Consider the following 72,089-nt stretch of genomic DNA (forward strand, 5'->3'; position numbering starts at 1 on the left):
TGCCAATGGGGTCACAGAGAGTCAGATGTGACTGAAAATGACTGAACAAACCAAGTAGCTAAGGCAGAAGAGGCTCATCACTAGAAGTGTGGCCACTGGGGGATAATTTTTTTGGCCTCGGTGACTCACGGGACTGTTGGTCACATAGCTGTTAACTAGCAGTCTGTATCCTCAGTGAATGCACCCATTAGGAGGTAATCACGAATCCTCTGCAGCATAATAATAATTTGTTGCTGTTTGGTCATTCAATCGTGTCTGACTCTACATGACCTCATGGACTTTTTTCCGTGGGATTTTCTTGGCAAAGTCACTGGAGTGGTTTGCCATTTTCTTTTTCAGTGCATCGCTGTTTGACAGATGAGGAGCTAAAGCAAATAAGGGTTAAATAGCTTGCCTGGAGACACACAGCTAGCACATGTCTGAGGTTGGATTTGAACTCAGATCTTCTTGACTCCAGGCCTCGTGATTATCCAATGTACCACCTAGCTGCGCCAATGAGAATGTTGCTGTTGTTAATTGTTTCAGTTGGGTATGACTCTTATAATATAGCTAAAATAGCTAAATATAGCTAATAAATAGCTAAAATAGCTAGCATAGTCGTTTAAGATTTGCAAAGTGCTTTACATATATACCATTTCAGTTGATCCTCAGAACAATCCTGTGAGGTATCTCCATTTTACAAATGAGGAAACTGAAACAGGTTAAGTGACTTGCCCAGGGTCATACAGATAGCAAGCATCGGAGGCAGGATTTGAACTCAGGTCTTTATGACTTCAAGTCCAGCTCTCTAGTCACTGCACCACTTGACTGCTTCTATTGAAGAGAGTGGTTTGACTTTACCTTTTTTTTTTCCTTTCGGCAAGAGGGTTTCATTTCAATGATTTCAATAGTGTTTGGGACTTCCCAGTGTGGAAACTTCCTCTACAAATACAGATTAGCTGCTTCTCTGTAACCAATAGTAGAGAAGGGTGATAGCCCAGGAGTCAGCTAGGCTGGGCTCAAATTCTGCTTTTGTCACTAACTTATTCTCCATAACTGTTTCTTCATTTGTAAAATGGATGTACCAGATGACCTCTAAGGTCCCTTTCAGCGCTAAATCGATGGTCTTATTATCCTACCAAGTTATCTGGGGCACTGAGAGGTCAAGAGATTTGTTTATAATCATACAAGCAGCATGTGTCAGAGTCAGGATTTGAACCCAGGTCTTTCTGACTGTAAGGCTGACTCTCTGTACACTAGTGTCCTACCTCTCAGTTTCACAAGTATTTTATTGATGAACTGAAGCTGAGTGGAGTGAGCAGAACCAGAACACTGCACACAGTAACAGCGACACTATGCAACGATCAACTATGATTGACTTAGCCCTTCTCAGCAATACAAGATCCAAGACAATTTCAAAAGAAAGAACATGGACAGAAAATGCTATCTATATGCAGATAAAGAACTATGGAGTCTGAATGCAGATCGAAGCACACTATTTTCACTTTTGTTTTTGTTTTTCATGGTTTTTCCCTTTTGTTCTGTTTCTTCTTTCACAATATGACTAATGTGGAAATACGTTTAACATGATTGCACATGTGTCACCTATATCAGATTGCTTGTCATCTTTGTAAGGGGAGGGAGAAAAAATTTGGAACTCAAAAAACCCAAAGTCTTATAAAAAATGAATGTTGAAAACTATCTTTAATGTAAGTAGAAAAAACAAAATATGCTTTACTAAAAATATTTTATTAATGCTTGGTGGGGGAAAGGATGATATCAACAGATAATGTAAAATACAAAGCACTCTGAGAAGGGAGAGAGAGAACACTAACAACTGGGAAAACCAGGGAAGGCTTCATAGAAGAGGGGGCATCTGAACCTAAAGGAAGATCAGGATTCTGAAAGGTGGAATTGAAGAGGGTCTGCATTCCAGCACAGAGGACAGCCTGTGTGAATGGGAAGTAGCAAATAGAATGGTATGTTTGATCCGGAATGTAGAATGCATGAGGGTGAGTGATGTGGCGTAAGGCTAGGAAGCTAGCCTTGATGTAACTCTTTGAGGATTACCAAGCAGTTTACATATATTATTTCATTAGATCCTTACAACAACCTTGGGGGGTAGATACTATTATTATCCCCATTTTACAGATCAGGAAATGGAGGCAGACAGAAGTCAAGTTGACTTGCCCACAGTCACATAGCTAGTAAATGTCTTAGGTCAGGATTGAACTTAGGTCTTCTTAACTCCAGGTCCAGAACTAACTAGCAATACCCAACCAACTCTTTAATCTTATCTAGGTGCAAGATATGTTGTAGAAATGGAATAAAAAGTCTTGAACAACTAATTAGATACTGGGGTAGGGGGACAGCAAGCGAAAGACGTGAATCTAGGATGACACCAAGGTTACAGACCTGGATAACTGGAAGGATGGTGCATCCTGACAGAAATAAGGAGCTTTGGAGAAGGGGTCAGTTTAATGGGGAATGGGGGAAAATCAATGGTTTTTTCACTTTAAGAAAAGTTTAGGATTATTTTAAAACCTCATTGTTCCCAACTATTGAGGAATGACTAAATAAATTGTGGTACATTAATTTAATGGAGTATTAATGTGCTGTAAGAAATGATGAGTACAAAGAATTCAGAGAAGTATAGGAAGACTTATGCAAACTGATGAAGAGACACAGAACCAGAGAAAAATATATACAAAATGACTAAACAATGAAAAGAGGAAAGATCAAGTCAATTCAACAAATATTTATTAAGCCCTTACTATGTGCCAGATATTGAGCTAATCACTGGGGATGATACATGCAAGCAAAAATTGCTGGTCTGGGCCCTTTCTCATAATGGAAACTCCAGGAAGAACTTATCAGTGGAAGCAGGGAGTCCCAGAGTGGAGGAAGAAGGCAAGTGAAGGCACAGTGGCAAAATGTAGAGATTGAAGAATGGCCAAAACTGAATACTACATGATTATGATGACCAAGTTTGGCCCCTAGAGAAGGATTTTTAAAAATATGTTTCTTTCCCTTCTTTGCAGCAACAGAGCACTATGAACATAGAATATTTCATATACTATCAGACATGGTTGATTTGCTGGTTCTTTTTGCTGAACTTTTTTTTCCTTCTTTCTATTACATATATATATATGTTATGTATAATATACATATATATTTTTTAAACAAGAGATGTCTCTCTGGTAGGGGGTAAAAGGAAGTACATATTCAGAAATGGAGGTCTTGTAAAAAAATGAAGGATGTCAACACTTTTTTTTTCAAATCCTTAATTGCTAAAACAAAGGAAAAAAAAACTAACGATTTATTTTTCATGAGAATAGAGGCACTCCGTATCTATTTAGCACCAACATTCCCTGTATTGCAGGGTTTGTTTTGTTTTGTCAGTGGATGATAAAACATTTGAATGGTGGAACCATCCTTAGTAAACTCCCAATTTTGCTTGAAGGGGGAAGGCTATTTAATAAGAACCATCGCCCAAATAGTATCAAGGACATTTCTGGCTCAATAGTGAATGTCAGACCTATCAAAATGACTTATATTATGCTGAAATTATAATACTTAACATTAAGAATAAAGATAAAAGACATACAAATATTTCTCCGAAAAAGATGGCAATGGATTATCTCCCCGGGGCCAAGTTGGGTCTACCTTGATGTAATGTTTTATGGACTTTTCAATTCCTAGGGGATAGAGGGGCAAACTAGAGAAGGGAGAAGGAAAAGAGACACACAGAGACAAAGAAACAGAGACAGAAACAGATAGAGATTTTAAGCTACTTAAATAAGGAGAGCATTGCTTCTACCTAAATGTTGCCTACAAAGGAGGTAAGGAGTGATCCGGTTCCTTGACTCTCCATCTTCTAGGAGAGAAGACAAAACACCGCCTATAATTTTGGCTTGGTCTTCTCTCCATTGACCCCAAAAAAGAGAAGAAGGGGAAAATACCAAAAGGAAAGAAAAAAAAGGACCCTGCTCCTCTGCCTAACAAAAAGGGAAAAGAGAACAAACCAAAGAACAAATCCTTTGGTATGTACCTGTAGCACAGGAAGAGGAAAAGTTGGAAAGAACTGGAGAAAGGCATCTAGCAGATCCATCCTCCCTCCCTGCTCCACTTTCTGGAAACATCTAGATTGCACATGATAAGAATAGATGGTGGGATTATGGTCTTAGTTGGGCTGGAGGGTCTACGCTGAGGATGTCTGTGATCTACCCAAGTATCAGGTACCCAGACTATAATCTATATTTTTCTGTAGATGGTTGAAAAACAGAGCCAGGGGTTAACCCAGCTAGAGTTCCTGGGCATGACTTTGATACTTGAAGATTAAGCAGCTTTTGAGTGTGTGTGTGTGCACTCCCTTGTATGTGACACAGATCACAACCTCTCTGTGGTTTTAGTAGATGGCCTGCAAGAGTTTCTGTGGCTAAAAATTTACCACCTTGCAACCAATGAGATGACGAACCTCTGCAAATTTAGATTGGTCCTCTAGTATCGGCATAAAGCCTGTCCCTGGGACCATACTCAAAGTGTCCCTAGCACTCTGGCAGCTAAGCTTTCAAGAATGCCATGCTAAGGAATTAGGGTGCAGCCTCAGCAACAGAGTGCTAGGCATTAGGAAGGGGAATAAGCATGGGACCTGCGATTTCACTGGTGTAGGGAACTTCCTCTCCCGGTATAGAGAAGGTCAGAACTCTCTCTACAACTTACAGTCTTAGAGAACACAGTGCCTAACATATAGTAGGGTGTTTAATAAATGCTTGTTGCTGATTCAAGAGCTGCCTAGAACAGTGGTGTCAAACTCAAATAGAAACCGATCTCTGCAGGTCACATAATGACTTTAAAAAAATATAAACATCAGCTATGTTGTATTTTATTTTTATTTGTTTTGTTAAATGTTTCCCAAATACATTTGAATTTGGTTCTGGTTATAAGAATTCTGCAGGTGATTGAAGTCCCCTTGCCAAAAGTTTGGTGTTTCTGGCCTAGAGCAGTGGTCAAATTTTTTGGTCTCATGACCCCTTTATACTCTTTAAAACTCTGAGAACCCCAGAGCTTTTGTTTTTGCAGATTAACCTATGAATATTTACCATGTTAGAAATTAAAACTAATAAAATTGTAAAACATTTATTAACTCATTTAAAAATAACAATAATAAACCAACAGAGTTTATTGAAGCAGTTAGGTGTCACAGTGGTTAGAGCATTGGACCTGGAGTCAAGAAGTCCTGAGTTCAAATGTGGCCTTAGACACTTATTAGCTATATAACCCTAGGCAAATAACACAACCTCTGTTTGCCTCAGTTTCTTCAAATGCAAAATGGGGATAATAATAGCATCTACCTCAAAGGATTGTCATGAGGATCAATAATATTTGTAATGTGTTTAGCAAAGAGCCTGGTATACAGTAGGCGCTATATAAAAGCTTATTGAGCAGCGAGGTTGTGCAGTGGATAGAGTGTCATATCTGGAGTCAGGAAAACTTATCTTCCTAAGTTCAAATCTGGTCTCAGACACTTACTAGCTGGGTGACCCCGGGCAAGTTACTTAACCATGTTTGCCTCAGTTTCCTCATCTGAGGAACGAGCTGGAGAAGGAAATGGCAAACCACTCCAGTATCTTAACCAAGAAAACTTCAAATGGGGTCATAAGGAGTTGGACATGACCGAAACAATTGAACAACAAAAAAAAATGCTTATTCTTTTCCCCTTTATGTTTTAACATAAATAACATATTTTTATGAAAAATAACTATATTTTCAAAACGAAAAATTTAGTGAAAAGAGTAGCTTTGTTTTCCATATCTTTACAAGTCTCTCTAATGTCTGGCATAATGGAAGACAGATGTATTCTCATATTTGCTTCTGCATTCAATCTGTTGCAATATATTGTTTTGGTTGAAGTACATGAAGAAAATCCATCCTCACAGATATGTAGTTAAGGGAGTAGTATTTGAAGAAGCAAAGAACATCTTAGTATTATTATGGAAATAGTTTTAACCTCAAGGACCCCCCCTGGTAACTATTAGCCTGACTCACTGAGGGGTCAAATAACTTGCCAAGGAACACACAGCTAGAACACGTCAAAGGCAGACCCTAAACACAGGTCTTTGTGCCTTTGAGGCGAGTTCTCTAGCTACCATGCCAGGAGTCACTTAAAATCGAATGCTGCAGAAAGCATTTCACTGAGGTTGGAATTTTCTCGCACAAACTCTCTGTGGTTCTGTTCCTGTTTGTAGTACTTCTGAACTAAAGTGCAGCGGCCTGATTACCTGGCAGGAGACTGGGATGATTTTTTTTTTAAATGAGTTATGAAACCCATTTTGATTTGTGCTTGGATGGAGGATTTTAACCCCCATTAATAAACCAAATCCAAATTGTCTACCATATTCTGTGAATCATGCAAAGCCAGAAAAGAGTCCCAGGATCTCAAAGATGTCACTGTCATTTGCCATTTTCAATCTAAAAAACCGAGAAAGATAAAGAAATCAACTGACTTCTGTGACCTGTTACTACTCTTCATTTCCAGCTTCGTGAGCTGGTTCCGGGATAGGGCACTTTCCAAAGCTATTTCAAATGATCCAGGCAATCTGGTCTTTGTTAGGCAGCAGATGTAGGGCAAGAGTGAGGATAGTATGGACTCTTGGCTCAAATCCTGCCTGTGACATTTGCTGCCTCTGATACCTTGAGCAAATCACTTGACCAAGCAAAGACATGATTTCCTTTTCTACAAAATGAGGGAGTTGGATTCAGTGGCCTCCGAGAGGCTTCTTCCAGCTCTAGACCTGCCCCTAAGGGCAGGAAAGAAATTGCAGACTCTGAGACTGAGCCTATCACCCTTCCTGAAGCTCCAGATACCATCAATAGGCCTGAGCCCAGAAGACAAGCCCAGGCATTCTTTTGTAACCGTTTCTCACTTTTCACACAATCATAAAATCTTGGAGTTGGAGGGAACCCTGGATACCAGGCCAGTCTACAGTTTCATGAGAAATCCACTCCATTACATCCCCAAAAGACATTCAACCATTCTCTACTTGAATACCTCCAATGATGGAGACTCATTACCTTATGAGGGGGCCCATGGAACTTCTCTAATTGGTAGAAAGTTAGAAACCCTTTTCCCTTCAACTTCCACCTCTTAGTTCTAGTTAAGCCCTATGGAACTGCATAGAATATATCTGATCCTTCTTCCAGGTGATGTCTCTTCAAATATTTAAAAATAGTTATCAGACCCTCTCTTTTCCAGCCTAAGCAATCCTACTTCCTGATGTAAGATCTTCCAATAGGGCCCCAGACATGCGCATAGCTGAGAACATGGTGACAGGCAGCCAACATCAGACTGGGTGATGTCACAAATTGTTAAAGGGAAAAGAAAGGGATAGAATGGTAACTAAGCCATACCAGATCCCCCTAGCATCAAAGATGCTATAGATCAATGCTTCTTAAACTGTGAGCCGCAACCCCATGGGGACACTCAAAAAATCTGGCAACACTAAAAGGTTTTTGAAAATGCAACAACCAAAAATTAATTCAAAAATCAAATGCAAATGAATCCGAGGTGTTTCTGGCAGCCCTTGCCTTTGTTGCATCCGACAACTTCACTGCAGCCTTGGTTCTGAACACCAATCATGTGCGCTTTGCACTGTGCATGCTCTCAGACCACACAACAGAAAAGGAGTCATGAGTGGAAAAAGTTTAAGAAACTGGGCAAGTATAGATTATAGCTGAAGCCATGGTGAAGCCATGTAGACACTGCCTGGGACAGTTTTACCTTCCCCTGGCTAGGGAGTAGGGGTTCTTTGAGCAGGTCGAAATTGAGCAGTTTTTGCTGTGCAAGCTGTCACAGCATGAAGAAGCCACAGGACAGGGTGCAGAACAAAGTAGAAATGGGGACCTGGAGTGAGCTGAGCTCCTTGATAGAGTCACATGATTCCTAGCCTCGGTTGGTGCTATGCATTCTGTGATGAGGAGACAAGTAGGTCTTTCTAGATTGAAAACGGCAAATGACAGTGACATCTTTGAGATCCTGGGACTCTCTTCTGGCTTTGCATGAATCACAGAATATGGTAGACAATTTGGATTTAGTTTATTAATGGGGGTTATAATCCTCCTTCCTTTCCCATCCATACATGAGAGGAGGGGGGAGGGAGGGAAAAGAGAGGAATAGAAGGAGGTGGCTTGGGACCAAACCATTGTTTGAAGAGCAAAAACTTGTTGGCCGCACAAATGAGTGAATGCCAACCCTCATTGACACTCTTAGTTTATTACAGTGAGTTACTTTGATAAAACATTTGTTGCGACTCTCACATAGACTAGAATAACTAGGATACGATGATGTGAGTATTCCCATCCTCTTTTCTCCCCCTCCCCATTTCATTGTCTTCTTCCATTAAAATGTTAGCTCCTTGAAGGTGGGAACAAATGCTTACATTTGTACTTCCATACTTAGCACAGTGCTTGGCATATAGTAAATGCTTAACACCTTTGATCAATCTGATCTAAGACAGAGAAAAGAGGGGAGGAGATTCCTAGGAGCATAGAGACCTGAGCCAAACTGAGTAAAGGTACACATTAAAACCTTGGATTGAGGGACAACAGTTGCCAACCTTGAAGGGAGTGAACCTAAGGCAAAGAGGGAGCCAGCTCTCTGAGAGCTCTACAGAGAGCTCAGTGGTTTCCTCAGAGTTCTCCCTGCCAAGAGCTGCACAAAGCACGTAAGGGTGAACAGTAGATTAGCAGCTCATGGTCTTTCCAATAGAATAGCATCAGGCAGATGGTTACGGCACAACCTGGTACCTACACTCATTATGATACAGTTCTTTCTTTCTTTCCTTCTTTCTTTCTTTCTTTGCTTCTTTCTTCCTTCCTTCCTTTCTTTCCTTCTTTCCTTCCTTCCTTCCTTTCTTTCTTTCTGTCTGTCTTCCTTCCTTCCTTTCTTTCTCTCTTTCCTTCTTTCTTTCTGTCTGTCTTCCTTCCTTCCTTCCTTTCTTCCTTCCTTCCTTTCTTTCCTTCTTTCTTTCTTTCCTTCTTTCTTTCTTTCTTTCTTTTCTTTCTTTCTTTCTTTCTGTCTTCTTTCCTTCCTTCCTTTTTTCTTTCTCTCTGTCTGTCTGTCTTCCCAAAGTAACAACAATATTATTTTATTTCATTTTAAAAATTTATCTATTTATTTATTTTTAGTCTTCAACATTCACTTTTATAAGATTTTCAGTTCTAATTTTTCCCCCTTCCTTCCCTCCCTCTTCCCCAAGACAGCATACAATCTGATATAGGCTATACATGTACAATCATATTAAATATATTTCCACATTAGTCATGTTATGAAAGAAGAATATGATACAGTTTTCAATCTCCTTAAAATACTGGTCACTCTCCTATGGTTTATCTTGTCTCTCTTCAACCATGGGACCCAGAACTGAACACAGTTCTCCACACTCCAGACGTGGTATGACCAGTGAAGAGTACAGAAAAATAACTACCTCCCTTAATCCATGTATTATCCTTCTATTAAAGTACTGTTATTATCAGTAGTAAACTGAGTAGCATGAAATTAGGACTGGATATACCCCCTACATTAGCATAGGGACTGCCAATCCTAGGAAGTGAGTGTATGGGTACAAGGAAGCACTTACCATTGGTGTAGTGTCAGCTGACAGTCATTATATCCCTAGAGAGAGAATCATGATGTACATATATATGGTATGTATGTGTATATATTTATATATGTACTTCAGCATGTAGATGTGTGTATATGACAATGCCAGCAGTCCTGATATTTTATAAACCAATTACTCTTTTTCTATTGAGACAAAACACATGAGATCTTTACCCCAATACTGTTCGGAATGACTTGGGACCTAGTCCAGTATATAGATTTGCAACTCCATCCTAAAGTATTGTCCAATACCCTCATTACCCTCCTGGTGGAGTCATGTGACTTCCTGGTGATTCAGTTCTGACCATCCCTGTCCCTGCCCCACCCCAACTCCAATTGAATTCATTAAGTATTTATTAAATACTTACTTTGGGCCAGGCACAGTGCTAGGTGCTAGGAGTGCAAAGATGAAATAGGCCCTTCCCTGCCCTCAAGGAGCTGACCTTTATTGGGAAGGAGGGGTGTAGCACAGGTGAAGAAAGTGAAATACAAAATAATTCTTAGAAGAGGGTACTAGGACCTGGGAGAGGGGGAGGGGAGGGAGGTCAGGCTAGTCCCTGGAGATGAACTTGGAAGGCAGCTAGAGATTCTAAAAGGTGGAGGTGAGAAGGGAGTGCATGAATGACACGGGGCACTGCCTCTATCAAAGCACAGGGAGGGGAGATGAAATATGAATATGGAGTCCAAGAAGGAGAGCACTGTGCAATTAGCCTAGAAAGGCAGGACCCAGGGAGAGGTGTGAGGTTTGTAACACACCCAGAAGGATTTATTATTATTGACGGATGATAATGGTGATGATAATAATTAACATGTATATAGGGATTACTATGTGCCAGGCACTGTGCTAAGCACTTTTCAATGATTACCTCATTTGATGCTCACAACAACCCAGGGAGGTAGGTGTTATCATTCGCCCCATTTCACAGATGCGGAAACTGAGGCAAATAAAGATTAAGTGACTTGCTCAGGATGGCATAGTCAGTAAGTGTCTGAGACTGGATTTGAACTCAGGTCTTTCTGACTCCAGGTCTGCTCTATCCACAGTGTCATCTAGCTGTCCCTAGCCAAAAGTGGGGGGGGGGAGTGGGGGCGGGGCAGGAATCTATGGCAGGGACTTTTGTTCACAGAATAAATCCCTTTAATAAAAAGATTTGTTCTGTAAAACTTGGACTCAGTCGAAAGGCTGCACTTGAGGACCTAGAAGGCCACATGTGGCCTCCAGGCTATAGGTTCCCCACCCTGGTCTATGAACTAAAAGAGCTAAAGCATAAGCCAATGTATCTCAAAGGCAGAAGTTAGTAGGGACAACAAGACCATTCTCCCTAAGCAGGAGAATGTCATCCCAGTCCAACAGGGTTCCGGGGTGGGGATGGGTAGCAGGGGAGCGAGCCTCCGTGGAGAAAAATCAAGAAAGTGTGCAGGGGAGAAGTGCTTTATATACAGTACATGCTACACACCGTATACAACTAAGAGTTTGTCTCACACAAGGAATCAGCTAGAGACAGTCATCTTTATCCTTTTTCCCTAGTCATCTTTGAAAATGGACCAAATAGTGATATTGCCAGGTCAAAGGGCATACTTAGTTTAATAACTCTTTGAGCATAATTCCAGATTGCTCTCAAAAATGGTTAGATTATTTGTCATTTTCCCTTCTATTGTTTTAGCCAATCTGGTAGGTGTAAAACATCTGAATTTCTCTGATCACTAATGATTTAGAGCATTTTTATATGACTATAAATTGTTTTGATTTATTCATTGGAAAACTGCCTGTTCATATCCGTTGACCATTTATCAGTTGGGGAATGACTCACATTCTAATAGATTTGACAAAGTTCTTTATATATTTTAGATATGAGACCTTTACCTGATAAACTGTCTATAAAATTTTCCCCCCAATTTTCTGCCTTCCTTCTAATCTTGGCTATATTTGTTTTATTTGTACAAAAATCTTAAAATGTAATTGAAATTTTCCATTTTCTACCTAATTTTGCTATCAATTGTTTACTCATAAATTGTTCACCTATCCATAAATCTTATAATATGTTCCAAGTTCTTCTAATTTTCTTGTAAATCTCTCTTTGTATCTAGATCATGTATCTATTTTGACCTTATCTTAGTAAATAATGTGAGATATTGGTCCATGCCCAGTTTATGCCATTCTGCTTTCTAGTTTTCCCAACAATTTTTACCAAATAATGAATTCTTATCCCAAAATCTTAAGTCTTTACATTTGTCAAATACAAAGTTATTATGTTTATTTGCTACAGGAAAATGTATATCTACTCTATTCCATTGACCCACCTTTCTATTTCTAAGCCAGTGCCAGATAGTTTTGATAATTACTGCTTTATAATATAGTTTAAGATCTGATATTGCTAAGCCACCTTCCTTTACACTTTTTCCCATTATTTCCATGGATATCCTTGACTTTTTGCTTTTCTAAATTAATTTTATTATTTTTTTCTAATTGGAAATTGCAGGGATGTCCATCAACTGGGTAATGCCTGAAAAGTTGTGGTATGTGATTGTGGTGGAATACTACTGGACTATAAGAAATGATAAGCTCAATGATTTTAGAAAAACGTGGAAACTGGCAGCTAGGTGGCACAGTGAGTAGAGCACCAGGAGGACCTGAGTTCAAATCCAGCCTCAGACACTTGACACTTGCTAGCTGTGTCACCTTGGCTAAGTCACTTAACCCCAATTGCCTTGCTTTCTTCCCTCCAAAAAAAAAGAAAAAGAAAAAGAAAAACATGGAAAGACTTGCACAAAATGATGAAGAGTGAAATGAGCAGAAGGCAAGAGAACACTGTATACAGTAACAGCAATATTGTTTTAAGAATGGCTTTGAGCGAATAAGTTATTTTGTCTATTATCAATACCCAAATAAATTATAAAGGACATATAAAGAAAGATCCTATCTGCCTCCAGAGAAAGAACCGATAAATAGAAGTATGCATAGAATAATTTTACATATGTATACCCATTTGTGTCTAATGGTAGCCATCTCTTGGGCAGGGGTGGGGGAAGGGAAGAAAAAAAAAGAAATGTACATGATAATTTTATTTTATATTTGAAAGAAATAGCAAGTTGTGTATAGCAGATTTGTGGTTTCATATACAATCATCTTTTTTATTGTACTATGTTATAGAAATGCTAGTTTTAATTCATAAATTAAAAATAATAGCTAGAAAAGAACAAATGAACAGGTCAAGGAGGCCATGTTTTGGGGTAGTTATATGGCTTCAGAAGGAAAGAAAGTCTTGAGGCCTTTCCCTTTAAAGCACAGTCAGGACTCACCTCGTTTCCTCACATAGGGATGTAGAAAAGGCATTACCAGGGCTTAATCAGCTTTTCAAGATGTTGACAGTTCTGGCTATCTATCCAGTAGAAAGGGGTTCTTCCTAAACACCTGGTAGGCCAACTGGAATCAGTTACAGAAAGTCCATGCATGAACTTCCCTCACACGCGTCACCAGGATTCTCCCAGAAGTAGCTCCCTAGCATCCTTCCTATGGAAATGCCATCTTAGCAAGCTGATGGCATCTGGCATCATATTTGAATCTTGTCAGTCAGTCAGTTGTGAATCCACCTATCTATACTGATCATCCAGCAATGGCCAAATGTGATATTTTATTAAGCATCATTAGGTACAAAGAACCATAATAGTCTCTCAGGAAGAAATGAAGATCATTAAAAATATGGTTCCTGCCTGCATGGAAGTTAAAGTCTAGGAGGGAGATAAGATAGCTAAAACAAGTATTTACAGTGCAAAATCAAATATGAATAAGTACACAACCAAATGTTAAAATATGTCTGTGAAACCATCATTTTGGATATTCCCTTGATCCATAAGATCTCAACCCATCCTTGACTGGCCCATCTTGCATGACTCATCCATTTCCTCCGTAAGTTTGCCCAGGGGGTCTAGTCAACCTGTAAGGTGGTGGGCAAGGGAATGAACTGTGGCTGGTGAGGCTGCAAATGCAATGTAATATAATCATGAGTATGCAAAACTCTTTGGTGATCTGAGCTATAAAGGCTTATAAGAAGAGAAGAATTGGGATGCTAATTAGGGATTATTTCCCAGGTTTCTAAGTGAGAAGTGTGACTTGATGACAGGTAACTTTCTACCAGGGGTAAGAAGTTCTCTGGGTCCCAAGCAACCTCTGACTAGCAATTGCACTTTTGCATTGGTGAAAGGAGTTTCCACACCAGGAGTTCCCTATACCAATGTTAACTAAGTGCAATTTTTACAGAAAACTTTGGCTAAAGTATAATAATAGTGATAATAATGATAGCCAGCACTTATATGTAATTTAAGTTTCATAAAGTGCTTTACATATGTTATCTCGGTCAGTCCTCATAGTAACCCTGCAAGGTAGGTGATGTTATCATCCCCATTTTGCAGATGAAAAAACTGAGACTAACAGAAGTTAAGTGACTTGTCCAGGGTCACACAGCTAAGTAAGTGTGTGAGTAAGAAACTGAACCCAGGACTTCTTGACTCCAAGACCACCTAGACTAGAAAGAACTCTTTTTTAAATTTTATATTTTTTTTAAAATTTTTAGTTTATAACACTCAGTTCCATGAGTTTTTGAGTTCCAAATTTTCTCTCCCTTCCTCTCCTTCCCCCCCCCCCCCGCATGGCATATAATTAGATATAGATTCTATATATACCTTGGCATTGAACTTATTCACATACAAGTTGAGTCCAGGTGTAAAGAAGAATTATGACCAATGGAATGAATCATGAGAAAGAAGAAATGAAACCAAAAAAGAAGGGAAAAAAAGGCAGGAAATAGTGTGCCTCAATCTGCATTCAGACTCCACAGTTCTTTCTCTGGATGTAGATAGCTCTTTCCATCATGAGTCCTTTGGAGTTGTCTTTGAACCTTGTATTGCTGAGAAGAGCCAAGCTTATCAAGGTTCGTCACCACAGAAGCAATATTTCTGTGGTTGTGCATAATGTTCTCCTGGTTCTGCTTCTCTCACTCAGCATCATATCATATAGGTCTTTCCAGGTTATTATGAAGTCTGTATCTTCCCCATTTCTTATAGCACAATAGTATTCCATAACATTCATATGCCACAACTTGTTTAGCCATTCCCCAATTGATGGGCATTCCCTTGATTTCCAATTCTTTGCTACCACAAAAAGAGCTGCTATAAATATTTTTGTACATACTGATCCATTTCCCACTTGTGTGATCTCTTTGGAGGATATAGCCCTAGAAGTGCTATTGCTGGGTTAAAAGGTATGCACATTTTTATGGCCCTTTGGGCATAGTTTCAAATTGCTCTCCAGAATGGCTGGTTCAGTTCACAACTTCACCAACAATGTTCCAATTTTCCCACATCCTCTCCAGCATTTATCATTTTCCTGTTTTGTCATGTTTGCCAATCTGACAGGAGAGATGTGGTACCTAAGAGTTGTACTGATTTGTATTTCTCTAATCAATAGTGATTTAGAACATTTTTTCACATGACTATAGATATCTTTAATTTCTTCCTCTAAAAACTGACTGTTCATATCCTTTGACCATTTCTCAATTGGAGAATGACTTGTATTCCTATAAATTTGACTCAGTTCCCTGTATATTTTAGATATAAGGCCTTTATCAATGACACTGGTTGTAAAGATTCTTTCCCATTTTTCTGTTTCCCTCCTAATCTTTGTTGGATAGGCTTTGCTTATACAAAACCTTTTCAATTTAACATAGTCAAAATTATCCATTTTGCATTTTGTAATGGTCTCTATCGCTTGTTGGGCCATGAATTCTTCCTCTCTCCATAAATCTGATAGGTAAACTATTCCTTGCTCTCCCAAATTGCTTATAATATCAGCCTTTATTCCTAAATCATGAACCCATTTTGACTTTATTTTGGTATACGGTGTAAGACATAGGTCTATGCCCAGTTTCTGCCATACTATTTTCCAGTTTTCCCAGCAGTTTTTGTGAAATAGTGAATTCTTAGTCCAGAAGCTGGATTCTTTGGGTTTATCAAAGAGTAAATTCCTATAGTCGTTGACGACTGCGTCTTGTATACCTAACCTACTCCACTGATCCACCACTCTATTTCTTAGCCAGTACCAAGTAGTTTTGATGACTGTTGCTTTATAATACAGTTTAATATCTGGTATGGCTAGGCTACCTTCCCTAGCATTTCTTTTCATTAATTTCCTGATATTCTGGACCTCTTGTTCTTCCAGATGAATTTTGTCATTATTTTATCCAGCTCTGTAAAATAACGTTTTGGTAGTTCGATTGGTATGGCACTGAACAAGTAAATTAATTTAGGTAAAATTGTCATTTTTATTACATTAGCTTGGCCTAACCATGAGCAACTGATGTTTTTCTATTTATTTAGATTTGACTTTATTTGTGTGAAGAGTATTTTGTAATTGTGAGGAGCTCTATTTCCTCATTTAAAACAAATGAATGTATAATAAATAAGGATAGGGACTAAATTTGTGATTTCATTGGTAATAGAGAACTGGATGAGGAAACTCCCTCTCCTAATGAAAGTCAGGACCCTTCTCTGAAACTTACAGCTTTAAACATTTACTCAAAACAATGAGAAGCTAAATGACTGGCCAAACGGCCAGGATGTGCTAGAGGCAGCCCCAGAACCCAGGACTTTCTAAATCCAGGGACAGCTCTTAACTACTATGCCAATTTGTCTCTCTGGTTGGTTTCACAATTGCCTCTTGGTTCACCATTCCAGATCCTCTAAGTAAAAGGGGGTGCAGGTAGGCTCCTGGCAGGGAGTTTCCATGGGTTAAGGTTCCTGAATTGTATATACATTGGATGTACAAAGTTTGGTCACACACATACACAAAGGTAGGAAGGAAGGAGGGATGGAGGGAAGGAAGAAAGGAAAGAAGGAAGGAAGGAAGGAAGGAGGGAAGGAAGGAGGGAAGAAGGGAGGAAGGAATCTATCTTTGGGAACAGGTAAGTTAAGCTTTGTGAGAATTTCACCTGTATTTGAATCTAAGACAAAAAAAATAGAAGAAAACAAAACATTGTTTTCTCACAAATAACTTCCATTTAACAGAGAAGATCAATTTTATTCTAAATTTAAAACAAAAGCGTAGGCAAACCTCAGTGACATTTTGTGTTTTCTCTCTTTTCCCGGGAAAGGCAAACTTGTCAGCCAGCCCTCAGGCTCTCTCTGCTGTTAGAACTTTTCTTTCTGAGGTTTAAAGATGAGGGGGTAACTCCCAGAGAGATGAGAGAACACTAGACCTAGAGAGTGAGACATTTGTCAGCACACAAGTCAGTTTCAAAGAATGCTTCTATGGGCACCTCGAGCTTCCTGGTCCCTCTCTGAACTTGGGGTTATGGAACCTCAAGGACTTTTCTCTTACCTCTCTGCTTCAAGTTGCTTATCAGAATGCAGTACTGTTGACAGATTGTGTGAATGTGACTCTCACTTGGGCTTACTAAAAGCACCTTGATCCTATCTATAAGACCATAACTCTTCCTCTCTGCCTAGCTGAATCCTGTCCATTCTTCAAGGTCTGTATCCAGTCCTATGTGGTCTATGCATGAATCCCTTCCTGACCATATCAGCCCACATCATCTCTTTGATCTGTGACATTATCTCACTCTTGTTTTATTGTGTTGTAAAAGTAGAAAGCACAAAAACCAGACCTTTGATGGGACTAGCCCAAGGGTGGGGAAACTGTGGCCTTCTAAGTCCTCAAGTGCAGCCTTTTGACAGAGTCCAAGTTTTACAGAACAAATCCTTTTTGTCCCCCTCCGCCTTTTTTGGAGGGGGGAGGCAAGGCAATGGGGTTAAGTGACTTGTCCAAGGTCACACAGCTAGTAAGTGTCAAGTGTCTGAGGCCGGATTTGAACTGAGGCCCGATTTGAACTGAGGCCCTCCTGACTCCAGGGTCAGTGCTCTACTCACTGCTCCACCTAGGTGCCCTTTTTTGTTCCCTTTTAAAGGGATTTGTTCTATGAAATTTGGATTCAGTCAAAAGGCTGCCCTTGTGGACCTAGAGGGCCACATGTGACCTCAAGGCTGCAGGTTCCCCACCCCTGGGCTAGCCTTTAGGTCAATCAACAAGCTTACAAGTGTTTCTTGAGCTGCTACAATGCCAATGTGCTTGGTATTGAAAGGGTATAATGAAGAATAATATTTGGTCTCTAGCACCAAAGAGTTTACAATTGAGTTGGGAAGAGAACACTGACAATGTGAAATATAGTGAGCATTATAAGACAATATAGAGTTAGGTGTTCGGTGACATTAGCAGACTAGAAATGCCACGAAGTTGATAAGGGCTGGAGTGGCTAGGTTTTGAAGAATGGGCAAGATTTGGTAGGAGAAGATTGAAGATGGCATTCCAAGTGAGAGGAGCAACTAACCACAAGCATCGAGGTAGAGTTGATCACGGCATGCTTGTGAAACAATGAGACACATCTGACCATGAAAGACTATATGTGTCATCGAGTCATAGTAGAGAGATTCCAAATCTAGCAGAGATCTCAGAAAGGGCTTACTTTGTTATTGTTGTTTTGGGTTTGTTTGTTTTCTCACAGGGTGAGGCCCAGAGGGACTGGGTAATTTTCCAAGGTTAGATGGCAATAAAAATAAAATAAAAGTTTTATCAATGCATTTTATATTTACATTATATTACTCTCTCCCCTATCACCCAACCATCCAGTAAGTAAAATCAATTGAGTGACCCCATCTCACAGCATATGCAACATTTTGTACCCAAAGTCCCTTGCTTCTCCAAGGAAAGAAGAGAGGTGCATCACGTATCTGTTTAGTGATGGCTGGAAAGTAGCGGGGAGCAAAATTGGATACGCTAATCATCAAAGAATTGCAAATTAAAGCAACTCTGTGGTTCTACCTCCTACCCATCAGATTGGAATTGATGACAAACAAGGAACAGTGATTGTTGGAAGAGTTTCAGGAAAAGAGCTACATTAATGCATTGTTGGTGGAGCCCTGAATTGGTCCAGCCATTCTAGAAAACAGTTTGGAACCCTCCCCAAAAGTCACTAACTGAAGCATACCCTTTGTCCCAACAATACTATAATTGGGCATACATCCCAGAGAGAGAGAGAGGAGAGACAGAAAGATACGATATATACAAGAATATTGATAAAAGCACATTAAGTGCCCATCACTTGGGGAATGGCGGAATAAATGTTGAATGTATGTATATAATGGAATGTTATGGATCCATGATAAATTACATATATAACAGCTTTAGAGAAACATGGGAAAACTTATATGAATTGATACAGAGTGAAGTGAACAGAAACAGGAAAACAATTTACGTAAGAACAGCGCTAGTAATGAATGTGAAGGAAAACAACTTTGAAAGACAAAAAAACAACTTTTGAAAGAACTCTAAACAAAGCTGCAAACTGTATGGTGACTTCAGGGAACTGGTAATGAAACATACCTTTTGACAGTGGAGTGATAGACTACAGATGTAGAATTAAATGTGGATTCACAGATATAATGGCTAGTATTTATGTAGTGTTTTAAGGCTTGCAAAACGCTTTATAAATATTGCCTCATTTTATTCTCACATTAGTCCTGGAAGGTTGGTGCTATTACTACCTCCTTTTTACAGATGAGAATATTAAGGCAGCAGAAAACTGACTTGCCCAGGATCACACAGCTCATAAATTACTGAGGATGAATTCGAATTCGAATTGGAGTCTTCCTGACTCCAGGTCCAACGTTCTATCCACTTCACCAACGTGTTGATTTGTTGTTGTTCTGGAATATATGTGTGTGCATACATGTATATATACACACATGCATATATATGTGTCTGTATACACATATACATATAGTTCTTAAAAGGGAAAGCTTCTAGTGGGCAGGTGGTTTAGTGGGTTGTAATAGATACCCTTAAAGCTGTTTTTTTTTTAAATACATAGAAGAAAACTAAAAAGTGCAGAAAGGGACACAAATAAATGGATCCTTTTTATTACTAACTTGTTCTATTTTATGCATGTGTGTAGATAGATAATAGATATAATCCATAAGAAAAATTTTGTAATAGAAATTGACAGTTTTTAAATATGTGTGTGTTTGTGTGTGTGTGTACACATTCACACCTCTTTCTTATTCTTTGTATATTGAAATGTTTATATTTGTTGATGATAAATTCACTGGACCTTTGTTTTCATTTGACTGGGAATGTACTCCAGGATGAGGAAAGCCCATTTACCAATGCAGATCTGCACCTTGTCTTCAATTTAGTCTTACAGATCTGCCTGGAGCATTGAGAAGTTATATGACTTGCCTGGGGTCACGTAACAAGCATGTGTCAACAATTGAACTTTTAACTCGTCTTCCTGGCTCCAAGGCCACATCACAGTTTACCATAAGGATCAAATTAAATAATAGAAATGAAAATTTACAAAGTGTTATGTGAGTATAAGGTGTGTTATTTTGATCTGCAATGGACATTGGTCTGCCAACAGCAACACTGGTGACCTGAGGGTAAGCAAGCTTTCACTTCCCCTTCCCCCATGGTCTCTTCTGTCTGTTTCCATTTTTTGCAGCCTGAATACCTAGTGCCTCTCGGCTGCTGACCCCTGCCTTGCTTCCTGGTTTCTGCTGGTAATTCACTTTGGGTCTCACATATTACTACAGCCACCTTGGCTGAGTTGAAGTGGCTATTACTACTGAACAGCTGCACCCCCTACTGGCCTAATCTGTTAACATGCCACCTGAGCTTTTTCAGTGTCTATGGACAAAGAGATCTCCATGATTCACTCTGGGAAAGCCAAGTTGGAATGACCACCCGGAAGTCCTAAATTTAGAGAGGAACATGCTACTGAGATCTCTTCTACTTCACCAGTGGGTAGCCAAACGTGGCCACCCTGTACAACCTCCATAAATTCTCAGCACAGAACAAGTTGGGAACTCAACAAGTATTCACCGCTGACTGCCAGATACTCTTTGTGGTTGATTGAAATGAAATCAAATCTGTGATTCAAAAAGTTTATAATCTCAGGGGTCCCTAAACTCTTTTGGGTCATGGACCTCTTTGGCAATCAGGCAAAATCTATGGATCTCTTCTCAGAGTAATATTCTTAAATGCTTAAAGTAAAATATATAAGATTTCAAAGTAAACTTAGAATATTAAAACAGGGTTTTTAAAAAACCAACAAATTAAGAATCTTTAGATCAACTTTTCCTATTCCATATGAACATTGTCCTTTACTTTTCTCTTCTCTGCCTCCAAATTCCCTTCCCTCCCTGCCTCCCAAAACACTTTTTCTGGAGGGCAGGTAGAAAGCAAAAACCCCACCCTCCACCCTTCCAAAAAAAGGAAATAAGTTAAGGAAAGTCTAGTCACAAACAGGAAGTAAAAGAAATGTCACCACAAAATTGGTCCAGGCTAAAGAAGACTTCTGGGTCAAGTTTTTGTGGATCAAGTTTTCCATTCATCTTAAACTGTACAAGCCTTTGGGTATTTGCCTAGCCTCACTTAACACATACCCGTTCCCCCTAAATAAGTAACCTTCAGAGGTGAGTCTATGGATAGTCTGACCTAAACTTGACCTCATAAATGAAAATAAATACCACATTTTAGCAGGAGCACAATAATGCCCACATGTTGTTGAAGTTTCAGATTTAGGTCTCCCCTCCCTTTTCCCTGTGGCATCAGGAAGGGCCAGGAATTAATGAAGGGAGGGGAAATGGGCTCCTCCCTAAGATCAGGCATTACACAACCTGGAATGCTTTTAGACAGGCATTGTGAAGGATGGAACAGCAACAGCAGAGAAACAGCTTTAGGAAGCCTTTCCTTAGTCTGGGGAGCATTTTTATCACCCCAAATTTCTGTTCGGAAGGAAACTAAATACTCCCTTCTCCTCTCCCTCTCTTTTCTTCTCTCTTCCTTTGTTTCCTTCTTTCCCTCTCCTCCTCCTTCTCCCTCACTCCTCCCATTGTCTCTTCTTACTCTGCCCTATCTCTCTGTCTTAATGGCTCCCCTCATTCTCTCTTCTCTCTTCTCTCTCTCTCTCTCTCTCTCTCTCTCTCTCTCTCTTCCCTCCCCCTTCTTTCTTCTCTCCTTCCCCCCCATTCTCTATCCTACCAAAAAGTGGTTATAATCCCATTTTTACTTTTACATATGTGTTTAAGATGTATATGTGTTGCGGGAGGAGGGTGCTGAGCAGTGCAGGGAGTACCTAAGACATACTATCATCCATCACTCTTATGACTTTTAATAAGCAACTTAAAAATGGCCCCCAAACGATGCTGCCTCTCTAGGTAAGGAGAATGCCCTATCCACCAAAAGAGAACAGATGATGGATGGAACTTGGCATTAATTCCTCAAAACTGTTTGGTTCTTTCAGTAAATGACATCACAATTACTTTATTCCTTGTGAGTGTCTGTCATGTCAAGTCTGTCAAGTCTAACCTCTGAGGTTGTCCCACTCCCATCCCAGTACACTGGATTTATAGCACTTTGGGAAGATATCTTCCTAATACTCTAGAGATTGTATTATATATTGTGGGCTGAGAAGTTTTGCAATAGCCTTTGGTCAAAAAAATATTAAAGATTCATGTACACACACATATATATATATAATACAAATACAATGTACTATATATAGATATGTACACATGAGTCTTTAGGCAATTAAATATAGACATGGATATATAAACACATGAGTCTTTAAGTAAACATACAGGTGAATATGTACATATATTATGAGTAATATATATTGATATATTATCAAAGGTCTATGTTACACAGTATGCCACACATTAAATAATGCTTTATGGTTTATGGAATACTTTCTTTACAAGAACTTAACAATATAAGAAGTTAGGATTATTCCCCCATAACAGATGGTGAAACTAAGGCTCAGAGAAGTTACCTGGACATGCAATAGTGGAGTTGGGTCTTGGACCCAGGTCTTGTAATGGCAAGTTTATTTCGCTTTTCCCTAAACTATGCTGTACCCAGAACTGCATAACTTAATGAATAGAAGGCTGACTCTAGAGTCAGGAAGACTCGAGTTTGAATCCTGTCTCTAGCAGTTACTGTGTGCCCAGAGACAGGACTTAACCTGTCAGAGCCTTGACTTCCCGTTTGCAAAATAGCATCACAATACCTATAGTACCTACCTCACAGGATCTTTGTCAGGTTCAAATGAGATACAGGGAAAAGGCTTTGCAAACTTTAAGTGTTATCTATCTAAGTCAGAAAGGATATTTTTCAAAAAACTTTCCTATGCTTTATGTCATCTGAGCCTTACGGAAAATCTAGAGTAGGACAATTTTATTACCCTCATTTTACACATCAGGGAACTGAGAGTCAAAGTAGCATGATTTCACCAAAGTCAAACAATGGCAAAACATAGGTATTCTGTAAGTCCTAGGACAGGGGTAGGGAATCTTCCGGCTTGAGGCCACAGAATTGTGAAGTTTGGATTGGGTCAAAGGACCGCACTTGAGGACCTAGAGGGCCAAATGTGGCCTCGAGCCAGAGGTTCCCCACTGGTTCCCCACCCCTGTCATAGTACAACAACCTTTCCTCTTGACACATAAGGACATTATTTGCAAAAAGTTAATCATGTGATCCATTTCCTAACTTTTATTGCACATATCCACCAAAGGTTCCTTTCAATTTAACATATACTTAAGCTGACCATCATGTGGAAGAAACAGTTTCAGGATAATCTTAAACATAGAATGATAAACATTTTTAAAACCAGGAGAGCTATAGCTGAAGGTGAGGGGTGGGGAAGGGGAATTCTTAACCAAACAATGGAGAGAGACTATCAAAGATAAAATAAACCATTATGGCTACATAAAACTAAAAAGCTTTTGCACAAATAAAATCAGTGCAGATAGTTAGAAGAGAAATGACAGAATGAAGAAAATATTGGCATCAAGCATCACCAATTAAAGTATTATATCCAGCATGTCATAATAAATGGAGAGCTGGCTTCAAAACCAGGAAAGCCTCCGTCCAGTCTCATCTCTGACACATAAAGGCTGTGATTCTGGGTAAGGCCCTTACTTCTCAATGCTCTAGCAGGCGTGGGGAACCTGCAGCCTCGAGGCCACATGTGGCCCTCTAGGTCCTCAGGGGCAGCCCTTTGACTGGATCCAGTTTTACAGAACAAATAAAATTTGGATTCAGTCAAAAGGCCACACTTAAGGATCTAGGAGGCAAGGCCACAGGTTCCCCATCCCTGGCATAGTGCATCCTGACACTTGGGCTGTTGAACCCCGAGCAGCTGATCATTGAGACTGCTTCATTTATGAAAAGGTCCAGAGTGGTTGGCTGGCCGGACTACATGGTGGCCATTTTGTTTATTGCTGGTGTGTGTAATAGCAAGATTGTTTTTAGTCCCTGTGACAGGACAATACAGAGGCTTACTACCCTTTTTGACTGAGTCTTGGAAGCTCATTGTTTTGTTTTGAATAAGTCTGTACCTACCATCTTTCTTCTGATGTAGGAACAAATATTCTTGGCATTCAGAGTGTACTTTGTCTTGGATGAAAACTGCAGGGCTCATGAAAACTGCAAGGCTCATTTTACATGAAGGTTGGGAGACCCTGCACCCGAAAGTTGCCAAGTAGCCAACTCCATTTTATATCTTTTTTTTTTTTGGAGGGGGGAAGGCAGGGCAATTAGGGTTAAGTGACTTGCCCAAGGTCACACAGCTAGTAAGTGTGTCAAGTGTCTGAGGCCATATTTGAACTCAGGTCCTCCTGACTCCAGGGCCGGTGTTCTACTCACTGTGCCACTTAGCTGCCCCATTTCTTAATACTTGGAGTACAAGGGACCAATTACATTCCCAGATTGCCATGTATCTCCTTCAGTTATACCTAGAAAATAATTATGTTAATGGATCTGTGATCTCATAAACATAGGTGCTCCCTGAAACAATGGAGATCACAACTCATTCTATGCAATTCTTGCCTATATCCTCTCATCAATCTTCTGTAGAAAATTTGCCCAACTAGTTAGAAGCATGTCTCTGGATTGCTTCCTTTTTTCAACAATCAAGCAAGCAATAAACATATTTTAAGCACCTACTATGTGCTAAGCACTGAGAGAAAGAGAAGCACAAAGAGAAGCAAAAGATATCCCTGCCCTTAAGAAGGGAGGATGGGGGAGACAACAAGCAAATAAATATATACAAAGTGAGCTATATACAGGATGAATAGGAATTAATTAAGTTAAGAGGGATTGGGAAAGCCTTCCTATAGAAGATGGGATTTTAGCTGAGACTTGAAGGAAGCCAGGGAAGCCTGTACAAAGAGATAAAAGATGAAAAGCATTGCACGCATGGAGGCCAGCTAGAGAAAGTGTCCGGAGCTGAGAGATGGAGTGTCTCGCTCATCGAAAAGCAAAGAAGCCAAAGTTATAGGATCAAAGAGGATGTGGCAGGGTAGAAGGTGTAAGAAGATTGGAAAGGTAGAAAGAGGCTGGGTTATAAAGGACTTTGTATATCTAGAGCTTATTAGAAACTAGAGTTTGTTGAGTAGAGAAGTCGCATGGCATGGAAACCTATGTGGCATTTGGGCTCTCAATACTTAACTATTTCCCCATTCTTTTCTTATTGTACATTTCCTGAGTAATATTTTTTACTTCTTATTAATAGTATGCTACAGTCTACTTAAAGAAGCTTTAAATAATACTTTATGGTTTACAAAACATTTTTTAAATATTATCTCATGTGATGTCAATGACAACCTTGTGAGATAAGTGTTATTATTATCCACATCTTACAGATGAAGAAACTGAGGCTGGGAGAGATTTAGTGACTTGCCCAAGATCTCACATCTAGTAGGTATCTGGGGATGGACTCCCTGTCTCCAAAGTACAGGGCTATATCCAATATGGCTACCATCCATGCATTCTTAATGGCATCTCTCCATTGCCTTTTGGGTCACCCCGCAATCCAGAGACTGTAACACCATATTTCATTGCATAAGCATTGCCGCCACATTTGGTTGGTTTTTTTTTTCATTCCAAAAATTGGTTTATAACCTTTCATCATGTAATCATCGCATGGTATAATTCTGTTCATCACGCCACTTAAAAGGTAAATGGAGCAGCAATGTATTCACCAGTGGCATATGGACACACATTGCAAGCCAGGAGCCTAGGATTCTCAGCACATGAACATTGTCAGTATATTCCTGAAACTTTGTTTAGAGCCCTGCAGTACTAACGGTATTGCCACTCAAGGCAGAGGAGGGGAGTGAAGCTGACTTGAGTAAGTCACATGATGTGGTAAGACTTGCATCTTCCCAATTTTAACGTATATTCATGAGCATTCTGTATATCCTAATCTTGCCCCAGAGACAGTTTAGGAATAATATAATAATATATAACAAAATAATAATATTATAATATTATTGTTTATATAATAAATTTATATAATAAAATAAATAAATAATAAAATAGAATAATAGTAATAATAAATGATTTTTAAGTAATACCGACACAATTAAAAAAAAGAAAGAAGAAAAGGCTTCACATAATGATCTCACCCTACTTTTTTTTTTTTTACAAAAAAATTGGCATAAAATCTGCAATGATTGTGTGGTAAAATACAGTATTTCATAGTTTTCATGCATGCACATATGTACCTGCTTATCACACACACAATAATACCTAGCATTTATATAGAGCTTTAAGTTTTGCAAAGTGTTTTACAAATATTATATTATTTTAACCTCACAACAACCCTGATAGGTAGGTGCTATTTTTACCCCATTTTACAGATGAAGAAACAAGCAAATTAAAGGATAAGGGACTTTTCTAGTAACAATCTGAGTTGGGATTTAAGCTCAGGATTTCCCAACTCCAGGTACAGGTCCATACACCGAGCTACCTAGCTGTGTCCCACAAGCATATATGACATAATAAATGGAGGGCTGGCCTCAGAATCAGAGAGACCTGGGTTCAAGTCATGCCTCTAACATGTATTAGCTATGTGACTTCAACTCAGCCTTAGAGGCTTGCCTGATGCCCTGAGAAGTTGAGACTCTCCTGGGTTCACATAGCCAGTGTCTGGCCAGCACAGGACTTGAATTGGGGTGGGAAACCTGTGGCCCTGAGGCCACACGTGGCTTTCTAGATCCTCAAGCTCAGCCCTTGGACTGAATTTGGATTCAGGTTCCCCACCTCTGTGGTCTTTCTGAATCCAAGGAGGACTCTTTATTCACTACATTACACTGCTTCTCGTGCATGAGTATATGTATGAAGATGTGTATGTATGTGAGTAGTTCTCTAGTCGAGAAAGAGATCTGAGGCCATGGTCAGCACTCTGCTTATGATGCAGAAGAAACCAAGCACCAGCTTCAAGTGGTTCCTTGTTACTCCGATGAATGATACTTGGTATTGTGTGGAAACTGAACCATCATTGGTATGGCTGCCTTCTGAAAGGTACAGTATGCCCAAGCCCTACGTGAAACCTGAGCCATAGGACCTGTTTTTGATAAGGTTGTTGCCGTGGGAATTATTATTCCTTGGTTCATTTTATCTCTATTTTCCATTTCTCTTGGGTTTGCTCCACTGCTGAGTAAAAGAGAAATAAGATTTGGGGAATAGTATTTGTCCCTAGTTAGGGGGAAGGAACCACTCCCAGGTGAGGAGTGGGGAAGCTCCCTGATTGGCTGGTTATATATAAGTCTCTAGGCTTCTTATAGCTAAGATTAGGGAGGAGCAGAGGGCGAGGTTATTTGTTTTCTCAGATGGGCTGAAGAAAAACCACAAGTACCATATGTTTTGAACACCTGTCACTGGTCTTTTGGGAGAGGTTGATTTTCTCCCTTGGCAGGATGTAATAACCAATAGGCTATTTGACTTTTTTTTTCCCTTTCTGTCTCTACCCCAACTTTATTCCACTGTAGAAAGACCAGGACTTATTTGTTTTAAACAAGGAACACTGTACTAATTTTTTTTAATTAAAAAAATTAAAACCAGAGAGGGGGAAAATGGCCTGAAATGGAACTGAGGTGTAAAATACAGTTTTTCATGGGATACCATGATTACACACACACACACACACACACACCATCCCTGTGACATACCAACTCATGAATCCTGACATAAAGGAGAGATATAAGCTTGTCAGAAAGGCTGAGCTGGGGCACTAATGTGTCTGTGACATAATGGGTCTAGGTAATTCTAATGAAGTTTATGGTAGAGAATGATATTGCAGGAGACTGGGATCTGGAAGAGGAAGGAGGGTAACTGCATCATAGAATGATAGAAGCTCAGTCTTGGAAGGTCCATGGTGTCCTCTAGTTCAATTTGTACCTGAGCAGAAGCCCCCAGGGGACTGCCAAACCACCTGGTCAGCAGTGTTACTGAAAGTGATCAGGTTCTGCCTGAAAATCTCTAACAAGCAACTCAGTACCTTACAAGGCAATCCATTCCAGCTTTGAACAGCTCTTTTTAATAAGTTTTTTCCTCATATCAAACTGAAATCTGCCTCTCTGGAATATCTATTTCATATTTCTCCCCTCTAGGATCCAAGCAAAACAAGCCCAATTCCTCTTACATTAAGAGCCCTTCAAGTACTTGAAGACAAGTATCCTATCTCCCTCCCCAAATACACCCCCACCTCCCTATGTTCTTTCATCTAGGTCTAGGATAAACATCCTATTCCTTCCATTGGTCCTGGCATGGCATGGTATCAAGACCTTCTAAATGTCTGATCACACACACACACACACACACACACACACACACACCACCACCACCACCACCACCACCATCACCACTACCACCACCACCAACGCTGATTTTCTTCTCAAATTATGGCACACAGAACTGAGCATAATATTCCAAATGTAATATGACCCAGGCAAATTATAGTAGGATTATAACCTCCCTCCTTCTAAAAACAATGCCTTTTTAAAAAAATTTATTATTATGAACTTGATGAACACCAGAAAGCATGAAGATTTTCCTATACAAAAAAGACCATAAGAAGAATACCATATATCATATAAAACCATGAATCTGTTACATGCAATTTGTTTTTTAAATTACATATTTAACATAGTAGTTTCAAAACAATCCACACCCCTTTAACTTCTTTCTGTCCCCTTTTGTATATTTCTAAATGTTTCATTGATGTTCTTTTCTTCCTTTTTCTTCTTTTTATTTCTTTTGGGCCTCATTATCACTGCCCCCCTCCATAACTCTTCCCCCTTCAAAAAAAGGTAATAAAATCCCTTCTTTGTAACAAATAAGTGTGGTGCCTACTCACCTAACCCCAATTTGCACTAGCAGGTGGGACCCTAAACAGGGGCTGGTTACTTCTTCCTTCATGTTTATAAAGTAAGCCTAAGGTCTCACTATTACTAATATACTTCCCTCCATGGATTATCAGTTGATATTAATTAGCCATACTTAATTAGCTTCTAGAAATATGTGTTTCCTGAGGTGATATCCCAAGGACAATTGGAATAAGCAGCGCCACTACCCCCAGCCACTGGTATACTCTCCCACAAGTACCTACAGAAGCCATGGGAAAGTGGGTTCAAGCTTAGAGAATATTATGTGGCAGAGGAATAAGTTACAGTTCTTATAGGTCCTTTTGCTGGAAGGCCTTTGTTTTCTTCTGTCTGGCCATCAGGCAGCTCCCCTTGAGGATCAGTAGAACTTTCTGCTGAGCTTCTTATGAAGTCCTTATCTACTCTATCTTTGACTAACCTTTGCAAACCCTGGCAAACAGCAACTGCTGAGTCAGGGATACTGCTACGATGTTGATAAGAAGTCCAAATCCTTCAGCTCTCTAGAATTGACAACGGGAGTGGCTGAGCAAGTTGTGGTATATGAATGTAATGGAATACCATTGTGCTATAAGAAGTGATGAGGGGAGAGGATTCTGGGAAGACGGCAGAGTAGGTCAGAAAATTCCAAGCTCTCAATATTTTCCCCCACAAAAGAGTTAAAATAGCACCTTAGGGTGAACAACGTGGGGACAAAGAAAACAGGGGCACAACCAGGATCTTCCAGGGACAGTCTGAGAAGATCTGAAGAAGAACCCCAGGACTGGGTTTGGTCCCAGCTAGGAGTAAACACCTCCAGGCTAGGTTCTGTTTTAACAACAGGTGCCAAGCCCTGGGGTTAGTTGGTTTGAGAGGCTGCCTCTGCCCCAGCCACTGGAACTTTTTACCCTGGGATAGTAAGGGGAGTGGTGTGTTTGAGCCCAGAAAGATTGTAGGAACCTCACCTGATGAGGAACGCCAGATCCAGCTGTGCTGTGAAGAGCAGTGGGGACGAGAAGGAGCCAACATATGCCTGGTGAGTGCAGAAGCAGTGGGGCAGAAAGCCCCTGGCTGTGGGCACTTATAGGAGGTTGGAGGTTTGGCTTTGGTTCCAGGCTAGAGGGAACTGAAGATCTGGGGCAAGAGGCACCATTCCCCATACCCCAGAGATGGAGGTGATTATGAAAACCAAGTTATTACCACAAAAAAAAATGCATAGGCAAAGGAGAAAGAATCCAACCATAGAAACCTATTACGGGAATAGAGATGACCGGGGTTCATCTTCAGAGGAGGACATTGAAGTAAAGAAATCCCCAAAGAACAACATTAATTGGTCACTTGCCCAAAAAGAATTTATAGAAGATCTTAAAAAAAGACTTTAAAAATCAAACGGCAGAGATGGAGGAAAAACTAAAAAAAAAAAGGAAAAGAAAAAGAAAAGAAAAGAAAAATAATCCAGGAAACACAAGAAGGTTATGAAAGCAAAGTCAACCAATTAGAAAAGGAGATCCAGAATCTCAAGGAGGAAAATGACACCTTGAAAATTAGAACTGGGCAAAGTGAAGCCAGTGAAATTATAAGAGATCAAGAAATAATTGAAAACATGAATAATGAAAAAATAAGAGAGAAAGTGAAATATATTATAAGAAAAACAACAGATTTAGAGAATAAATCAAGAAGAGAAAATATACAAATAATCAGAGTAACTGAAAGTTATGATCAAAAAAAGAATCTTGATACAATAATACAAGAAATAATTAAAGAAAATTGTCCTGAAGCATTAGAACAAAGCAGGGAAGTAGAAATAGAAAAAATCCATTGAACACCACTTAAAAGAGATCCTGTGAGGAAAACTCATAGGAAAATCATAGTCAAATTCCAAAATCCCCAGATCAAGGATAAAATATTAAAAGCATCAAGATTAAAACAATTTAAATATGATGGTGCCACAATTAGAATTACACAAGACCTAGTAGCAGATGCATTAAAGGACTGCAGGTCTTGAAACACAATATATCAAAGAACAAAATACTTGGGACTCCAGCCAAAAATATCATACCCTTCAAATTTCAGTATTATCTTGAATAAAAAAAAATGGACATTTGAAAAACCCCCAGACTTTCAAGACTTTGTTAAAAAAAATCCTCAACTTAATAGAGGATTCAACATACAAGAACTAAGTGACACATAAGGTACATACCAAAGACTGACTTTAAGGGATATACAAGAACAGACTGCTTACCTTTTATATAACAAAAAATGTAAAATGTATGCCTAACATTCTTATTAATAATTGTCAAGCTTATAATAAAGAGGGGGATAAACCTGACTATGATATGAATTTAAAAAGTAAAACCATTTAGAAACAGCTAAAAAGAGTAACTATTTTATACAAGAGAGGTGCAAGAAGAAGAAAGGATACAGAGGATTTAGACAGAGGAGGAGGGCTGGTAGTTCTGATAACCTATTTTCATCGGGAATGAGTTTAAGAGGGAACAATACATATATATTTAGAAGAGTATAAAAGTCTTCTAAATTTAGAAGAAATAAAATGGTAGGAGTTTAGTGAGGGGGAGAGGACAAGGGAGGGATTTTTAGAGGGAAGAATGAGGGAATAGGTAAAGGGAGTTTAGATTAATGGGAATGAGGGGATAGGGGAGGGATCCTTAGAGGGGGGAAGACAAGTAATAGGAGGGCAGGATGGTTGGTGGAGGAGTGGGTTAGGCAAGTAATAGGAAGGCTATGCAGTAGGTAGAAGTAAAGTAGAGGAGGCATGAAGGATAGGAAACAAAAGATATGTACAAACATAAAAAACAAAGATCAGGAGTATATTATGTTTGGGAAAGTATATGTCTATATATGCACGTATATATGTATAAGTGTATATACATATCTGTATGTATATGTATATATCAAGAAATATCTAAATTATATTGTAGCCTTCTGGGGGGTAGGTGAGGGGAAAAAAAGAACAAAATAAAACATGCATAGCAGAGAACAAAAGAAAACAAGCGAAGAAAAGATGGACAATTCTCAACACAAGGTGTACTATTTATCATACAGGCTTTCTTGAAATGAGAATTTATTGTTACATATTTTGAATCCTCTCCTATGTTCTATTTACATGACATGCTTTTTTTCCTTTCTTACTTTATATTTAAGTTTCAATATTTAAGTTTATGATATGTTTTTCTTTCTTTTCTCTATTTTGTATTTGTGTTCTGGTAAAACAAAACTTAATTAAAAAAAAAAAAAGAAATGATGAGCAAGCAGACTTCAGAAAAACCTGGAAAGACTTATATGAACTGATGCTGAGTGAAGTGAGCAGAACCAGGAGAACCACTGTACACAGTAACAGCCACATTGTGTGATGACTGGCTTTGATAGACTTAGCCCTTCTCAGCAATGCAAGGACCTAAAACAACTCCAAAAGACTCATGATGGAAAATGCCATCCACATCCAGAGAAAGAAATATGGAATCTGAATGCAGATTGAAGAATACTATTTGCTCTCTTTTTTTGTTTTGTTTTTTTTTTCTTTCTCATGGTTCCTCCCATTTGTTCTAATTCTTCTATACAACATGATGAAACGGTAAGGCAATAAACACAACATCAACGATAATTGTTAATATGCCTATGTAGTTCCATATCGCGAAGTATGAGAGACTCACCATAAAGAAGGTAAAACAAATATAACATTTATTCAGACACCAGAAAACCATATCCCATAACCAAATGTTCAGCTCCCGCAGCCAGTCAGCCCACTTTATCATAACAGCAAGGGACTTAAAACACCAAAGAACAGACTGGAGACTCGTCATCCCAAAACCTCTCTGACCCCATGCTGGAGTCTTTCCCAAAACAAACTCACAGTACAGCTAAGTCAGGAGTCAAGCTCTTCAGTTCTAACAATCACAAGGGTGGCCATTAGCAGCCACAACTGCTCTCATTCTCTCTCTCTCTCTCTCTCTCTCTCTCTCTCTCTCTCTCTCTCTCTCTCCATCTCCTGTGACATAACTTCCTTTTCCTGTCAGGATGCTCTTCTTGCCACATATGTCTTAAGCTTCCTGTGACATAAGCAGGTCATGTGGCCTATTAATGGGTGGGAAAGATCTTCAAATCTAATTGCTACTCCACATGACTAATATGAAAATATGTTTAATAAGAATGTATATGTAGAGCCTATATTGGATTGCATGCCATCTTGGGGGGGGAAGGAAAGAGGAGAAAATTTAAAACTTACGGAAGTGGATGTTGAAAACTAAAAATAAATAAATTTATTTAGTTAAAAAAAAAAGAATTGACAAGGGGGAAAGAAAAGGCAGAGGCTCTTATGCTCTCCATTCAAATGATTTCCTTTGTGGGGCTTAGCTAGAGCTGCCCTCTCCAGGATGGCCTGCACCTGAGTCTCTTCAGCCAATACTAATACACTCCTGTGTAACATCATTTCATTTCATTTGATGGCTTTCATTCTTTTCAAATTGATTAGAGAATTCTTGTATCTAGTTTAATGTCCTTGGTTGCTTGATTCAGCTACAGTGTTCTCACTTTGAGTTAGTTACTTTAAATGAGATGATCAATCAATTGATTCAATGGGCTTCCACCTTTACATAAGAGTAGTTAAGCAAAACAAATTCACACATTGGCCATGATTGAAAATGTCTGTCTTTTTCTACACCTTTTGGGGGCAGGTAGGTGGCACGGTAGGTAGGATACTTGGGGCTGGAGTCAGGAAGACTCATCTTTCTGAGTTCAAATCTGGCCTCAGATGCTTACTAGCTGTGTGACCCTGGGCAAATCACTTAAACCTGTTTGCCTCAGTTTCCTCATCCATCTAAAATGAGCTAGAGAAGGAAATAGCAAACCATTCCAGTGGCTCTGCCAAGAAAACCCCAAGATGAGGTCACAAAGAGTCAGACACTACTAAACAGCAGCAACATATGTCTAGTCCATCACCTCTCTGCCAAGTGAAGGAAAATATGATTCATCACCAGCTCCTCTAGAGTCATGGTTGGTCGTTGCATTGATCATATTATTTCTTCAGTCTTTCAAAGCTGTCTTCCTTTACCATGTTGTAGTCATTGTATAGATTATTCTCCTGGCTCTTCTCATTTCACACTGCATCAGGTCGTAAAATCATCCATCAGTGAGTCAACAAGCATTTACCAACTACCTACAATGTGCCATGCCCTGTGCTAAGCATTAGGGATACAAAGAGAGGCAAAAACAAAATAAACAACCCCCAAAAAAACCCAGTCCCAGCTCTCAAGAAGACTACAGTATAAAAGGAGAGGTCATCTCCTTAAAGAACTATGTACAAAAAGAGATAGATAGAGATAGATAGAGACAAGTAGATAGATATAGATAAGTAGATAGATAGATAGATATAGATACATAGATACACACACATACAAATACACACACACACACACAAGATAAATACAGAAAATCTCAGAGAGAATTACTTAAGATTAAAGAGGACCAAGAAAGGCTTCTTACATAAGGTGGGACTTTAGCTGAGACTCAAAAGAAGCTGCAGAAGTGAGGAGGAGGACATAAGGAGAGAGTTCCAGGCATGGGGAACAGAGAGTCAGGAGATGGTGTGTTATGCATAAGAGCAGTAAATAGACTGGTGTCACTGGATGGAAGGCAGTATGGTTGTTATAAGAGCAGTCAAGTTAGGAACAAAGTAAGGCCAAGAACGCAACCTTTCATCGATCCACTAGAGACTGCTAGGGTGACTCAAACCATGGAGTAGCATCTCCATTTTATGACTTTTTATCATATCCTGACTACTATTTTTCACCTGTTGCAATTTCATAAGCAGAGGCACATAGAGATTTCATTTTTGATACCTGGAACTCAGTACCAGCTCTGCAGGCTGAATTCATTCATCAGTCAATTAACAAGTATATATTAATTGTCTACTAAATGGCAGGTACTCTGCTAGATGCTCAGGATAAAATGACAAAAACGAAACAGTCGTTCTCCAAGAACTTACATTCTGTCAAGGGAGATATATACATATACGAGTATATGCAGAATAAATATTAAGTTGTTTAGGGAAAGAAGAAACTATCCATTTGGTTTGGGGGAGAAGAAGGGGAGAGTTGAGACCTCATATAACTGGTAATGCTTGAGCTGAGTCTTGAAAGAAGAATTCCATGAAATGGAGGTGGGGAGATTGTGTGTTCTAGGCACAGGATTTGGCCATCACAAGGGCACAGACAGAGGAGATGAAGTGCCATGTATGAAGAACCCCAAGAAGGCCAATTTGGCCACACTGCAGAGAGAAAATAGGACTTGTATATAATGAGGTGGAAAAGTTAGGTTGGGACCAGGTTGTGAAAGTCATTAAAAGCTAAACAATGGAGATTAAGTGAGATCCTAGAGGCAATAGGGGGCCACCAATGCTTATCTAGTAAGGGAATGACATACCTATAACTCCATAAATTGCTTTCATAGCTATGTGGAAAACATTGTAGTGAGAAATAATTTATAGCAGGGAAAAATATTAAGAGGCCATTGCAATTGTCCAAGGGATAGGTGATGAAAGACTAAACTAAGGTGGCGGCTCTATGAAAAGTGAGGGAGGAAAGAATGTGAGAAATCTAGAAATGATAGATTTAGTAACTGATTAGATATATTAAGAGGGAGAGTGAAGCCCTCAAGATAGCATCAGTGTTGCAAATCTGGAAGACTGGAAGAATGATAGTGCCTTCAACAAAAATAGAGAAGTACAGAAGATGAGTGATTTTGGAGGAAAATATAATGAGTCCTGTTTTGGACGTGTTAAGTTTGAAATATCTCCTGGACATCCAGTTCAAAATGCTAAAAGGCATTAAAAGATGGGGCAGAACTAGAGCTCAGGAGAGAGAATAAGACAGGATATGAATCTGGGAGTCATTTGTGTAAAGGTATGGTCTGTGCAGCAGAGATCCAACACAAATTCTTTAATGCAATTTCTAGAAAAGGTACCTAAGTACCAACTATTACATTCTCATAGAGTTGCAACCTGGCTCCTTAAGATGTTTCTTACAGAGTACCTGTGCATTCACAGAAGAAAGATGAATACTAAACCTCCTCCAACTCCAGTTTACTCAAGTATTGGGTGGTAGGAAGCTCCATGAAAAGAAGCCAAATAATGAATGAAAAGGTAAAAAATCATAAACATACCCTAGTCAGTCAATGGAGGAATCCAACCAGCCTTTGAAAAAATGGACCCAGGCTCACAGGTAAAACACACTGATGCCCTAGGCAATGGGAAATGAAACTTAGAAGAAATTAAAACTTTTGAGAGGCTAACACGGCAGCAGTACAGGAGAGTACCCAGATTCAGATTGGAATAGGACAAATTGAGAGCCTGAATTTCACTGTTTCCCAAGATTTATAACTAGAAGGACATTGTAGGTCACCTAATTCAGCCCTCTCATTTTGCAGATGAGGAAATCGAGACCCGAATGCATTGAATAACTAGCCCAAGGTCACCTAGTGATCAAGCAGCAGAGATGAGATTCAAGCCTCTATCCTCTCAGTCCAAATCCAACGTTCTTTCTACCATCCCACACTGTATTTATCTGCATCTTGGGAGGATGCTTCAGGGATTCTTTCATTGTCATTTCAGTCCCATTTCTAGGGCCAGATGGGGGAGGGAGCAAGCATTTATTAAGCACCTACTGTGTGCAAAGCACCGTGCTAAGTACTTTACAAATTTCACAAATATTATTACAGAAATGATCTCATTTGATCTTTTTTTTTTTTTGGAGGTGGGAAGGCAGGGCAATTGGGGTTAAGTGACTTGCCTGAGGTCACACAGCTAGTAAGTGTGTCAAGTGTCTGAGGCCGGATTTGAACTCAGGTCCTCTTGACTCCAGGGCCCGTGTTCTATTCACTGTGCCACCTAGCTGCCCCCCATTTAATCTTACAATTGAGAAAGTTGAGGCGGACAGAGATCAAGTGACATCCCCAGCGTCAAACAGCTAGTCAGTGCCTGAGGTCGCATTTGAACTTAGATCTTCCTGACTTCAGGCCCAGGGATCTTTTCACTGCACTATCTAGCTTCCTCTAGGGAAAAAAATCAAAGGAAAGATGGCTAAAAATTAAAATCTCTTCTTTGGCATGCATGTAGCTTAGCCTCTTAATAACCCGATAGAAATAGTGAGGTTTATCTGCCTTATGCTATTAACATGGACTGGAAAGTCACTGAAAAGCAGAAGCCAACCAACCAGCCACTACCTCTCTCTGTCTAATCAGGAAAGCCAATCGACTGAGGTCACTGCTAACAACAGTGTGACAGTCTCTTGTGTAACTCATTTTAACTAGAAATTTTAAATGGTGTAGATAGTCTGTCTGAATTGGGTGGCTAAAAAGCATACCCAGTGGTGGGGTCCTTTGGTTAGCACAGGGTCAGCAGAACCGGTACCTAATTTTAGGGTGAGTTTGGCAAACCGGTTGTTGGGGGTGGGAGGGTGGGGGGGGCAGGGCCTGTGCTGGCCACGACCAGCGCCTCAGCTCAGTTCCAGTGGAGAACTGGTTGTTAATTTATTTGAATCCCACCACTGAATGCACTCACCATTCTACCTCATCAAAGCATGCACCAAGGGAATGGGATATCTGATGGAGGGTGAGAACACACCTATGCATCTCTGAGGTGGGGGGGGGGGGGGGGGGCGGTGGGGGGGGAGGGAGGTCCTTCCCTTTCTGGCTTTGGGAAATAGGGAAACTCCAAAATCCCAACTGTTCAGCACACCTACGTATACAGAAGTATCTATTCCTTTCAAGCCACATCTCTCCAATGCCCCACATTCATAAAGGGTAAAAAGCGATTTGAGGTAAGGAAGATGCTAGGCCACAAAAGCTTTGAAGGACAACTGAGCAAAGATTTGTGTCTATTGCCCAACAGATTTATCACCAGAAGGCTGACGGTAAGATGATGAGCATTTATGTTATTTTTTTTTCTCCATAGCAGATTATTAAATTGCCTGGTAAAGTATAAAGGAATCTGATCTATATCAGTAAAAAGGAATACCCTTTTATTTTTTGGCAAGTCAATCAGGCTTAAGTGTCACACAGCTAGCGAGGATCAGGCTGGATATGAACTCAGGTCTTCCTGACTCCAGGCCCAGCATACCGTCCACTGTGTCACCCAATTGGCCTTGGGGTCAAAGTCCTGACTGTGACAACACACTGGCTGTGTGACAAAGGACAATTGCTTAACCTCTCATTGCCCTGCATTGCGAAGGTTGCCAGCCTATGTAGAATAAAAAGAATTTATGAGTTATCTACACTGATAAAATCATAAGTCCGTATCCTTTAACCCTCCCTCCCAAAAAATACTCAGTTGTTCAAAGTACTGGGGTTATTTCCCACTGTTCCCAAATATTCTATAGTATAGACCTCTGAGTATTCAATCTGCCCAAAACTGGGTTGCTTGATTCACAAAGACATTCTGCATAGCTCAGTCTATCCACAGTTTCCAACTGACTGACAATCTATTTGGGGCTTTTAATAGTTTGATTTAAAAAGAGAGAGACAAAGACAAAGAGAGAGAGAGAGATCATCATGGACCCCCATACCTACCCCACTACGTTTCCTTACATACATACACACACACACACACACACACTGAATGAGTGCCAATACATTTAAAGCCTTAAAACCATTTTAGAGTAAATCGACTCAGAGTCCCAGTAAGGAGCCAAATGCCAAAGCAATGCATCCATTAACACTCTCAATGTACCCAGCTGCCAGGATGGAAGATTGTACAGAGCCTCACCTGAGTCAGAAAGCATTTGCCCACCATTGTCCCTTACCTCCTTCCCAGATAACACAAAGGGCCCATTTTACAGGAATTATAGAGCATATTTCCCCATTCTCCTCCCCCAACATACTTCCTACCTCCTCCTACAGCCATTAAGGGAAACCAAACTCACCCCAGAAAGATGCCCGCATATGCTAATCTTTATATCCCAGTTTCAGTATGACTGCAAAGTTATACAGAAACTAAAATGATTAAATCTGCATTTCCTTCTAAATCAATATGCAAGTGGTGACATCAGGGATACCTCTTCTCAGTGGAAATTCCATAGCAAAAAAACAAGACAGCCTGAGCAACCTCCCAACCCAAAGAGGCAGCCGCTTGTCACCCTGCTTCGGCTCCATGAAAATTTGGGATTCTGACCGAACCACCTTTCAGAAACTATGCCGTTTATTACCATCTCTGTAATACATCCAGGTCTGTGTGCTTCGAGATGTCCATTACATTCTCACAGCTGTTCCCCAAGGGAGAGAGGAAGGGAGACAGGTCTTAGCAGCTATTAATTTTCCTTATTTGAGAAATTCAGAGTGCCAGTTGACTCAGTCATATCAGGAGGCACAGCAACGTCCTGGCTCTGATCCAGGGATTTGATGGTGAGCTCTTCAGAGTTTATATTTTCAAACAGAAGATTTATTTTGGTGCAGGCTCCTCTTCTTTGCTGTTGACTGCTTCAGAGGGTTCCTGTGGTATGGGTGCTGAGCTGTGGCTAAGGCAGACTTCCTCTCCTCCTTGGTTTTAACACAAGCTTCTAGGTGCTTGGATCCGAAATGGGCCCTTTGGGAAGTCCCATACCTTTGCCAGTCATGCCCTGAAAATATTTTCACAGCACAGAGGAACAGTCGATCCCAGACTCCAGCTCCTTCCATGTAACGTGCCCAATCACACAAACACCCACCTTTCATCGAGGAATGAGTTCTTTCCTTTTATCCCAGTTCTTAGCTAAATGAAATTCACTCCAAAGAAATAAAAGTGAAGGCCAGATGTTAACCTGCTCTGCAGATCAAGCTGACAAACTTCTCTTGATTAACGTATTTCCAAATGCTGGCTAGAGAGTCAGCCTTTCTGTCCGTCAGTAGGTAAAACGATGCCACACTCCTACGTCCTTTACAAGGGCTTTTCAAGCCTCCTATCAAAGTTTCTTTCTCAACTCCTAGCAAACGCCAACTAAATAGACCTTTTGGGACCAGTGTTTTTATAGGCAATAAAGGGACTTTCCATATACAAATATGAAATATTTGTGATCCAGGTAGGGATAATCCAATGGGTTTTCCCATTCTCTTATCAGCAGATGTTAGATATTGACCTTGTTGAGGCTACAGGGTCCATCCAGTTCAAATGATTCCTTAGTGACGGATACCTAATAAGGGTGTATGTCCCCACACTCCCTTGGCCCCAACCCCACTTTGTATGTTTGGTTATATGTAGAAAACGGGTAGAAAACACACAGATTTTGAAAGTCTATAGAAGCTAAATTGGAAGCAATGTTATAGTGATGACAAAACCTGGGAGGAATAGAACTAGGGAGACTCTATATTAAATTAGTGTTTAAAACCTGAGATTTCTTCCCTGGTTGACACAAGGCAAATCGCTTAAATTCTCTGGGCCTCAATTTTCTCCTCTGTAATTCAAGTAAACAAGTAAATATTAAGTGCATAAAATATATGTAGATAGGGGTTTTTTTTCGGTCTGGATCTGTGCTTTCATTCATGTAAAGATCTCTGGTGTGGAAACTCCCTCCACCAATGCAGATCCATACTTTCTTCTATGTACCTTATAGTCTTAGAGAGATTCTTACAAAGCTGGAAGTTTATATGACTTACCCAGAGTCACATAGCCGGTACACGTGAGAGGTGAGACATGAGCTCACATCTTCGTGACCACTGAGAAATGCTGTCTATGCACCACGCCACACTGCTTTTCTAGACTTGGGGTATACAAAGATAAAAATGAAAGACCCTGCCTTAAGACTAGCATTTCATTCTACTATAAAATGAGGAGTTTGAACTAGACAACCTCTAATGATTTTTTCCAGCTATATATCGATGATCCTATGATATTTGGTATGTCTGAGGTAGTACCTTTTAGTTTGAGGGAAAAAAAATAAGCTTGACTTTACTGATAGATTTGGTGGTACATTTGACAAGCCCTGAAGGATATCCTCTACAGGTGAAGCACCTCCTTTTTAGAGATTGCTAAGTCATCGTTCCTAGTGGAAGCTGGGGGAGAAGGGGAGAGAGGAAAGGTTTGGGAATGGGCTTCTGGCCATGTGTGACTTATTGCTGGGTAGAGACCCTTTGGTTGGCTGCTAAGTCAGAACTACATGGATCTACGAAAGAGACCACCCACCCCTTGGGTGGCCCTCTTCCCTCCAACTTAAAAATATAAGGACCACTTTGAGCTGTCTAGAGAAGGAGGGTGGGGTATGGGGATAGAATAGAGCTTTATCTCCACCTGGATGTCATGATCACATGTCCTGCCAGGGCAAGCCTGTGTCAAGGCCTTGTGAAATCTCAAAAAGCCTGGTGTAGCATGGCAGCCACAGAAACCACTGGAATCGTTGCGGCTACATTGGAAGTTGGAATAATAAAACAAATTTTAGAAAAATTTTAAAATAAAATAAATTTTAAAAAAAGAAATGGGAGTGGACTGGTGGCAAAGAAAGAATGAGAGAGACAGAGAGAGATAGAAACAGAGACAGAGAGACAGACAGAAAAAGATGAGACAGAGAAATAGAGACAGAGACAGAAAGAGAGAGACAGAGGGATAGAGACAGAGACAGAAGGAGACAGGCAGAGACAGAAAGAGATGGAGACAGACAGAGAGACAAACCAAAAGAGATGAGACAGAGACAGAAAGAGACAGAAACAGAAAGAGATAGAGACAGAGAGATAGAGACAGAGGGATAAATGTAGAGACAGAAAGAGACAGAGGCAAAGAAACAGAAGCAGAGAGACAGAAACAGAGAAGTCATTGTACTCAGTGGAGGTGAAATGTAAAGGGGCTAATTAGCAGCTTTGCAAAAACTGTTTATGTTCCATCAAGGCTTGAATATTAACCTCTCAACTCACTGTACGAGTAGTGATAAGTGAATCATACATGCCATTATTCTTTTATGAATAGCTATCTCTTTACTTTGTGGAAATAAACCTGTTCCATACCTGATTCATATTTGTATTTTGAGTATCTTCTCCTCCCCCTTCCCCTTCTCGGGGAAACCCTAGACTAGCAGGTAGGTAGCAGGTAGGTTTACTTTCCCAAGGTAGCATCACTTTCCTCAGGAAGCCAAGGTGGTAGTGATAAGCTAATGAATATGAGAAAAGGAAGCTCAATCCTCCGGGGAGAACCCAGGCTCCCTTTGAGCTGAACCCCCAAACCACATGGGCTTTTTCGGAACTGAACCAGGGGAAACCACAATGACAGGTAAAGGGCAGGCATTAGCCAGGTTGCCAGTGGTAGGGCCCTCAGCCAACCAATTGCCTCTAGCCACTGTGCTAGAAAGTAATCAACATTTCAAGTAATTATTCACCCTTATGGCTTGCCAGTTACATCAACAAATATTTATTGAATGTTTACTATGGCCAAGTCATTGTACTATTGTGCTAAATTTAAGAAAAAAGAGATTATCCGCAGCATCATTTCTAGGTACAAGCTAAAATGATATATTACTATGGCAATCATTTTTCCTCCCTAAGACCATGTACAGTGTATATTTGTGTGTGCAGACATATTTGAGCAGTACTCATATAGCTCGTGCATATAGGTACCTCAAGCTTGAGAACCTGGAATGAGGAATGAATCCCACAGAATTCCAAGTCTATGGGACATTTTAAGCAAAGATTGTGAGAAAGAGTAATGTGGAGATGACAGAGGACCTGTGTTTGATTCTTAGCTCGTTTGTTTGCTACCTGTGTGAATCTGGTCACTAAAGTTTTCTGGGCCTTGGTTTCCTTTTCTGTAAAATGAGGGGATTGGAAAAGACAGTCTATTGCAGCTCTAAATCTGTGATTCTAAGGGGATACAATCACTACATTCATTCTTCAAAATGAGCTGTCACTTATTTTCTTACCCAAATTAACTCAGAGTAGTTGGTTTCCATGCACATCATTGGACTTATCCAGCAGCTGGGGAGAGTGAGATCATCAAATCTGGTTTCAATAAAAGAATGGAGGTGAGTTTCATTTTTAACCCTTATGGTTTGACAGCCCTACCTGACACATTCACTGCCACATCTCACCCACTTTTGAGTAAGGAGTGTGTTAAGAAGAGGTGACAAGACAAAGTCTCATTGGTCTCCATAAAAGATCTCACCAACAGATGATGAAGGGAAGGTTAAACTGTACCATACTTGGGAGCTCATACAAATGGATGAACGTAAAGGCAATCAGTGAATAGGAAGATCTTCCCTGCCCATTTGAGTGGGCTTTGGGGGCAGGGCTCTCAGGGTCCTGGGAGGAATAGCTAGGACTGGAGCCAATGGTAGGTGCCTGAGTTCTGGTCCATGTGATGACATGAAGTCTGTGGTGGGAGGAGCTTGCTGAACGGTTGGAGCAGAGCTAAGAGGCAGTTGGTGAGACAGTTGGTGAGAGCAGTTAAGAGCTGAAGGAGAGAGGAAGCAGTCAGCTAGCTGGAACACAGCTTGGAGATTGCAGCGGAAGCAGCAGCGATGGCGACAAGTGCTACAAAAAGGCAGGACTGACCCTCGTGGAGACCAGAGAGTGCTGAGCAGGGGCTTGAGGCCAGTGGGTGGTCTTCTTGCTGGACGGCCCTGGCATTGGGGGTGGGGGAAGCACCAGTATGGCTTGGCTTGCTGCCATAATGTTTTTCTGTGGCCTCCTGGTCACTATTGTGAGATGGGCATACTGGTTTTGGAAGATTCTTGCCAGTATGTCAAAGTGGGGACCCTGGTCCATGGGTCTGCTACTTTTGAGTTTCAATAAATGCTTTAACTCCTCTGTCTTCTACTTAGAGAATTCCTTATATCCTGCAATTCTGGACCATTCAGGCATATTCATGGTTATCTTTGAAGTCATGAATTCTGCCTTAGTGATATAATGAGGTAAGGCCAGATTCTCTGAGACTAATCAACAGTAATTAATAGTTAGAGATTCCATCAGAGATTTGTACACTTAAGGCAAAGACAGTTGGGAGGAAAGGTGTTTTGGCAGAGAGGACGATCTGTGATTATAGATGTACTGGAGTCCTTGTAGGCATTATAGGGAGTGCAAAAAGAAGATTTCATGATCATAGGACCTTTACAGATGTAGCTTACTACATATAAGTGGAAGAGCACAAATCAAAGGGGCAGTGGTCTCTACAGGGAGGAAGTTCATCTTCCTGGGGAAGAAATATAGGCACTATACCCCAAGACACACTCTCCTGCCCCATGTTGGCTCCCTGGGGCAATGTAATGGCCTATCTCATAATGTTCACAATGCAAATAAAATTGAAATAGAAATGCAATCTTTTTAAATTCCATAAGTGGATCAATCATACCATTATGTTGTTCTTCAATGTAATGACTTTTACCTTTCTCTGTGTGTATGTAAAGGAATAATGTTTTATGGATTTTTTCCATTTGCATATAATATAATATAATATGCAAATGCATCATCCTCAGTGACTAAATCACAGGCTTCCTAATTCAAGTTAGAATGTCATCTTTTAGATCTAAACTCCACCCTCAAATCCTCACTAAACACATTATTTGCAATTTTAACATTCTTTGAAAGAATAAAAGAATCAACTTGAGAGAACTATCAAGAAACGAATCAGCAGTATACCATCCGGAGGTGAGAGAGTAGTTAGTGCACCCAAGATACACAGAAAGATAAATTTTGGCTGCAATATTTGCAATGTTTAATCATCCACCTTCTGCAAAAGAAAATTACCCTGATGCTGGGGATAAATGCGCTAAAATGATTTCATGATGGGGTACACAGTTGGGAGCTAACATCTAGAATAAATGTTAGGACTAATGTATGGAGGCTATTAGGGAATAGAATCCAATTCAGTATAAGAAAGAAATTTTTTTCTCTCTCTTTAACAAGTTTTATTGATTTTTTTATGAGTCATTTCCAAATCTACTTCTCCTCCCTACCTGCTCCTTGCCCCCATTAAACCTTTTCTTGAAAAAAAAAGTTAAACCCATCTGATAAAGCAATTTCATCCAACATTGTATGATGCAACATTCCCATTTCTCTGCTGAGAGGAAGAAGGTAATCTGAGTTAATCCACCTTTTTGAATTGTTTTCAGCTACATTTTTTGAATAATATTTTTTTAAGAAAGAAATTTTTAACAATTTGAATTGTCCAGTAAAAAGAATTGCCTCTTAACTTAGTTAATTTCCCAAATTTAGAGGTGTATGAGCTCTGGCTAGAAGGTCACTTGTTAGAGATGTTTTGGAGAAGAATCACGCCAACCTTTTTCCCTCCCTTCCAGAATGTAAGCTCCTTGAGGGCGAAATAGGAACTATTTCATTCTCATCTTCATATCTTCAATGCCTAACAACGCATAGTAGGAATTTAACAAATGTTTGTTGGTTGATTTATTCACTCAGAAAAAGTTTGAATTAGATAACCTTGAAGGCCTCTTCCAACTAGGTTTTGTAGACTGGGAGGAGAGGGGGAGGCAGTGAATGATTTATCAGCATCCAAAGAAGAACTATTTTAAGAATTGCTATTCTTTTTTAAAATTGTCAGTGGTCAGTTAAGAATCAAGGAAAGTTTAATGTGATGATAAACGAAGAACGAAATCACATAACTTACATACATGAGGAAGGAGATTGAATTTTTTTTAACAAATGCACCAAATGAATATTATTCTTACAAGGAGTCACCTTGGGAGAGGCTAGACAAGTGTCTAGCCATCCAAAGATGCTGCCACTGCTCAGGATATGTCTGGATCTCCTCTCTTGGCACTGCCTTCAAAGAAAGTTTAGCAGCCGCACAGGAAAACCAGCCTCATTACTTTATAACCACACCTTGCTATTTGTTTGTTTGCCTTTTAACCAAAAATTCTTTTCCACAGTTTAATCATCCATCCTACTTGGACTTGGTTTTGAATTCCTTTTGGCTTTTTCCAAAAATAAAATTATAGAATTTAGAATGAGAAGTAAGCTCAGAAACTGCATCCGAATCTTTCATTTTACTGAAGACACTGACACCATAAAAGGTTATGTGACTTGCTCATAGCCAGCTGACACTTCAGTTCTTGGACTGACCGTCTCATCAATGCTGATATCTTCACCGATGCAGATCACAGCCCATCCATAATTTCTCATTGTGTACAACTTCTGTATGTATTCCCCATAAATCCCCCACCAGGGACCCATCCAAGTGTTGGGGGTTTCCTTCTGCATTAACTCTCTTGATTTTTAGTGGATACCAATGGAATGTATGGGCTGTCTGTTGTTAATCCATTGTGTTTATTATTTGACTGGCCCATCTTTTTTCACTTAGACATCCTTCTAATAATATTCTTTATCAATCCACTAATCAATAAGCATTTATTAAGCACCTACTATGTGCTAGGTACTGTGCTAAGTGCTGATGATACAAAGAAAGGCAAAATATAGTCCCTGTTCTCAAGGAGTTCACAGTTTAATGGACAGGGAAGAAGGGGAACAACTTGAAAACTATGTACAATGCTCTACACAGGGTGCTTATTCTATATATTTCTTTGTTGGTACTATGCTTTTCTAAATTAAAAATTTTAATGAACAGAAATCTATTTTTCCTCCTTCCTATTGAGGAAAGAAAAATAAGTTCCTTATGATAAATATTCATGGTCCTGTTAATGCATTGTAACCTACTCACACCCACCATTTTTTGGGTGGCCCTCACCCTTAATTCTTCAGAGATTATGGTATTCTATGACTTACAACCCCATAGCATGGCACAGGGAATAATTAATTAGCAAACCAGGTTTCAAACCAAGGTGCACTGAAGCCAGATCTAGTTGCCTCCTCCATTAATCCACCCTTAAAGAATAGAGAGGGAAGCTAGGGGTCAAAATGGATAGAGCACTGGGCCTGGAGTAAGGAAGACTCATCTGGTTTCAAGCACTTATTAGCTATGTGACCCTGGGAAAGTCACTTGACCCTATTTGCCTCAGTTTCCTCATCTGTAAGATGAGCTGGAGAAGGAAATGGCAAACCAATCCAGTATCTTTGCCAAGGGGTCACAAAGAGCTGGACATGACCTAAAAATGAATTAAAAACAGCAAGTCTACGTGATTAAGATACACATAACTCTCACAGAACAAGCTGTATTGTCACACTAAAGGATCTCAAAGATTTTTTCCAGCTATCAGATTTTATGCTCATCTCTAGGATCAATGAAAGCACCTCATTTCTCAAATACTGTTCTGCCACAGAATAGCCTTATTTTCTGTGGCTTTGGCTGTAAATCTAGCTCTGCTACAATGAAAAGATAGTTCCACCCCTCCCCCACTTCAGAGACTCTAGAAGACGCCGATGAAGACCTGCTGCTGCTCAGCCCTTCAGACCCGTGTATGAGCTTGTCAGCCTGTTGTCTGGAATGTGCTCCCAACCTGGGGTTTTTTTTTCTCACGTGGTTGGCAGGCTAAAAGAGGAGAAATATGCCCTCTGCACTGCCCCTGGCATGGTGCAAGGGGGCAAGGAAAATTCTGTTTCAGCTGTCAACATTTACACGAAGCTTGAAATTCAGAGAAACAAAGGAAAATGTAGTCAGTGAACAGAAGACTCCCCTCATTCTTCTTTTCTGGCGTTCTGCTTCCCAACCTGTGGGTGATGGGGCGGGAGGGTTCTGAGGAGCTAGTCCATCTTCTCTCTCCCTGTCTTCGCACCAGAAGATCGTCCTTCTTCACCTAAGATGTAACTCAAACACTAACTTCTGCCTGATGCTTCTCAGGTCCTCCCAAGGGCCAGGACTCTCCCAAACTACCTTAAATTTAACTACTTTCTGTGTATGTATAGATTTATTCACTTTAGACATTAGTTGTATATATCTTTATATGTTCTTTTCTCCCCCACGAAAATGTAAGCTTACTGACAGCAGGGATGGTGTCTTTGTGTTTGTATGCCCAGTGCTTATTATAGCACCTTGCACATAGTAGGCGCTTAATAAATGTTTGTGGCTGGATTGATGTTACAAGGGTCCACATAACCATTTATTTACCAGACACTGTCATCTTGATTTGTATACAGTGTTGATGAAATATTCATGTAACCCAGTATAATAAATAAGCAATAAATAATATATAATAAACATAAATAATAAGCAGCCATGCCTTGGCAGATGAATCAATGTGAACATATACATACTGGGAAGGATTTTTGGTACAGGTATATTTGGAGTTTTTGTTGTTTAGTCATTTTTCATTATGTCTGATTCTCCATGACCCCTTGTGCAGTTTCGTGGCAAGGACACTGGGGTGGTTTGCCATTTCCTTTTCCAACTCTTTTTACAGATGAGGAAACAGAGGCAAACAGGCTTAAGCGACTTGCCCAAGGTCACACAATTAGGATTAGAACTCCTGACTCCAGGCCCGGTGCCCTATCCACTACACCACCCAGATGCCCGTTCTCGCACATCAGACTTCACATCTGTCCCTACTGAATTTCATCTTCTTAGATTCAGCCCAGCGCCCTGTCTATAAAAAGAAGGGTGAGTGGAATTCCTTCTATATAAACGACCTGGAGGTCATCAACTTGATTGGAACCTGGAATCTTCAAGAGTTGCTTGGGACACAGAGGGGAAGTGGCGTTCGGAATCAGTTATGTTACATACCGATCGGGTTCAAAATCAATAAGTAACAGGCAAGATCTGAATCCAGGACTTCCTGACTCCACCGAGCACAGGACTTAATAAGGAAAATCTAAACTTGAATCCCACTTCAGACATTTCAAGTCATTTCAACTTTCTAGGCCTCAGTTTTCTCACCTGTAAAATGAGGGAGTCAGTAATGTCTAGGCTCCTTTCTAGTTTTAGATCTATGATCTTATATGCATTATACATCTGTATCTTCAGATGCAAGTAGATGCCACTGTGATTGTTAAAATACAAATTCACTCAATAGTGATATTGAGTTGTTAGTAGCAGGGCGTTGGGGCAGTGGGGGCCTACGGTGGATAGAGTGCCAGACCTGGAGTCAGGAAGACTCATCTTCTAGACTTCAAATCCAGCCTCACACACTTACTAGCTGGGTAACCCTGGGCAAGTCACTTAACCCTGTTTGCCTCAGTTTCCTCATCTGAAAAATGAGCTGGAGAAGGAAATGGCAAACCACTTGAGTATCTTCACCAAGAAAACCCCAAATGGAGTCACAAAGAGTCCAACAGGAATGAACAGGAAATGGCCTAACAGAGTCAGGAAGACCTAGTTCAAGGACTGCCCCTGATACATATTAGTTGTGTGTCCCAGGATAAATCACTTAATGTCTTAGTGCCTCAGGCAACTCCCTAAACCTATAATCAATCAATAAACCCTTATCAAGTGCCTAAGCTGCTGATCCATAGAGGGGTTTCCCCACTGAGAGTTCCTTACACCCACGAAATCATAAGTCCAGACCAAAAAACTTAAATTCACATGATAGGGTATTTCCCTTATCAGTGAATAATAATATGCCCTCATCAGACCTCTGCTGGAGCATTGCTTTTAGCCTGAGTGCCAAAGTTTAAGAAATACATTGACAAGCTGGAGACTGTACAGAGAAGGGCAGCAAAGACGCGGAAGGACCTTGAGTCCATGTTGGGCAATCAGTTTTATCTCTGCATAAATTTCATCTTATTGGATTTAGCCCCACGTGTTGGCTATATAAAGTATCTGGATGATGGCTGAGAGGTATGGCCAAATATCTGCTGATGTGTCTCTGCAATACTAATTATCTGAGTATTTGGAAACACAGGAAAACTTGATGATTCAGCAGTTTGCCATTGGCAATTTGCATTGGACTGACTCGTGTTGCCAGAGTTGCAAGCACGTAGCCACTGGCATGAAGCTCTATGAGGTTATAACATGTAATGATGTCCCCTAATGGAGGGCATGTCTTCACATACCCCAGCTCAACATACTTCCTGGGACTTTCCTGCTTTCCAGGGAATAGTTACATGATCAGTGGTTCCTAAACTTTTTAGATATGAGTATCTATTGATATTAAAAATATCAAAAATTGCATAGACTCCCTCACTATTATAGTCGTTTTTGTTACGTATTCTTTAAAAAAAAACAAAACTTATCTGTGACCATGTTGTTTTCCACCAATAGAATGTAACATCCTTCATAGCTAATGCCAGAATTTATTTTACTCAACTGTACATGTTTGTAATCGGGGGGTTTGGGCTTTCTTGCTTTTCGGGGCAGGGGGGGGGGGGCGGTAAGGATTGGGAGAGAAGGTAGATCTTCATTTGAAAAATGAAATTTAATTTAATTTAATTTAAGAAAAAAAGAATGTAAACTCCTAACAGGGTTTGTATCCTTGGTGCCTAGCGTAGTACCAGTCATGTAAAAGATACCTAATACATCCTTGCTGGATGTTTGGTCAATCAACAAGCATTTATGAAGTAGCTACTTTGGGGCAAGCGCTGGGCCAGGCACCAAGGATACAGATAATGAGTTAAACATGCCTACCTTCAAGGAGCATACATTCTAATGGGAAAGACAAGTACATGTGTAAGTATACACTGAATACATATAAAATACATACAGTGAATACATGTAAATACATATACACTGAATACATATAAGTGTACACTGAATACACATAAAGTGAATAAATATACACAAATACAAGGCAGTTTTGGGGGGAGAGCGCTAGAGACTGAGGGAATCAAGGAAGGCTTCATGCAGAAAGTGGCCTCAGGGCTGCATTTTGAAGCAACAGAGGGACAGTTCAAGATACCGGTAAGGATGGAGTCTGTCAGAGGCATGGGGGACAGTACAGAAATGGGGGGTCATATGTGAGGAACAGAGAAGAGGCCAGTTTGGCCTGATCACAGACTACAGGAGGGGCACTTCTGCCCACTGAGGCTGGAAAGATAGGTTGGGGCCAGGTGGTGAAGGGCTTTAAGAGCTAGAGGAAGGCATTCACATTTTATCCTAGAAACAATAGGGAGCCAGTGACATTGATTAAGTAGGGAAGTCACACTGTCAGATCGATGCTTAAGGAAAATTACTTTGGCAACAAAATAGGATGGATTGTATAGGATAAATTGGATTGGTGGGAGGCTCGAGGTAGGGATATCAAGTAGGAGGCAGCAGCAATAATCTAGGCAGGTTGCCCAGTCCTGTCTAGGGCTTTAACTAAGGTGGTGTCTGTGTGAGCAGAGAGAAGGGCTCAGATTTGGAAAAGGTTGTGGAAGTAGGCTGGTAACTCTTTAGACATGTAGGGTGAGGGAGAGGGAGAACTGAGGATAATGCCAAGGCTATGAACTTGGAAGATTGGAAGGATGGTGGTGTCTTCAACAGAAATATGGAAGCTTGGAAGAGGGGAAGGGCTTGGGGAGAAAGACGATGAATTCTGTTTTGGATCTATTTACTTTGAGATGTCTACAATGTCTAAAAGGCAATCGCTGATGGAGGGTGGATGCTCAGGGAAGAAACCGGGGTTGGTTATGCAGATGTGGGAGTAATCTGCATAGGAGTGAGAGGCAAGCTGGTGATAGCTAAGAAGTTACCAAGCAGAGAGGAGGGCTCAAGACAGAACTTTGCGGAACACCTCTAGTTAAGGGTCGGGTTATGCATGATGAGCCAGCAGAGGAGTCTGAGGTGTGGTCACACAGGTAGGAGGAGAAGCAGGAGAGAGCAGAGTCACAAAGACCCAGAGAGGAGAGGAAATCCAAAAGGTCAGTAATGCCAATGCAGCAGAGAGGGCAGACTTGGTGGTTAAGAGAACACTGGGCACTGGCCCTGGAATCAGAAGGACCTCGGTTCAAATCCAGCTTCAGATGCTTAATAGCTACATGCCCTGGACAAGCCACTTAATCCCAATTGCCAGAGAGAGAGAGAGAGAGAGACAGAGAGAGAGAGAGAGACAGAGAGAGAGAGAGAGACAGAGAGAGAGAGAGACAGAGAGAGAGAGAGAGAGAGAGAGACAGAGAGAGAATGAGAGAGAGAGAGAGAGAGAGACAGAGAGAGAGAGACAGAGAGAGAGAGATTGGTGACTTTAGAGAGGATAGTTTCAATTGAGAGATGAGGTCAGAAGCCAGATTACGAAGGGTGGAGGAGTGAAAAGAGAGGAAGTAGAAGCAATCATTGTAGTCAGCTTCTTCTAGGAGCTTGGCAAAGTAAGGGTAGAGATATAGGACAATAATTTGAGAGAAGTAGAGGGTCTAGTGAATGGGATTTTTTGTTTTTGTTTCTTAAGAATGAGAGAAACTTGGGCAGGAAAGAAATCAATTAATTACTGATTGATTAGTGTTTGGTTTGGAAGCAAGATCTAGACATTAGGCTTTGCAGATCCCAAATATTTGTATTCCACTTCCTCAAATACCCCCTAAACCAAGGTTGTGGTCAGCAGCTAGTGGCTTTTGCTGGGATAATGAGTACCGGTCAGCTCTCTAGTTTCTGGTTATATCACAAATTTGGAAAATACTTCAGAGTCATAAAGTGAACCTGTCTTTAATGACTGAAACCCTGTGTACTTATTTATACCCTGCATTTGAATACAGGGATCAGTCTCACAAGTTGATTTGTGTGGAGAGGAGACACGTATAAGCACCCTAAAGGTAATGACCAGCCTGGCTCCCTGCCCCTGCTGCCATCTAATTGCCCCATTCAGAGCCACTTTGCCCTTATCTGTAGGGTTTAGCCCTGCCTCTGGGACCAATATTATCTTGAGAGAAGAGAAACAAAGGAACTTCTGGATCTATAGCTAAGGAGGCTCAGCCTTAATTCTGGGCATACATGGATCTAGGACCCTAGTTTGAGTCATATGAAGCCCTTACCCCCTCTCACCTGGACTTTGCCATACCCTTCTAATTGATTTTCCTGCCTCAAGTCTCTCCATGCCAGTCCACCCTTTATTCAACTTCCAAAGTGATTTTCTGACCATGTTGCCTTTCTGCTTCATAAACTCTCGGTTGTTCAATCATTTCGGTCCTGTCCAACTCTTCATGACCCCATTTGGGGCTTTCTTGGCAAAGACACCAAAGTGATTTGCCACTTCCTTCTCTGTCTCACTTTACAGATGAGGAAACTGAAGCAAACAGGGTTAAGTGACTTACCCAGGGTCACACAGATAGTAAGTGTCTGAGGCTGGATTTGAACTCAGGTCTTCCTGACTCTAGTCCTGGCACTCTATCCACTGCACCATCTAGCTACCCCATAAACTCTAATGACTCTACTACCTCCAGGATCAAATACAAACTCTTCTGCTTGGCATTTGCTATACTCTGGCCCATTTCTACCTTTCCAACCTTCTCATAGTTTACTCCCCTCACCCACCAATGGCATCCCCCAACATACATAACAGTTTACAGACCCCAATCTACTTGCTTGTTCCTCCATAGGAAAGGTCACCTCCAAGCTCCATGCTTTGTACTGGTCTTCCCCCACATCCCATTTCCCTCCTCCCTCTTCCCTCCTCCTCTGGTTAGCCCTGGCTTCTCTGAAGACTCGACTCCAATGCCCCCTTCTGTAGGTGGCCTTCGCAGTGCCCTCAGCCATTTGAACCTTCCTCTCAGAGGTCATCTTCCTTCTATTCTATATGTCACTTAGATATACAGGTATTTACAAATACATGTGATTTACATGCTTTCTCTCTCAGTAGTATGTGAACTCCTTGAGAGCAGAAATTATTTTTGTGGGTTCTGTCTTTGTACCACTAGCACTTAACACTGTGCCTGACACATGGTAAGTGTTCAATAAATACTTGTCAATTCATTAATTGATAGATAGGTTCTTGCCTTAGTTCTTGTTACTGATCCTTTACATGGCACTCCACATGACCATTCTCACAGTAACAGATTTCCTGTCTTCTCCTGTCTGCCATGACTAATTCTCTGCCTTAGCTCCCCACCTAGCATTCCATTTCCTCTGGAAGGTGAGTCCAGTACCTGACTCCCAGTCCCCACTACTATGTGATGCCAGATCTCACAGAAGACACTGCCTGCCCGCCTGGATCTCTGCCTACTGCCTGCTGCCAAATCCCCTGGTTGCCGTGTGCCAGCTGCTGCCAATAAGAACACCCAGTCTTTGCTCCTTCCCTGTTGAGGCAGCATCATCGTAATGATGCTAATTGCCAGCCTGTCTGGTCTTCCTGGCCTTGCCTCCTACTCCTACTCACCCCAATTTCCTGTCCCACCCTCAATTCACCCTGGAGTAATGGATAGAGACATAGCTTTGCAGCCTGGAAGACGGATTCAAGTTCAGTTCATTTAATCTTTCGGTGCTCTATGAAACTCTCTAGGAAGGGGTTCTTTCACTGGGGTCCACAGACCCCCTATGAACTCAGATGGGGAAAATTCTGTATCTTTATTTTCACTAACTTCTAACTGAAATTTAGAATTTCCTACAACTATAAATGTAAGTAGCAAGACTATTTTGAGAAGTAGCCCAAGTTGTTCATTACACAAAATTAAGAAACTCTTGGTCTAAAACTATGTTTCAGAGAAGGTACAGACCTATACTGGTAGAGAGAGTTTCCACTCTTGGGAGTTCCCTTTATAAATGAAATCCCAGGTCCAGTCCCCATCTCTAGCCCTACCTTCAATTCAATAAATTATAGGGGTTTTAGCTGGAAAAGGCCTTAGAGATCACCAATGTCCATGTACAAGCTTGCATTTGAGGTACAAAGGACTTTGCTCTCCAGGAGTTTACAATCTACTAGGGAGAATCCAATAGATACAAGTAAGTGGGATAAAGACAATATGCAACAAAGAAAAGGGAAAAATCCAAACCAAGTCCTCTAGGAAAAAATGAGAATGGAGCAAACATTTTCAGCTGGGAGAATGAGCGAAGGCTTCATAAGAAAATGGCATCTGCAGGGTCAACTTCCATTGAAGGAAGAGAAGGATTTTCAATACTTGGAAATGAGGAAAAAGAGGGCATTCCAGGCATGGTGGATGGCCTGCGCAAATGTAGGAAAGCAGGAGAATGAAGGAAGAGATCTGGTAACAACTAGTAGTCCATTTACATGGAATGCATGAAGGAGAGATGAAATTAGACTGGAAATGTAGATTGGAATATGATTGAGGAGAGCCTTAAATGCCATGCTAAGAATTTTGTATCTTATGTTATGGTCAATAGAGTCACTTTCAGAATTATAACTGGAAGGGGCCTTCATTGAGCAGAACCCTCTCATTTTACAGTTAACTGAGGCCCAGGAGGTTAAGTGACCTCCCCAGGGTCACACAGCCAGCAAGAGTCTAAGGCAGGATTTGAACATGCAAATGCAATTTAAAACAAAAACAAACTAGGTTCCTAGATCCAGCAGTTTGATTGAAATTGTAAACAGTGTATCTGAGTCTCCTTTCCTTCCTTACTCACTAGGTCTCAAGACTTTTGAGCAGGAGAGCAATCTAATCAGGTGTGTGCATTAGGAAAGTTATTTTGGCCTCTGTAGAGCTGATGAGCAAGAGCAGCGCTTCTTAAACTGTGGGTCTTGACCAAAATTTGGTAACAGCAAAAGGTATATGAATGCACGATGATAAATAAATAAATGCGAGGTATGTCTGGCAGCGCTTGCCTATGTGGCATCATGCAGCTTCACTGCACATATCATGCGCACTTTGCATTGTGCATGCTGTCAGGCCACACAACACCAACAAATGTTGCCAAAAAGTGAAAAGGGGTTGTGAGTGGAAAAAGTTTAAGAAACCCTGAGCTAGACAAAGGATATTCAGCAGGGATTCTCTAGTCTGTGGGGCCCCAGCTGTGACCAGTTCAGTCCATTCCTGCTTGCTAACCAAATCCCAGTTCTGACATCAACTTTGCAAAACAAACCAACAGCTGAGAAGCTCAAAGACACAGACCTTAATGAGGTCTGCCATAGTTAAACAAGTTGTTTCTCTAGATTTGGGTTTATCCTCAGTGCAGGGGGAGGGGGTTCCACAAGGTCATGCTGGTTGAGCTGGTATGCTTCTGAACATCAAGAATAGGCCTGGAAGCAAAATCTATTTTGCTTCGACTGTAGTAACAAAGCGGGGGTTGCTGTCATATTATCAGACCAATCAAAAATTGTCTTAGTTAAAAGAGATAGACAGGGAAACTATATTTTACTGAAAGGTACCATAGACCCTGTTTTAATATCAATCCTCTATGCACAAATGGCATATTGTCTAAATACTTAAAGGAAATGTTAAATGAGTTGCAGAGAGAAATACACAATAAAACTTAAATAGTGGGAGATTTCAATTTATCCATTTTAAGATCCACATACACCAAAAAAAAATTTGTTTTTAAAGAAAGACTAGGCCGAGAGTGAAAGTACCAAAAGAGGCTGTCCGTTAATAGTTGAGAGACAATGCCTAAATTCAACTCATTCATCCTCCTGGATGCTATTAATGAGGCAATTTGGGTTAGTTATAATAATAGCTCATATTTCATAGGACATTAGGGTTTACAAAATGATTTTCCATATTCTCTGAGGAATTTATCAAACATAATTTTCTCATTTTGACAGTGAGGAAACTGAACGTTAAGAGAGAGTTAAAATGACTTGTCCAAGGTCACACAAGTTAGTGTCAAGGCCAGGAACCAAACTTGGGTGTTTTAAATAATAGCAGTATGTTTTCTTTCAATTTCTATTTTACCCTCTGGCTATAAAATATCAGGGCAGTTCTCCTTGATAATTTTTTGAAAGATGATATGTAGGCTCTTTTTTGGATCATGGCTTTCAGGTAGTCCAATAATTTTTAAATTTTCTCTCCTGGATCTATTTTCCAGGTCAGTGGTTTTTCCAATGAGATATTTCACATTGTCTTCCATTTTTTCATTCCTTTGGTTCTGTTTTATAATATCTTGATTTCTCATAAGGTCACTAGCTTTCACTTGCTCCAATCTAATTTTTTTTAAGGTGGTCTTTTGAACCTCCTTTTCCATTTGGCTAATTCTGCCTTTTAAAGCATTCTTCTCCTCATTGGCTTTTTGGAGCTCTTTTGCCATTTGAGTTAGTCTATTTTTTAAGGTGCTATTTTCTTCAATATTTTTGGGGGTCTCCTTTAGCCAGTCATTGACTTGTTTTTCATGGTTTTCTCACATCATTCTCATTTCTCTTCTCAATTTTTTCTCTACTTCTCTTACTTGCTTTTCCAAATCCTTTTTGAACTCTTCCATGGCCTGAGACCAGTTCATGTTTTTCTTGGAGGCTTTTGATGTAGGCTCTTTGACTTTGTTGACCTCTTCTGGCTGTATGTTTTGGTCTTCTTTATCACCAAAGAAAGATTCCAAAGTCTGAGTCTGAATCTGAGTCCATTTTCGCTGCCTGGCCATGTTCCCAGTCAACTTACTTGACCCTTGAGTTTTTCGTTGGGGCATGACTGCTTGTATAGAGTACTTTGTCCCAAGCTTGAGGGGCTGTGCTGTTGTTTTCAGAGCTATTTCTACACAGCAAACTCTGCCACACCAGCACTACCCCTCCCCCCAGAACCGTCAACCCGGACCCGGCTCAGATCTAAGCTGGCTCTGCACTCCCGTTCAGATCCGCCAGGTGGGCCTGGGGCCAGAAGCAACTGCAGCTGTAGCTCTGTAAGCAGCCTCAGAGCTGCATCACCTCCGCTGTCTCTGGGGCGGTGGCCAAACTGTGAACTCCTTTCACTGTGTCCCAGCAGCTTTCCCCACTAACCTTCTCTGTTGTCTTTGGTGTTTGTGGGTTGAGAAGTCTGGTAACAGCTCACTGATTCAAGGCACTAGGGCCTGTTCTGCCCTGACTCTGGGTCTGGTTGGTCTGGGCGTGGCCCATGCTGGGCTCTGCTCTGCTCCCAGCTCTGTGGGATAGACCTTACCCAGCCACCATCCAGGCTGTCCTGGGCTGGAGCCCTGCTTCCCTCTGCTATTTCGTGGGTTCTGCAGTTGTAGAATTTATTCAGAGCCATTTTTATAGGTGTTTGATAGGACCTGGGGGGGAGCTCATGCAAGTCCCTGCTTTCCAGCTGCCATCTTAGCTCCACCCCACCTCAGCACTATGTTTTCCACTATAACATACTACCTTTCTAGGAAACCAAGGCTTTTAAAGAAAATGGAATATTTCTCTCCTTTCCATTCACGTTAGGCAGAAGCCTCTAGGCTGCCCTAGAATTTCTGTGACCGTTATTCCATTAATGATTCCCAAAGAGTGCCTGCTTAAATTAAGTAGAAAGTAAAAGATAACGTTTAGAGTGATTAATTTGGGGGGAAATTACTATTCATTTTCATCCTCACTGCTACTGGGTACCACTTTCTTCACCTACCATATATACATTTAGAAGACTGATGTGTGCCCGGGGAATGGCACAGGAGGCCGATTACCAAGCTATCCAAAGAAGTCATTAAAGGAGGAAGCAGGCAATTTTGAACAATTAATCAAGAATAATTGCTAATCACTCAACATCTATTGAGCACCAACTGAGTGTAGAAAACTAGTCTCCATAAGGAAATAGCAAATAAATTGAGGGGGCTCTGACTTTTTAAGCATCCATCATTTATGCTGTAGTAAGGAGGCTATCACCGGTATCTCTCGTGTACTGCCAATTTAATAAGAAGAGGGCATGTGGCTGAAATTTATTCATGGAATAATGGAAAGGATGGCAGGATTTAGGACCGAAAGACCTAGGTTCTCTTCCTGATTCTGCCACTTCTTACCCTTGTGACCTTGCCTAAGTCCCCTGGAGGAAAGGGGAGGACAGGACTTGGGTTCAAGTCACTTAACTTCTCTGTACCTCTGTTTCCTTATCCATAAAAGGAGAGGGCTGGGCTTCAATGCCTCAAAAGCCTTAGGATCATAGCCTAGAAGGGACCCTAACATCATTGTGTCCAATCCTCTCATTTTACAGATGGGAAAACAGAGTCTCAGAGGGTTAAATGACTTGCCCACAGTCACTCTGTAAGTGACAAAGGCAGAATTTGAACTCTGGTCCTCCCTCTGACTACAAAGCCTAAGTTCTTTCTGCCAAATCTGTATTAGCTGACTCATGAAACCCCATCATGATAATCACTTCAGAGCAAACATTTATTCTAGTTTTTCCCGACCGTCTGCCCTCAGGCTGCCCTCAATTCAATAAATATGTAAGAGCCTACTATGTGCTAGGACCTGAGGGTACAAAGACAAAGTAAAAAATCAAATAGTCTCCGCCTTCTAGGAGTTTACAACTTAGCCTCCCATCCCAGCCTCTCATCCCCTTTCTGGTCTCAGCGCCCCCTAAGTTTGATTTCACCCACGTTGACTCTCAGGGTCTTTCTTGTCCTGGGGCCTCCAACTTCTTTAACTCTGACTTGCCACTTTGCCAAGATGAGGGGTGGGAGCCTTCAGCCTCGAGGCCTCATGGCCCCACCTCTGGCCAAGGGTGAACTCTTGCCTGCCCACCAAACACCTTTGGGGGAAGTTATAGTATCTTTCCTTACATTTGCATTCAGCCTTTGGCTCGGCCTCCTTCCCTCAGTCACACATGTAACACTTCAGTAAACACTTCCCCCGCTACTGGGATGATGAATGACTAATTAACAGAAAGACCTTTCAGATGGGGGTTTGCCATACCTCAAGTGAGAAGGAAACACTGAGGTTACTTCTCTTTTTTTTTTTTTTGGCACTCATGAGGTCTCAGCACTGTCAGTATAATCGAGTGGAAATCAGTGCTCCTTAATGGTGTAAACAATCTCATTAAAGATCATTGCTGAAGGCATCAATTCCCTGACATAGAACCTATTGATCCAGAGTGTTCCACTGAGGCCTTGGGCATTTGTGTAAAACTGACTACAGGATACTTGGTTCATATTGGACTATTTCTTTCTAAGGAAACAGCTGAAAAATATAATCTACTTTAAGATAGGAAACAGCTAGGTGACCCAGCGAATAAAACGCTATGCTTGGAGTCAGGAAGACCAAAGCACAAATCCTCCCTCGTGCACTTTACTAACTGTGTGACCCTGGAAAAGTCAGTTAATCTCTCTCAGCCTCAGTTTCAGAGCTGTATTTATTGTCCTCCAAGGGGTATGTGGGGTGTTTGGGGAAGACCAGCGCCTCCTCCGGCATGAGGGCTTGCTGAGCACATGCCGAGCACTTCTCAGGACATCTCATCCACCTTTGATGTCCACCTGGCATTCAATTACCACCTGTGACTCCCAGACGAAGTAGCATGCACAACGCTCACATGCCAATAAAACTATCTCAACAAATGGGCTAAACCAGGTTGAGGGACACCTCAGACCTGTTGATGAGTTAGGGGGATGTCCACCCCAAACATGTGAAGACTTCCTTCAGGTGAATGGGTGCATGAGAACAATTTGTCCCAAAGGCCAGAAAGGCAGCTGAAGCAGGCGCTGTGGAGCGCTTAGTGCTTGGTCGGGCATCAAAAACATCAAGGTCATCCACTGCACCCAGGGCCATCGCCAGTTTTCTTGACTTTTGTCTGGCCACTGGACTTTGATGATTCTGGAAAAGAGAGTGAGGCTGGTGATTTTACATAGCTCTAACTCACTTAAATCTGATTCACACACAAGTCAAGGCACTACCTTGTGATGTCATTGGTCCTCTTCAAAAATGGATAGCAACAACAAATCTATGATCCTGTGATCATATAAGATGGTACAAGGGAAAAGAACAATGGATATAGAGTCAGAGAATTAGGATTCAAAGCTGCCTCTGATGTTAATTACCTTTGTGACCTTGGGAAGGTCACTCAATCTCTCTAGGTCTTCATTTCCTTATCTGTAAAATGAGGGGGTTGGATTGGTTGGCTGCTAACATCCTTTCTAGCCCTAGATCAGGAATTCTAAACCTGGGAACCAGAGACCAGAAGGATAGATTGTGGATAGATTTCAAGGGGATCTGTGAAAAAAAAATCCTAGGTATATTTTCACTCACCTTTTTTTGTGAGTGACAACCTAATAAAGCCTATGGACCCCTTCTCAGAAAAATATCTTTAAGTGCATAAAATAAATTACGAGGGATTACAAAGAAAACCACTTATACTGAAATATGATTGTGGAAATGTTTGTTTAAAACAAGTTCACCTACCCAAGGTTAAGAACTCCTGAAAATGGTGTGCCTACTGAAAGATAAAGACAATTATGTACTTTCATAAGGGTCTTTACCCTTTACAAAAGCTTTCCATATGACAATCCTCTGAGGTCATAATAACAATGAGCTTCCATTTACATAGCAACTTAAGGTTTACAAATGGTGCCTTTTAGCCCTAAATCTGTGCTCCTATGATCTGTGAACATCTTTACAAACTAATGTATATACATACAAACCATCTATTCTGACCCTCATTTTATAGATGAGGAAACCAGGCCTCAGAGAGATTAACTGACACCCAGAATCCCATAGCTGATTTGTTACCAAGACCAGTCTTCTGTTCCCATTGATCTCTCCAGCACACCTCTATGCTGTGGTGCTTTATGTAGAGGAAAACAGTGAGGAGACATACTTCCAAAATGCCAGCTCCTCAACTCAGAAACCCAGGGCAAAACTACATTCATCCAACAGAGATATTATCCTAATCAAACAAAATGATATTCAACTTTTTTCTCTATAATAAGAAAAATGGGCCCAAATCGACATCTTGCTGGCCAATGCACTTTCATCCAAAAACTGAAGAACTTTTTTGGGGCTTTGCTTTTTCTGTTTTGTTTTGTTTTTCTTTTATCCTAGAGTAAAAAGGGTAAGAGAAAAAATTGGGCTATGTGGCTTAAACTTATTGACAGGTAAAATTATGGAATGATGCCAGACCAAAATCAAAACCAAGGATTTTTATCTGGAGAGATAGTGCACAATATTGCTATCTGTGTTGATGGGGGTCCCAACAAGATGGGTGTGCAGACCAACTGGCATTCATTCATGCATTTGATGTATGTGGTGACTATTCTGACTAAGCATCCTAAATCTCCTTACTGACTGCCCCATTTGTGGTTGTATCTTTGTTGGCGAGAGGTCTCTGCCACTGCAGTTGTTCAAAGCCAGCCAACTTTGTTTTAACTATATTCCTGGTCAGATTGGTCAGGCTGACTGCTGTTAGTTGCCTGGAAGAGGTAATTACCTAAATTAGAAAAGTTGTTTATATCTAAGAGGGAGTACAAGGGAGTGCAAGTCTCAAATAACATACAGGCTAAATTCCATTACAATGGGGCTACCCAAATTATCTTTTGTTTTGTACTGGGCTCTCATGGAATTGACTAAGTTTAGAAAAAGTGATCCATTGACCAGGGGCTTAGAAATTGGTTGGGTTTTTAAAAATAAATATTTAATTATTTTCAGTAATAGTTTGACTTACAGCAATAAAATTAATGATAAGAATAGTGTTGGGGCTAAAAAAAATTGAACTTTAAGTATATATGATTTAGGAAGGCGAAAAGATAGGGTCAATTAAAGGTAAGGCTAATTATTAAGAAGTGAACTCTAGCAGTTTTATTTTATTATGGTTGAGTCAACTAGATGGTTTCTGAGATTGTTTCCAGATTTATATCTATGATTTTATCATTTGGTCTATAAGATTTACTACAGCTACTGAAGTATTCTGAAACACTGGCATAGACATCCGAAGGCCAGGAAGATAAGCCCACTTGTACCTTTTTTTTCCATCATCTCTGCCATGCTCAAAATTTAAAATCATGCAGTAATACAATGACAAAATAACTGGTTGACAACCAGTAATGTAAAGAATTGAAATCCAAGGGCACTCCTCTACCATATTTTAGTTAGTTCCACTTTTCTTGCTAAACCTTTAACTGCACTGCTAACAAGAATGAAACTGATGGATTTGAGTTTCAACTCATTCCCCTTCTGTTATGTCAGCCAAGGGATTAACTCGTAGGAGAAACAGTAGAAGCCAGAAGGATGGAGGGCTCAGACAGCAGCTGGCCCAGGTCCAGGAATTATGCATTATGGTTTTAGAAACAACTTTGGTAGCTGTAGCTTATCTTATAGACCAGATGAAAAAATCATAGATCTAAAGCTAGAAACAACCTCAGAAGCCAGTCCCCTCATTTTACAGAAGAAGAAACTGAGGCTCAGGGTGTTTGAGTGACTTGTCTGAGCCACTTAAGTATCAGAGGGAAGATTCAAACCTAAGTCCTCTAACTCCAAAGTTAGCGCTCTATCCATGGTACTAGTGCTACATTCATCATGGTGGAAAGGAAAGAGTATGGGTACTCAAAAGAGCAGGGGACTGGGTTTGAATCCATTTCTTAGCTGAGTGACCATGAGTAAGTCACTAAATGTCTTTGAGTCTAGGTTTCCTCATCTATCAAGCTGGGGATTAAGATTTTATAAAATTTATGTTTTATAGAACTTAGAGCCCTCTAGAGTGTTATCTGCTATTGAGGAGCCCTATCCTAACAGATGATAGGAACACTGACTCTTAGGACCCATGGCAGGATATCCAGGTGGCAAACCAAGGCACCCATATACAAGGGAAATGAGACAATGGTCTCATGAGGATAACAGAAAAGTCCATCCCTCAAAGCCTGCATTAAACATGAGAAGGACTAGGTCAATGTATGCCAATGATATTCTAATGAGGGTAAACGATAGCAAAGGTGGAACATCCTGGATGACCCTTTGAGTGACGTTTGGACAGGACAAAGTGGGGAGGAATGCTTACAAACATCATGGAGAAGGCTGTTCCTTAATGAATAAGAAGCCCAATACTTCTGCTAGAATGGAGGAGAGGAAGAGGAGAATTTTAACCATGGTATATTCACTGCAAACTCATTCCCTTTCTCTTCTAGTCAGAGCTATTTGAGCCAATTTAGCCACTTAGAACAGCATTTATTAACCTGGGGCCCATAGATAGATTTCAGGAGATCTATGAACTTGAATAGGAAAAAAAAAATTATATATTTATTTTCACTAACCTCTAACTGACATTTATCATTTACTTCAATTATTTAAAACCATTATTCTGAGAATGGGTCTCAAGGCTTCAACAGACTGACCAAGGGACCCAGGACATAAATAGTTAAGAATCCCTAAGAGAAATCTAGAGTTCCTCCTTATTCCTTTTGACTCTGGGAATCAAGGTTAGAAGGAAGCCAGGAACAATCACTTCTTTTGCTCCTCAAAAACCCCAACTCGCCTTTGTTGAAGGTAGCTAGCAAGCAATGGAATCTTTCAAAAGGGTAAGTAACTTGTAGGAGGAAGAAAGAAACCAAAGGCCTACCTGTATAGTCCACATATTAGATAAATTGGACAGGCAAGCCTTGAGGCATTTAAAGTTTACTATGTATATAAAGTGTTCTAAAAGTCACAGAAAGGCAGAGAGTCCCCCTTGCCCAAGTTATTCCAAGGTTAAAAAATTGGGTAACCCAGCGAAGTGTATTAACTCTGTGAAGACACAAGGGCCTCCAAGTTCCAATTGGCTGGAGCAGTGGAGATACCTGGCTCCAAGGATATTTGAAGAGATTAGGGAAGGTGATGCCAGACAACTTAATCTTATAATGAGTGCTACGCCCAGAAAGGAAAAAAATGCCTCATGTCAAACTGGTTTGGCTGGAAAGATAGAAGTAGGGCTGGTTTTGTCTCATGCAACGTCAGGGTCCTAAGGCTATAATATTGCCTTGTTTTGAATAATGTATTTCTTCACTTGCAGGTGACAGCAAAGCAAAGAGGCTTCACTATGTCAGACCATCACAGCTCCACCACTGAATCCAATTAAGTGGAAAAATATGGAGATCAGGAGAAGAGCATTCCTAGAGCCTGCCCACTATTAGCATTTCTACATCCTTTTATAATATTTCTTATCACTATTAGCATCAAAGAATCATAGGATCATAAGGATTTAAAGCTCAAATGGACCTCAGAGTTCATCCAGTCCAATACCCTCATTTTACAGCAAGAAAATATTGGCCCAAAGAGATGAAGGAACTTAACCGAGGTCATATAGATGTCAGTAATAAGATTGGTAGACAAACCCAGGTCCTGTGACACCAAGTGGAGTGAGCACTCTTTCCACTGTGCCCTCAGATAAGTGAGGCTTAAGTTGCTTTTTGGTTTGGTTTGGTTTGGTTTGGTTTTGGAGTTTTTTAAAAGTCTCTTTGATCAGATGAGAAAAAATTGTTATGAGGGAAATCAAGTCATTTGTTCAAAACAAATGAGTGGCTAAACCAGAAAGCAAGACCAGAATCGAGTGGATTCTATCACTCATGAGCAAACAGGCTGGAGGAGAGTGAATATGACTCAGGATCAAAAGCACAACAAAGGAGACCTTACAGTAAACATTATCCTTGCCCAACTTACCTCCTCAGCTAATCGCTTAAACCATCCAGATTTAGATTGCCTCTAAAAAGGAATCTCCAGACCAATGGAATAACCACTAAAAAGATAGAAAAAATGCAGAACCTATAAAGAGAATAAAGGAAAATAGATTTGTGAAGGAAAAACCGGGGCAGGGAAGAGAGGCTTGTCAGCCTTAAGGTCATCTATCTTTTCTTTGTGGGCCTAGAAAATTCCCATGATGCCAGGTCACTTGGCAGAATTTCCAAGGCTAGGCCTTCTGGGATCAGTGACACCTCCCATGACATCATGAAAGGGTGGGGTTACAGGTGGAGTATAGGTAGAATTTGGTGGCCTGCCAGTACTGCTCCCTCTCCCCTGCCCTGGAAACAAGTATACTACCCTGCAGGCCACTGAGAAATTCCTGGTACCCTCTAGGGTAAGCAAATCTTGGCCACCATCCTGGGGAGGACTCCGTGGAGGAAGTGTACAGCCTGACTATGTAGAGTCACAAGACTTTCAGAGCCAAAAGGGACTCGAGCTTTACTAATAGGGAGAATGCCTTCCCCTAATATTTCTCTACCTGTCAATCTTTCCTATTCCTTAAGGCTCAGCTCAATTACTCTCTCCTTCTCAAACCCAACCCTGTTGACACCCCTTTTCTCTTCAGTCAGAGTCATTCTATTCTTCCTAAAATCATCCATTTAGCACTTGGTACCTCTCGTGTTTATCTTATATTCAGTTCTGCATTTTGTTCTTGCGCAATTGTTTCAGTTGTGTCTGACTCTTCATGACCCCATTTGGGGTTTTGTTGGCAATGATACCAGAGTGGTTTGCCATTTCCTTCTCCACATTACTTTACAGATGAAGAAACTGAGGCAAACAAGGTTAAGTGACTTGCCCAGGGTCACACAGCTAGTACGTATCAGAGGCTGGATTTGAACTCAGGAAGATGAAATCCTGACTCTAAGTCCTACTGTGCCCCTTAGCTGCCTGACTAACACATTAGAGTTATTACTTTGGCAAAAGGATGAAGAATTGATTGGACAAAATGGAGGCAAGGAGACCAGTTTTTGAAGCCATTGACTGCTTTATTTGAGAGATAATAAAGGCCTGGACTTGGACAGTAAAGGCCAAGGCAATTGGAACGGAAAGGAGCAGAAGGAGGTGAGAGTTAATTCCATCCTAGAGCTGGTGGGCAACTTGCCACTTGATTTAATATGAAGAGTGAGGAAGAAGGAAGAGTCAAAGTTGATATCAAGATTTTGAGCATAAGTGATTGAAAAATGATTGCATTGTCACCCAAATGAGGAAGTAAGGAGGAAAGGAAAGATGAGGAGAAGGGATGATTGACAGTTGGACACACCAAGTACAAGGGGTCAGCGGGAGTATGTGGCGTAGTAGAAAGAACACAGGACAAACTTCCGGTTCAGATCCCAGCTCTGACTCCTTGTAGCTGTGTGACCCTGAGCAAATCATAGGAGGAAAGGGGAGAAGGGTGAGCACCAGCCTACATCCAAATTCTCCTATTCAATTATAAAGAGCAGTCTTCTATCCACCCACGCAGGAGTCCACAGAAAGTTAAACATAAAGGAATAACAGGAGGGGAGTGATCTGTCCTTGAGCCGCCTCCACCTGAGCTACATCCAAAAAGAAGAGAACGAGGTAAGAGTAAGAATGCTAATAAGGACCACTCAGGTAGAGCTTTGAGGTTTGCAAAGCCCTCTACATGCATTCGATCCTCCTAACGACTTTACATGTGTTACAGGTGGCATCATCCCCCTTTGCAGACAAGGCTAGCCTCTCTAAGCCCGCATCCCTGTCTGTCAAGTGTATTTAATCATACCTGAACCACCTGGCTAACAGGGCTGTGGAGAGAAAAACACTTTGCAAAGCTTAGAAATGCTATGTAACTGTGGAGAATTATTTTCCCAGTGGAGATGTCCAGCAGAGAGTGCTAATACAGAACTGTAGTACAGGGAAGAAGGAAGGAGACAAATATTTATTAAGCATCTACCATGTGCCGGGCACTGTGCTGGCACTTGACAAATACCTCATTTGTTTCAAATCTGGCCTCAGACACTTGACACACTTAATCCCAATTGCCCTGCCTTCCCCCTCCAAAAAAAAAAACAAAAAGAAAAAAAAAACAAATATCTCATTTATTCCTCACAGCAAACCTAGAAGGTAGATGCCGCTATCATCCCCATTTTACAGATGAGGAAACAAGGCAGACAGTTTAAGTGACTTGCACAGGGCCGCACACCTACTAAGTGTTTGAGACCAGATTTGAACTCTGGTCTTCCTAACTCCTGGTCTAGCTGTCTCTCCGTGATGCCATCTAGCCGAGAGGAACCACATTCTGAACAGCATAGAAAAGTCCAAACTCTGCTTCATGTGAATTGTAAATTACTTCACACGCATACAAAAATGCTTCATATATTTAATGTTTCAAGGTCTGATTTTGTTTTTGAGTAAAAAGCTTTAGACAAGATGAAATACAACTAGGTATCATTTCTCTTAGTCACTTTCCCCACAAGTCATATTTTCCTTTCTAGTTGATTTAACTGAGAGCCTACAAGGTAGGTTTCCGTACTGATTGGCTTTCTGGACTCAGTTAACAAGTACAAATTAGGTCAGCTTAATCACCAGTGATGTAATAAGCTGCCTTTATAGGAACCATGACTTTGGGTGGAGCCAGCAAAGGGAGCTGAGGTCACCATGACTGAAGCCCCAGCAAGTTGGTAACAGGGCTCCTCCTAAGGAAAGGTGGATCCCATGCCCAGTGCTTGCCCAAAGACTTTGAAGTTTCACTGCCGTTGTTTTACGACCACATAAGCAGAGTAATATATGCCCGGAGGCCACGGTACATTTGCCCTAAGAAACTAGGAAGGAGAATTCACACTAATAATGCCTACAGACAGCATCCAGTCTATAGATACACGTGTTTCATGCATTCCTGACTCCTGAAGGGGAAAAAAAAAACCCAAGCCATAGAAGAGGATGGAGCTCCATTCCTATCTGATTCTCCAGGCTTGGGCTTTGATGGAGAGCTATGTATCCAACTGTTAAATTTCAGTCATTTCTACTGCCTTGCCACATCCACACAACTTGGAACCATGAAGTCAGAGTTTGGGAAGAGGGAACCTGGTATTGCTGAAAGCTCATGATATTGCTAAGAGATCTCAGAACCCCAGTGCCCTGAACTAGCTAGAGTACTACCAAAACCTGGCTCTGTGTATCTCTCAAGACATGAGGGAAAATGATGCCAGAAAATTTAACCTTATAAGGAGCATCTATCTACTATGAAAGATAGAGAATAAACCTGAGGGTCTGGAAGACCTGGGCCCAACCCATCTCTGCCTATGCGACAATGGGCAAATCACATAACCTCTCTGTGCACCACGTAGTTTTCTAAGATTACAAGTTACTGAGGAGTGTCCAGTCTGCATCAACTGCATGGGAGGGGGGAGAGGAGGAGTTCCCTACATTGATAAAATCACGGTTCTGTGCCCCCTTTCTCCCCCTCTAGATGAGAGAGAGAAGGGAGACCACGTAAACAAGATTGGCACTGAGTACACAGAAACACTGAGTTCAAGAAAGGATGAGTTAGCATGTTAATCTACTTCCTCATGGGCTTACTCACCCTTTCTGTAACTTTCTGGACTAGTGTCCATCCCTGGGCACCACTCTTCCAAGAGTATGGTCTCTGCCCATTAGAATGTAAGCTCACTGGGGGCAGGGACTGGCTTTAGTGCTTTTCATTCATTTATTCATTTTTTTTCTTGTATTCTTGGAACCAATCCGAGTGAATCACTTTATGAATACTGGTTGGTTGATTGATTGATTCATCAGGCTTCTGAGGGACTCCTTGTGCCAGCTCCTTCTCAGGTTTAAATGTTTAAGACCCTATGGGGAAAAGAAGAGGAGCTTTGCACTAAAAACCACCTGCCAACACTCGGGATTTATTTCATCATCATTTGCGCTCTCAGTAACCTCGTTGGTACAGAAAACCAGGGATGGCACGATGAATGAGAAGATTTCAAAAAGCTTTTTTGATCCCTTCCCCCAAACTAGCCCCTCTGATCCAATAGCATGTAAGCCTTTTGAGAACAGATGCTCTTTCTTTTTTTTTTTTTTTTTGGTCTTGTATCCTGGCAACTACTAGGTGTTTAATAAATGCTTGTTTGAACTGAATTGAATCCAGGTAAGACCCTGAAGGAGAAGTTTGTCCTGAGGCTTTACAAGGCTTAAGCCTTCAGGTCTTAGACTATTTAATGCCTTCTGCTGATTCAAAACTCACTACTTCTGTAGATATATTCTCTCTCCCACATTTCAACCTCCTTCCCGGCTTCCTTCAAAACTCAGCTCAATTCCCACCTTCTTTTTAAAAGCTCTTTCCTGGCCTTCTCTTTCCCCCACCCCTCCACTGCCAGCCTTCCCCATGATCACATTGCATCTGCCCTCTATATATCTTGCTTGTACGTAGTTGTTTGCACCTCAGCTTTCCATTAGAATGTGAGCACCCAGAGGATGGGGATGAGGTATTTTACTTTCTTTGCAACCCCAGTGCTTAGCACAGTGCCTGGTACGTAGCAAGGGCTTAAAAAAATGTTTGTCAACTGACTGACGTCCAGCTCTAAACCTATGAGCATATATATGATCCTAAGATTTGAACCCGGGTCTTCTGACTCCATACCTAGAGCTCTTTCTAATCTGCCATACTCTTGGCCTCAGTTTCCAAGTCTGTCAAATGAGAGGTTTTAGATTAGATGATCTCTAAAATTCCTTCCTATTCCAAAACCTCTTAGAGTTGGATTCCCTAATGCCTATTCCCCTCTTCAAGACAGACAGCACCTTCATATTGAAATGAAAAGTTTGAGGTCCAAAGAAATTAAATGATGTTAGAGGTTAATTAGAGGTTCTTCCAGCTCGTGTTTCTAGGACAGCTCTTTCAGCAGAAAATGGATGCTAGTGATAGAAGGAGAAAGCCGATCCCGATGGAGCCTGGATGCCCCTCAGGGCTGGGAAGTTTGGAAAGGTGTTGTCCTGGGAGGGTCCACTGTAATTGCGCACTGTTTCCTACTGGCCTGGCTTGCCTCTTAAATTATGTTTGGCGCTGAGCACAGACGCCATCCACCCAACAAAAACGACTATAAATTTTAGTTCAAACCTAACTTTGGATGGAACTAACTTCTCGGTAACAGTTAGGTCACCTCTGAAGAGACAGGAAAGGTGCATGGGATGGAGGGGGCACTCTCCTTCAGACACACAGGGATTCCTCAGGCAGTTTATGTTTGCAGGAGGCTGCCTCTCTTACCTGGTTCTTAATGGGCCGTGCTGGAAGCTGTTCTGTTGGCTGGACTTTTGTTCCAGTGGTTCCTCTGATAAACAAACCAGCTGGCTGCTTTTGTTTGGTGAGTCAGGAATGAGTTAATAACCAAACCCCGATACTTCAGTTTCAGCTCCAATGCACCTTTAGAATAACAACTTGGGCCTGGATTAACATACAGGAAAATAACCCCCTCAGGAAAGTGTTCTGTAATAAAAAGATCCTATTTCCACCCCACCCATTCTTTAAGGTAAAGCTGAAGGAGACTCAGAAACCTCTCAAGCTATGAGTTAGTTATGAGTCAGGTATTTAAAACAATTTCACTCTCCATGCGTTTTTGACACCTGCACCAGATACTCAATTGTGGTATTATAATATTAATTAACTTAATGCGCAGAAACAACAATACACAAGGGCATTGTGCAAATAGAGAGGCAGACATGGCCCCGACCTGGCTGACTTTCAACCTCAGTGACAAAGACAGGCAGTGAGGAGGCCGACAGGTTGAGCTTACAAGCCACACCTTGGTGGCTGCACTGATATGGTCACTATTCACTTCAGCCCTAACCTTGCAGTTGTTGACCCCTCTTCATGCTAACTAGCTGTCCCAACGGAAGCTGGTAGACCACGTGCTTGTGGCACCTCAGCTTCCATATTTGTGGCTTTCTTTCTGGCCCAATGTGGGGTGGATCATTATTCCCCAGATAAGGAATAGCTAAAACAAGTTTCTTTTGACTGTTGGGGGATCATGGAGCCCTTTGGCAATCTGGTGACTACCAAAGTAGGGACCCTTTTCAGAACCATGTTTTTAAATTCATAAAACAAAATACAAAAAATTATAAGGAAGACAATTATATCAAAATATTTTTTTAAATATGCTCATGAACCCTAGGTTAAGAAGACCTATGATAGAATGAGGTGACAGTGTTGGGCATCTGTTAGATAAGCCTGAATGGATCCAGAGATTTTCAGGAAAGCTTCAAGATATAGGCAGATGTTGGGCTATACTTTAAAGTAGGGCCAAAGCACCACAAGAGCCTAGAGCCAGAATCCTGAGTTTAGCCCTGAGCGAATCTGAATTTACAGATTAGCCAAGAAATAAAATTTACTTCAAGATTTCAATTTCAGCTGGACTGCCAGGCCTACGCTGAGAGAGGAGAACTTTCTATACCGTACTTGATTCCTTTTCATTTGCCTCATGATAGGGATACTTCTATTTATTATTTACCTTGTGCAAGTCTTGGCCATCAACTTGGCCCTTAGTCTCATCTGTAAAACGAGAGACTTTGACAAGATGACCTTGAAGGCTCTTTACAGAGGGAACTATATAACTATGAAATTTCCTAAACTTCTTAAACTACGGGACTCCCCAAACAAAGGCCCAGGGCTCAAAGATATGGCCAGACGTACGGCACAAAAGAGGAAGAACATCGGATTTGAAGCCAGAGGACCTAGGCCCGTGTCTAGCTCTGCTGCTCCCCAGCTGTGTGGCCTTGGACAAATCACTTCATCTCTCTCAAATGATGTCTACAGTTGCTTCCAGCTCTAAATCTATGATCCTAGGAGGACTTTATCTGTAAAATAAAGAATGGTCTAAAAATTCTGAATTAACTCTAGGATCCCCTATGTTGTAATAGAAAGAATGATGGATTTGGAATTAGAAGACCTAAGTTCAAATCCCAAACTCTGTGGCAGTCTGTATGGCCTTGGAGGAAGACGCTTT

The sequence above is a fragment of the Trichosurus vulpecula genome, chromosome 6, assembly GCF_011100635.1.
Source record: "Trichosurus vulpecula isolate mTriVul1 chromosome 6, mTriVul1.pri, whole genome shotgun sequence".
In the NCBI taxonomy this organism is placed as follows: domain Eukaryota; kingdom Metazoa; phylum Chordata; class Mammalia; order Diprotodontia; family Phalangeridae; genus Trichosurus; species Trichosurus vulpecula.